Genomic DNA, 72,089 nt, shown 5'->3' with positions numbered 1-72,089 from the left:
CCTATACCTGCAGGGCCCTGTTCACCTTTTAAGCCTGGTAAACCAGGAGGACCCTAGAAAAGGTGCACGAGAAGTCAACTTACTGTACCATTCATTTCCCCAACTTTGAGTTCAAGTGTAATTTGTTGGGAATTGTTCATACGAACCACGGGGCCAGGTAAGCCGGTACCCGGCGGACCAAATAGACCTGGTAAACCAGGATAACCACGATGGCCCTGGTAAAAACAGTATTCATTGGTAAAGCACACAGTAACATCTGGAGGGTTAATTGAGCTTGACTTTTACACTCGAGTCGACAAGTGAAATTAACAAAGATTTTGCCGAGTACTATTTATATAATTATTTATCAAAATGTTAACAAACTAAAAACTAAATTATAACAGAAGTATTTTTTTTCCAAAATGGCAATGCTAACCTTTGGACCGGGCGGCCCGCGGTCTGTTTGCCCAGGAGGCCCAGGTGGACCAGCAGGACCTACGTCACCCTAAAATAAAGAAGATAATAAGGAATTCACATCAATGAAGCATTAGCCTGAGGCTACGAGCTCAATCCATGGTCTTGAAGGGCGGACCCAAACACAGCCGCCTGGATTTGTGCGTGGCTTCCTATTGCTTCACCAATCTATGTCCCCGCCTCCCCTCCCCTCCCCCCTCGGCCTGTGCACGGAGCACGCTGACGTCACCAAATTTAGAGCGACGCCCCTCTGCACTCTGATTGGTTAGGAGATAACAAGGTCCAAGACCATCGTTCGTGCATCGCTCCCCCAGGCTTTTTTTCTTTTGTAACAAAAAAAAAAGCCTGGGTTTCCGAGGCTAATGAAGCATTGCATCACACTCCCTCTGATAGTATTTCTGATTGTAGGCTAGTTGTGAGGACATCAACATTTTAGGACACCGATTTCGCACTGCAACGCGTTGTGAGCTTGTAGATCAGCTATTCTTCGGTTCATGAAACTGGCACGCAACTAAGTGTAAATCATGTTTAACTCTAGTTCCAACCCCTAAACCTAACCTCCAAATGCAGAGGTCGGCAGATCTACAAGCTCACAATGCGTCGCGATGCAACGCATTGTGAGCTTGTAGATCTGCTATTTTCAAATGGACGAAATGTATATAGGGCTGAAGTGGTTAATGTATGTTTTGTAATAATAATCAAAATCTACAAAGTAGTAACTACAAGTTTTCAAATAATTGTAGTGGAATAAAAGTACAATATTTGTCTCTTGAGATGTAGTGGAGTAGAAGTAAAAGTACTGAAAATTGGAAATACTCCAGTAAAGTAAAAAACACCTCAGAATTGTACTTTACACCTTTACTTTACACCACTGGACCTGTGCAGTGTTGCAATGCTGAATTGGAACGCGGTTGCACTGTATTTTAATGACGTGACGCGCACGTCGCTTAACACCTACTGTACACTACAGGTCACACAATGCACAATTGATATGCATCTAGGCTCATTCCTATGTTCATTCGCCTGGTGTGAGTCGGGAGCCTTTGTAAACTTTGTTGAGGTGTGAATTTAAAGTAGTTTTAAATCTATGCGTGTGCCTGCGCGTGCTCCTTGTCAAAATAGGTTCCTGCACGGCGTGCAAGGCCGTCCCATGAGAAATGCAACCCTGGACCTGTGTGAAGACAGACAGTGATAACTGATGGGTATTTGTTACCTTGGATCCAAGTATGGCTGGTCCACGCAGCCCGGGCCTGCCTATCAGGCCTGGTGTGCCATGCTCTCCCTGGAAGACAATAGTTAGCAAGAAACGTAACGTTTAAATCAGACATTTGTTTTATTCAAACCGAACATTTTATCAAAACCAACCATCTACCGCACAACCAAGGGGCAATAGGCTCTATGCATACAGCCTGTAGCAGCCATATTGGGAAGAAAGTGGGCCTCTTCCTTACTTCATTCATAGGTGTAACCAATGATACTAATGAAGGCTCTGTTCCATTCTGGTCAAAGAGAGTCAGGGTGCTGACATTGTGCAACACTCTCATGGGGGTTATGGGGGTCCTTGAAATGAAAAAGTTTGAGAACCACTGTGCTACACTAAATGGAACAGACTAGAGGCTTCATTAGTATCATTGGTAAGACCTGTGAAGGAAGTAAGGAAGAGGCCCAATTACTTTCCAATATGGCTGCTGTGCATATAGAGCCTATACCCCCTCTTGGCCGAGCGAGATATTAGTTCTCTGACCTTCAGGCAGGCTCTGCTACTCATGCACTGTACGTCTGTAGGTTCTGAATTCAGAACCTACAGAAGAGTTATACAGTAAAATCCAGATTTTTGGGTCTATTTGTAATGAACATCCTGGATTTTACAATATAGAGCTACCATTGTAAATATTGCAATTATTTGACTTGAATTGAACTAATGTGACATGCTGTACAGTAACATCTGTGCAATACTTTATTTACCGTATAATCAATGAACAGCAGTGGGTATACAGTATGAATTAAGAGAGCATGTGAACAAATAAGAGTATTACTATGACTCTTGTACATTTGACAATCACATCAAAGAAAAAATCATTAGTCTTTGGTCCCAATGCAGGTTTCTCAGCTGACCTTTGCTCCTGGGGGGCCGCTGATTCCGGGAGGTCCATGAGACCCACGCAAGCCTCTCTGACCCTGGTCGCCCTGGGATGGATTAGAGCACATCATTGTTCAATACTAGCATGTGATCTCCACAGGGATAGGAGTTCAACACATATACGATGGGCGTGAGTGTAAAACACACCTTCTCTCCTTGAGTGCCAATGCCAGGTGCTCCCTCAGGACCTCGTGAGCCAGGTAGGCCAATCTCACCCTGATGAAGAGAACCTTTCTGTCGTTAGCGTCTTTAACACTTTCCATGGATTCTGTTCACAACGATTCCAGCCGTAGCTTCAATTTTTAATCTACTCTAAGCGAATAGACTGTGAACTATCTAGTTGATACCATTTGGTAAGCTACACTATAAAATCCTTACGGGTTACAGAGCCGTAAGGATCTATTTGATCATTCCTAACTATCAATCATTTAGCTGGGACCCGTCAAGGACTGCTAGGGTGTCTGTCAAGTGGTTTAAATGATCAATAATTACAGTTCAATAACATGCTGTGCTGTATGATTCTGAAATGGGCATTCTGCATAATGTGTACTTTTACTTTTATATTTTGTTATAAGTACTGTATACTTTGACTTACGTAAGATTTTGAATACAGGCCTTCTACTGGTAACAAAGTATTTTTGTGTTGTGGTATTGCTGAAAAACATCAGAGTACTTCTTCCACCACTGACCTTCTGTCCCGGAGACCCCTCTTCTCCTGGAGAACCTGGCAGGCCATCCACACCAGCTGCCCCATCCTCACCCTGACACAGTGACATGTGTGTGTGCATTAAAGGAATATCATAGGAACATCCTATATCTCCATACCGTATAGAGAGCACAGTAATTGGATAATTATGTTAGCGGTCCTACTATACCTTTGGGCCGGGTTCACCGATGCCCCTCTCCCCCGGAGGACCTTGTTCTCCATGTAAACCTTGGTCTCCCTGGAAATAGAGACAACTTGATGATGTTGCACGCCACCAACATTATTTTGATGCCAACATGTTTGTACTTTTACTTTTGCATGTAACAAGAGTATTTTTATGTAGTGGTATTGCTACTTTTACTCAAGTAAACAAAATCGGAGGACCACCACTGCAGGTTTCTTAACTTACAGGGAGGCCAGGTTGTCCAATCCCTGGAGGTCCATGAGGACCATCACTGCCCTTTAACCCCTCGTCACCCTGTAGATAAAAAATGATTTAGTGAAGGGCAAACAAAACATGATATAATAGATATCAAAATATAATAAAATCATATATAAGTGTGAATTTAATTCTACAAATGTTACATTCGTACATTTGTAAATTAAACCAGGATCGTCATTTGGAGAGGGCAATTGCCACCCCCCAAAGTGTTCACATTTAACCTCTAATTCAGTTCTGTTATACATATTTCTCAACCTCTGAACGATTTTGCACATTAATTTGATTTTAGATCAGTGCTGACTGACTGCATCTCAATCCACGTTATAGACACGTGTCTGCAACCATTCATTCATTAACCACTTTAAACCAGGCATTACAGGCAAACACTTTTCCAAAAATGAAACTTTTTAATTTTAGCCAATCTACAAGCTCACAAATTGTTGTTAAGTGGTCACTTTTTTGCCAACCTCTATTTTTTTTTGCATTAAACTGACCTTCTCTCCCTGTAAGCCCACTCCTGGCGGGCCAGTTGGTCCTGGAGAACCTAGAGGTCCGATTTTACCCTGGAGGTAACATAAGAAAATCAATATTAAAGATGAATACTCATTAAAAAAAAAAACTGCCAGTAAGATATACAGTAGTTGACAAGAGAATTTACCTGTGGTCCTCTCAGGACGAGTCCAGTGTCACCTTTAAATCCAGGTGGGCCACGGTAGCCCTGGTCACCCTACCATCACAAACACACATGCAGATTACATATACTATATAGAGGCAAGAATCCCCTTCTACAAAGCTACTCTCTCGTTCATATTTCACACATAAGAGACCAAAGAGGTCTCTTATGGTCTGGATCATGCACACTACACTGTTGGCAGCTAAACATCTGTTAAGACTCTAACAGATGTTTAGCTGCCAACATTGTGGTCTGCATGAATTTTCCGGGATCTGCTTTTACAAATAAAAAGTATTGTGTAGATGTCTTTCCCATTGTCAACCTTGACCACAATTCCTGAACTGAAGTGCAATAAATCATAACAATAAATCATAATAATAAATCATAATAATAAATCATAGGATGTTACGGCATTTATGTTATGTTACTGTCTTCTTCTAGCAGCATGAATGGTTAACACTTGAGTGAGCAAGTAAAAATTGGGGGGTCCTTGAAATGAAAACTGTTTGAGAACCACGGATCTAGCTGAACAGCAGACCACTCTCAACTGCACAAACGCCAATACCCCAGGATCACTGGATATGTACTGTAATGTTATGTTAAGTTTCCGTTTCATTATATCATGTACGTAGCATTTGAGGGGACATACAGACATACACATACTATACAGTAAATACATACTGTACAAACAATAGCGGCCTTTAAAAGCATTAACACAGGAGTATTCCACTGTTGGCAGAGATCGTTTCTTTTGTTTTGGTTCTTTCACTCGTGACAGATGCATGGTTGGATGGTAATATCCAATTCAATGTAATAGACTGATACTGCAATACAAGTTTTGTCCAGTTAAGTAGGGGTTACCTTACACCATGTTATACAGTAACTATGTGATTCTGGGTGCACATGCAGCCTTCTAATAAACAATGATTCATTAGGCCTACTGATGCACTTCATCAGATTTCATCATCACAAAAAGGCTTTTTCTCTTTTTTGAAAAATATATTTTTATTTCAATATTATAAAATAAAATATTGTCCAAAACCGATATATTATTTTTACCGATATTACCGATATTGCATTTTTAAGGCCGATATTGCCTATACCGATATGATGACCGGTTAATCGCGAATCCCTAATGCATAATCATACCTTTGGTCCGGGGAACCCCTCGCCTTTGGGTCCTTTTACCCCTTGGAACCCTTGTGGCCCTCGAGGCCCCTGTGAGAGAAGATATTCAGTACTCTTACTTAATTTGTACAGTAAGTATTTTGATGCCAATATGTTTGTATTTTTGCTCAAGTAAAATGTGTAATGCAGGCATTTTACATGGCTGTAACAAGAGTATTTTTATATAGTGGTATTGCTACTTTTACTCAAGTAAACAAAATCGGAGTACATCACTGCAGGTTTCTTAACTTACAGGGAGGCCAGGTTGTCCAATCCCTGGAGGTCCATGAGGACCATCACTGCCCTTTAACCCCTCGTCACCCTGTAGATAAAAAGATGATTTAGTGAAGGGCAAACAAAACATAATATAATAGATATCAAAATATAACTAGAAGGTACTGTTCCTGAAGAAACAGTGTGGGATCGCTAAGAATGTTGATGGTGTTGAGTATTGATAGTGTTAGTAGAGTTAAAGGTTTGAAAGGTTTGAAAGGTTTGAAAGGTTCTAAAGGTTCTAAAGGTTTGAATGGTTTGAAAGGTTTGAAAGGTTCTAAAGGTTTGAAAGGTTCTAAAGGTTTGAAAGGTTCTAAAGGTTCTAAAGGTTCAAAAAGTTCTAAAGGTTTGAAAGGTTCTAAAGGTTCTAAAGGTATGAATGGTTTGAAAGGTTTGAAAGGTTCTAAAGGTTTGAAAGGTTCTAAAGGTTCTAAAGGTTTGAAAGGTTCAAAAGGTTTAAAAGTACAAATTATTTCAAAAATTCAAATGGTAGCCAATATGTCCTAAGTATGCTGAACGTTATAGAGTTGGAACGGAGTTTCTAGCTAAAAGTATGAATTTCTCCATTGAAATGAATGGGAGTTTTTTAGAAGTAAAAAGTGAAATATCTCTAAAAGTACAAATGATTTAAAAAATTCTAATGGTAGCCAATATGTCCTAAGTAGGCTGAACGTTGAAGAGTTGGAACAGAGTTTGTAGCTAAAAGTATGAAGGACTAGTTAGCCGTCAAAAAACGGTGGGAATATAGTATATAATAATAATAAATAGTGGCAATAACATTAGTGTGATCGCTTTAGCGATCCCACAATAAAATCCAGAGTGTGAATTTTACTACAAATGTTACATTCAGTTACAAATAGATAAATTAACATTGAGAAACTTTTTGTGAACCTGGTACAAAACTGTATTTCGCAAAATGGCGAACATTTACAACAACTGATAAAGAGAACTTACCTTTGATCCAGGTAGCCCATGTCCAATGTCACCTTTAAATCCACGTGGGCCTGGGTAGCCCCGTTCACCCTGCGATAACAAACATGCATACAGCACATTACATACAACATCACATCACTGCGTGCGTGCGAATAATGCTATCCTATATTCATATCGCCTTGTGGGTGCATGGGTGGATGTCACAAACGTAATTAAAATGCCCATATATGGAGACCTGGAAATCGAGATGTGAAGGCTACGCAGCGGCCTGAACATCCATTATATTAGATGTAACATGTAACATGTCCATATACGGAGTCCATTTACAAAATGCACCAACCTTCTCCCCCGGAAGGCCCTCTGGTCCGATGTCACCCTGCGGTCCTGGTGAACCCTGGGCAGGAAAAACACACAGCTGTTATGGGGTCTGTGGCTTAATACATATGAAGCTGGGGGTCCTACTGCTCTGCTATCCGTGGGGGTGGGCTTTACCACTGCGCCACCCGGACATCCCGAAAATGTACATTTGTATCTTGCTCCAATATTTAGTGTTACTAATTCAATCTGCCCACAGTAATAATAAATGTAAGGTTTTAACCGCTGCATCACTGACCTTCTGGCCTTTCATTCCGTTTGCGCCAACTGGACCCGGAGGACCCTGAATAGCATCACACAGGAAAGACAATAAATATCAAAACTTTTAAAACTATTAGGCAATAGATGTATATGAATGGTCTTTATATACCTTGTCTCCATGGATGCCTTGGATCCCACATTTACCCCGTTCACCCTGAAAGAGAAAATAGCATTAAAGCCAACTACATCCAACACTAATAACCACTTAAACCCCGGCATCCTTATTGTGGGGAATGCATTCTCCGAAAATAGGAGATTGACAAGCTCACAGCGCGTTGTCAGCTTGTCGAACGGCTATTTTCAGCGAAAGCTTTCCCCAAAATAACAGAAAACAGAAAATACACTAGTATAGAGCCCTGAGGGACTTCGGTCAACCATATAGGGTTCAAGTGGTTAAATACTGTCATTAAACTGAACCACATACTGTACCTGCTCTCCTTTGGAACCTGGTTTCCCCTGCAAGTGGATATAATCAGATTAGATTTTTAATGTGAATGAGCCATCAATACATTTATTTGTGTTGTGAAACATTGTTGTTCATGAATGGTAATATTTACCATAGCGCCATCTTGGCCAGAAGATCCTCTTGACCCTGGTTCTCCCTGTTACCAAAGGAATACATGCAGTAAAAAAAAATAGGTGTTCCGAGAGTGTAATTTGTAAATTACATTTGGTAAATTAACACTCTGCCATTTATCTGATTTATTTGATTTGTCCCTTTTTACTATCTGAGCGTTCTGTATTAACAGTGAAAGTAAAAGATGAGTGCAAAGACCATTTATTTGCTTGTGCTCTAGTTCTAGTTATTTTGTCTGCTCATTTATTTGTTTCATCCCTTCCAATTTCACTTGTTTATCCAGTTCTCTCTCCTGATTGGAGGAGATTGGTATCCCAACCTGAAAAAATATTTTCTGTTCACTACAGAGGTGGAGACACAGGGAGACCCCTGTTACTGAACAAACACTCTATAGCAATGATTACTTCTGTACTGTATGTGAATATAGAGCAATTTAACACTTTTTGACAAATACATGTCACCTTTAACCCTTAGCATCATTTTGTCCTTTTGTTTATCCGACTTTCAAGTTAAATTCAAATCTGTTATTTTCAGGTATTAATTATTGATTGGGATCAATCAGAATGTATCAAAAGTCAATGACCTTCAGGCCTTTCTCTCCAGCGGCTCCGTTATCTCCAGGGGGTCCTTTCTCCCCCTGTGGAATGAAACAAGAAGCGGGGTGAGATTTGAGTACAGACTGTGTACAGAATGTGCGCGCGTACTTCCATGCATACCTGTTTCTTTTTGTGTGTGTGTGTGTTTGTGTGTGCACACTGCACATGCATGCACGTGTGAAGAGACAGGTGAGCTTGACATGGGCTTATTCAGAGGGTCATGATGGCATGGGTAATTTCCATTGGTGGAAATTTGGGTATATTGTCATAACTTTTATCAACATGATGCGACACGTTTGTGTCCACCACCATTGAAACAAAGATACGTCCTTGCTGTAAGTACTGTACTTACCTTTGTTCCATTCTGTCCCGTCTCGCCTTTCTTACAGTCACATAAGGGTGCGGGCAGAACTATGGCAGGGCACTTCAAAAAGGAATGACACGTTATGTCAGTGTTGTGAAAGAATGCTAAACAGTAACTCATACATCTGCTGTTGGGTGCATGTAAGCCTGCAAGTATCGATCATTTCCTTAGCGATTATTCTATCGATGACATTTACGATTAATCGGATAATCAAAAAGCATGTTTTTATATCAACAAATTGATTACTTTGTCACTCAAGTGTCATACTAAAATAGTGAAAATAGATCGACAACTTCACATCGCCACACGTTGTGAGCTTGTAATAGGCATCGATTATTGGTTGATTATTTAATAAAATGATCAATTATTGATTATTTTGATAATCAATTACTTAGATTAACTCTTGCACCCGTATAGGTGCATATGCTCAACACTACACACATGGGCAATTAAGAAAATATACTACTTACCCCTTTATCAGCCAGTTCCTCCTGTATAAAGAAACAGATGAAAGTGATGAATAACAAACAGAAACTTGTTTGAAGATGGGGATGAGGTGTCAGGGAGAATTCAGAATCTCAAAATACACTGGTGTATGAAGTCATATTGTCAGGAAAGGGCCGTTATAGGGCCACTGGTTGAATGGAATCCCAGGGCATATGCAATCACAATGCATACAGTACATGTCAGCTACTTTAACATCTTCTGTTAAAAATGGGGAGAATTACTTTTCTAAGCCGAGAAAATAAAACAAAAACACAGAGCTCTGTCATCAATGTTCTTTCTTTCAATAATCTTTTCCCCAGCATTTCACCATCACTCTACCACATTGGTATGAATGGTTTGCCAAATCTGAATACTTTCTTGCAGCTTTTTTGTTCATTTGTTTTGTTGTTATTGCTGAAAAAGAAACGGTAGGCAACTTACAATTTGTTTGAGGACTTTCTTTACAATGTTCTCATCCTGCAAATTCAAATTACAGTTGAGGGTGTTAGGGTGGCTGGCAAGCTGACATGCAATGCTGTCCTCTCGTTTGATGCCCATGGTGATGAAGTTGATGTTGTGCTTTTCCTTGGCTTCGGCGACAGCTGAGCGGTATCTGTAGAGTTGTTGGCGGCCACCCTTGTCAGTAAGCAGCACGGCTACTTTGACGCTGCGAGTAATGGATTCATTCTGGTACATCTTGGTGATGTTGGTGATGGCATAGTTGATTTTGGTGCCTGAGCGTAGGTAGGTGAGTTTCTGGATGCGGTCCTTGAATTCCTGGGTGTCCCGCCACTCACTGAAGTGATGCTTTATTTCGACATGGCTGCTGTACTGCAGCAGAGCCAGCCTCCACTTCAGGAGGCGCCGACTCTGAAGCCTGAGCCTGGGGAGTTCGTCCACCACGTCCATAGCAAACGTCTTCTCCATTCCATGGTACTCCCGCCTAATACTCTCAGAGCTGTCCAACAGAAAGGAGAGCTCCAAGGGACACTCCACATCTAGGATTTCTGTGTGCACACATAGATCATGGTCAGTCACTCTCCATCTTTATTAATCAATGTTACTGATAAAGGCAATCTCATGCATATAGCTTCAAACAGATCACAGTTCAACAATGTTAGATAGATATACATAACTACAAGTCAACTTGTTTCATAGAGGTTAACATAGTTTACACCTTAATTGATAGAAGATACACATACACTTAGTGTGACACTAATACAGTACTGTATCACACAGCAAAATCCTCAGTGTTAATCGAACTGTGAAAGTGTTCAGGTCTATTTGGGTCCATTTTACACTCTCAGAGTTAGATTAACACCGAGGATTTTACTGTGCACACGCACATAACATTTTGGTGTGATATCTTCCTCGAAACATAATGAATGTTCAGCACCAGTAAAGACAATGTATCTGTTTATCAGGTGCAAGTTTGCCACAACTAGGAAAATAATGAATGTTATCAGTCATGGTATTATTTTCTTACCTTGTCCATTATGGTTAGTTGCAGATTGCTTGGCCAGACTGAGACTCTGAGCACTGACGCTGGTCAGGGCTGTGATGAGCAGCACCAGCTTCATTGTCCCACCTGTTGACAACAGTGGACGATAATACAACATTAATATTCAAAAGTGATACCATGAAATAAGAACTTCAAGTATAGGCTGGGACAATGTCGGGTCTCTGTAAAGTGTCTTGAGACAACTTGTTGAGATTTGGCACTTTAATACAATTTAATTGAATACTGTCTTTGATTAATACTTTATTAGTCAAAAGAAGTACAGTACAGTAAAGCATTTAGGCTATAAGGATAACACAAAAAAGTCCTGGGGACTTGTTTCCATTGTGGTCTTATACCGTTAGTTCCATTGAGCCAAGGTGGAACCCAATTGATTGGTTCATCATTCAAATAAACATGCTCTGAAAATGTACGCGGCCCATCCATCTGTTGAGTGGTCAGATGGGCGAACGCTTTTGAGATTTTCAAGTATGCCCTCCTTCAGAAAAGGTTGAGAACCACTGTTTTAGTTCATTAAAAGTTTCAATACCTCAATTTAAAAATACTCTGTTACAAGTAAATGCAAACTTTTACTTGAGTAAAAGTACAACCGTATTGGCATCAAAATGCACTTACGATACCAATATTCTCACTGAATAGTCTAAAATAGTGATTAATGTGTGTTTTGTAATAGTCAACAAAATCTATAAAAGTAACTGGTAACTATGAAGTATTCAAATAATTGTAATGGAGTAAAAAGCACAATATTTGCCTCTGAGATGTAGAGGAGTAGAAGTATAAGGTATCGAGAAATGGATGAATTTACAAGTAAAGTAAAAGTAACAAAAAATTATCAGCACAGTACTTGAGTAAATGTTCTTAGTTACTTTACACCACTGGTTCACAAGAAACACGGTAACACCAGGTTGTCTGTCTTCTTGATTGGTACAGATAGCAGTTTTAAAATATAAATAATTATATAGTGTTTGTGGTAACACTTTCAATGAAGCCCATCTCAATGCATTATAAACATACTTATAATGCATTATAATATAATATATATAGGCTATATAATATAACAGTGTATAATTATAGTTACAAGCAATAAATAATGATTTATAACTATACAGTACACAGGATAAATACTATCCATAGTTATAATCCTGGAAAAAAGAATCTATGAGTGACTAGCATTTATTAAGTATTATGATACTTGTCCTTATAAGTCATTATAAAATGCTTTATGGGTTATGACTATTTCTATAATGCATTATGAATAGAATTATAAAGTGTTATAAACAGATTGTAATGCATGATATAAGTATGCTTATAATGCATAATAGGGTATTATTAACAAAAACATTTTACCGTCTTTGGTTTTACATGCTATGTACTGTATTGTAGATTGACTATATTCTTAGTATAAGAGAAGCATAAGGCATTATCTCCAAATCCTTGTTGCAATGCTGCAAATTCTAATACTTCTAAAACAAAATGTTTGATTTTCAAATAACGTGGAAGAAATTACATAATTAAATGTTTAGTAAATGTCAGAAGAAAGTGTTGAACAATTAAATCTGTACTGCCCACAAATCTGTACTGCCCACAACAATCAGTTGAGCAGTTTGTTATACTAGAAGTACAGTGCACATCTAAGAGATTCCTCCACTCATGATGTCATCACTGCACAGTTCCTCTCTACAGTTACCTGTAGGGTCACCTTTTCAAAACTTCTAATTTTAAGCCATTTCCATATAATTGTATGAAAAAATAGAGCAGATATTATTGTTTAGCTTTTGGACTAGTATGTAAATATCAGAAGGTGTCTCTTATCTGTTGCCTTACCTTTCAACATCCTCTGTTGAGAGCAGATGAAAATGGGACAGCGGTCAACTCCAGTTAGCTGAGCAGCAGCAGCAGCAGTGGACTCAGCCCTCCTGTGGTGCAGAGACTGTGACCCCTGAGCCTCTCCCTCCTGATTTTATAAGATTAGATGTGTAAATCATGTGATTGTTAGGTCTTACGTGAGTGCATGAATGTCAAAGCAGGCCGTAGATTGACAGAGGATGAGCATTACACAAGAACAATCAATCAACCAACACATTTAGCAACACATGAGCAATGTATTAATAGGACAAGAGAATATTATACCAAAATAAAGAGATTGCATAAAACTAAAACCTTTTGAGAAAATAATTACCAAACATTTACAAAGAATGTATTGCAAATCATGACGAGAAGTAATTACATGGGGAAAGGAAAGATGCAAAAACAAAGAAAGCACGCACATATACTGTACTAAATTCAATGTTCTCATTTAAACCAGGGGTAGTCATTGTGCAAACATGATGACACAGATATGGGAGTGACAAAAAACGTCCTATATACCGTATCTGCTGGGTAAAATACAACAATGTGCAAACACAGCAGCAAGATTTGAGAGCTGTTGACAGGAGAAGGGTGACCAATGGAATACAACCATCTTAAGGACTACTAATCATGTGTATTTCTACACTGCAGCGAATTGATCTCGGACATAGAACTCGTTTACATATATGAACAGAGCAACTACCTTTTACATTTGAAAAACGGCTGGACTATTTGTGTATTATTTTACACCTTTGAAAAATTGCTGCTATTTGTCCCAAAAACGTTTTATACCAAATGATGCAAAATCCCGAAAAATTGCTGCTTTATATCTACCCTTGTATAATCTAACTGTGGTTCTGTAAACTACAGTTGCAAAGTGACACAGCTCTGTTTACACCTCACTTTATTTATTTTTAACTGTAAATATACTATACATTTCTTAGGTTTTCGCCCTGTTCGTCTGTGTGTCCGACCGTGTGTGCGTCCGTCAGTCTGTGAACAGATAATCTCCAACACTGCACAGTCCCGGGAGGCCAAGGAAGACCCTCTGCCCCACATTTTTCACATCGGCCTGTTCAAATCGGCCGGTCGGTCCAACGGTACCGAGAGTAGCTGCTCACAGACACACGAGGTCGGTCAGACAGACAGACACGGGCAAAAACAATCTCATGCCCTGTGCCTTGACATGTGTCACGACCTCTGATTTGTATTTTGTAACCCCAGTTGTTACAATGCCTAGTCATGAGCTGCTTGTTTGTTAAAAAAAACTATATGTAGGCTATCACTATCACAAATGTGAGGCAGATGTTGGAACTGGCCAAAAGGAATGCTATTGATCAAATAGAGTGGATGGAATGAGTCCACTCTGAGAAAAGTGATAAGTGAGGTTTTCCTCCTATAGATAGTAGGAATGCAGGTAGGGGCCTAATTGGGAAATTCTAACAGTTGCTTACTGTAACAGAACAATTGAAAACAAGTGATAAGTCATCAATATAACAACCATACCAAGAGATGCAATGATTCCATGGATTAACAGGGTTTAGTACAAACATCTCCCAATTTTACATATCATAGGTATTGAGTACAGCAAACCACTAAACAGAGGTGGAGACCGGATTGAAAAATTAAACGAGAAGGAAACCTTTGGATTCAGATGCATTCACAGCTCTGCTAAAAAGGGCCATGGCAGACACTAAAGAATGTTTAGAGATATCGCATTCACCCCCTTTAACCACTTGAACCCTAGAAACCCTAATCTGGGGGGAACATTGGCCAAAAATAGCAGATCAATTGCAGCTCAATAGCAGATCTGTGAGCTTTTTCTGAGGAAGAGATTTGTTCTAGAGTGGGCGGGGGGAGAGTATGTAGCCAACTCATGTCCAGTTTACCAAGTGTAGAGGGTTTAAGTGGTTATAATATACCAGACCACAGGTTGATAGTAATAAAGAGCAGAGATGTGCGTTTCCATTTAAAAAATAATATTAGTTACGGGGCCAGAGCTCAGCTCTGGACCTGTTTTAATATTGCCTGTATTCTGTTTCTGCCACTTTTCGCAGTTCTGGGTGAACCGTGCTGTCGCTTTTTACGAAACTCGGCCATATGGTAGATGGTCATGAAAAACTATCAAGAAATCTCACAATCTTTCGTCAAAAGGTGGCGCTATAGCACTCAATTGAAAATGCCAACTTTGAACAGGTACAACTCATGCCCTGTTTGACCTACAGCCATAAAACTTCAATACACACATGCGTCTACTCATGATGAACAACTTTAACCCTCTGACTTTTGACCTCTGACCTTTAGATCTCCCACCATTTTGAATTATATGAAAAGCAGCTAAAGTCTATCTCCTCCTGGGATTTTTGAGCAATCTGCACGAAACGTTTTACACATGAACTTTGGACCTATGCCGACAAACCTGTGCAAAAGATTTTCCATAAGTGAAAAAATGAAGCTTTAATGAGCCAATGAATATTGCAGTTTTATGACAATTATTCATCTGCCCCTGACACATACATGCAGACTCACATTTCTTTGAAACTTTGCGTTAATGTTGAGGGTCATTCCAAATATTACTGAAACCAATCTTACTCCAATTGGTCAAAGGGGGGCGCTATAGCGATTTTTTGAAAGTGCAAACTTTAAACAGGCAAAAGTCATGCCTCGTTTGGCCGACAGCCATTAAACCTGCTTACACATGTGCCTTGACTCATGAGGAACACATGTATCACGTTGACCAGTAAGCTCCGCCCTTAGATTGTCCGCAATTTTGAGCAGTTTGAAAAACACTTAAACCCAGGATTTTTCAGCTATTTGCGTGAAACTGTATCATCTGTGTGATCTCCTTTTTCACAGGTTCTTGTCTGTTGCTCCAATGGCTTCTCCCTTAAACGTGTGCCTCACGACCGCAAGGTTGCCGGTTCAAGCCTCACTTGATGCAGACTCATTTAAGTTGAATTGCAAAAAACATGACTGTATCAATGAATACATGTGCAAACGGTAAAGATAACATGAAATGCTTATTTGAGAATATGTTTTTTCAATGTATGATGTACTTCATTGTGAAAATAGCCGATCTACAATCTCACAACTTTTCAGATAGCAACGTTTTGTGAGCTTGTAGATCGGCTGCTTTCACTGGTTTCGGTTTCGAGGAGACATACAATTTCTCTATTGGTAAATGGTTTGTGAACGAGTGATCTTAGTGTTAGTGTTAGTGTGAATTCTTTTTTCACTGGTTCTTGTCTGTTGGTCCAATGGCGTCTCGCTTCAGCATCAGCCTCTGGATCCAAGGTTGCCAGTTCAAGCCTCAACTCTTGCTGGCTACTTCTCAATTGTATCACACAAAACATGACTGTATCAATTAATGCATGCGCAACTGTTAAAGGTAACATGAAATGCTTCTTGGAGAGAGCATTTTTTGCAATATATGACAAAATTGTGAAAATAGCCGATCTACAATCTCACAACTTTTCAGATAGCAACGTGTTTCTGAGCTTGTAGATCGGCTGCTGTGTTATCTCTTTTTTCACAGGTCTTGTCTGTTGGTCCAATGGCTTCTCCCTTAAGTGAGTGCCTCATGACTGCAAGGTTGCCAGTTCAAGCCTCACTTGATGCAGACTCATTTAAGTTGAATTGCAAAAAACATGAATGTATCAATGAATACATGTGCAAAGGGTAAAGATAACATGAAATGCTTATTTGAGAGGGTATGTTTTTGCAATGTATGACATACTTCATTCTGAAAATAGCCGATCTACAATCTCAAAACTTTTCAGATAGCAACGTGTTTCTGAGCTTGTAGATCGGCTGCTTTCACTGGTTCACTTTTATCTTCAACAGACAACCTCAGCCTGGACAAAGCTATAGCACTATAGGTAGTGTTGCAGCATGTCAATCCGAAGGTAAGGGAACATTAAGACGGAGCCTGCTGCCATGCTGGCAGCCTGGCCCCGTAAATATTGCTGCAAGCAGCCATAGAAACATAGAAGACTGAACTTGAGAGAAAGAAGACCATGCAATTAACAAATGAGCATTTTAAACCCTCTCTAACACTAACCTCAGTAAAACAACGCCTAAGCCTGCAGGGGTTGACACTAACGCCTGCCCGCCTGCCCGGGGCAGGTAAATCAAATGGTAGGGCAGGTGAAGTTTGCTATCTGGTTGCCTGACGGGCAGGTGCGGATTTTCAGTGGGGATGCAACTGTTTTTTGTTCGCTATAAAACACAACACGAGATATCCGTCTTTAGACGCTTGAGCATGGCCAGAGCGCTCCGTCTCCCCCTCTCCCTCTCTCCCCCACACACACACACACACTCAACCTGCGACGCGGCGAAAACAGCTAATCTACAAGCTCACATAATACTGAAGGCACGGGCACGCAACTAGTTATAAATCACCGGGTTGCAAAATCACGCTTGGAATCTAGTGTGAAGAGATACGTTTGTGAGAAAGTGCAGTTGATGACGAGCATGGCTGCTTGCATCCCACCCGGGATATAAAACAAAAACACCCGCTGACTTTTTTCACATGTGCTGCAGTTCCCTACTTGTCCCTAACCGACGTGTGAAAATACAAGAAGGAACTTGTAAAGCCTTCCTTATGTCAGTATCAGTTCAAAACAGCAGCATCAGCCCAGCATCAGCCCAGTACCCTGAACGGTCAAAGCTTAACACTTGTCAAGTCAGACGAACGTAAACCCTTGACTTCTGGTCGGTGGACTTCAAAATAAGAGCGCTTTCTGAAGTTATGGGAAAGTAAGTGTCTTCATGTCTGTGGAATGTAAAATAAGAGCACTGTTGGCCTATATTGTGCTGTTTTCACTGTTGCTACACTTAAAAATATAAAATAACAAGTGTTAAGGTAGGGTAAATGATTTTATTTTGTTAAAATAAGGGTTAAATAGCTTTATATTCTGATAGTACTCATTGCTACAGAGTGTTTGTTCAGTAACATGAGTCTCCATGTCTCTCCAGCTCTTTATTAAACAGAAAATGCCTTTTCAGGTCAGGATACCAATTTTATCGAATCAGGACAGAGAACTTAGACAGGATACAGATTAAACAAGTGAAATTGGAAGTGATGACACAAAGAAATGAGCATGTAATTTTGGAACTGGAACACTATAAAAAAATTAAGCTGATAAATGGGTACTCTCCTGATTGGCTGAAATGGTGTCACCTACCTGAAAATGTATTTTCTGTCTATCAAAGAGCTGGAGAGACAGAGAGACCCCTGTTACTGAACAAACACTCTATAGCAATGAGTACTATCAGAATATAGAGCTTTAATCCATAACAAAAACCTTTTTGTTTTTACCAAAAAATATCACTTACCCTTTAACCCATAGTCATATTCATAGCTATTTAGATATTTGGCATACATATTGAGGTATGACATTTTTTATCGTGCAGCCCCATAATTCGCTAGTAGAAAGTAAATAATAAGTGTTTAATTAAACGGTAATTACATTTAACCTATTATTTTATAAAGGACTATTTACTTTTCAGGCAAGAGGGCAAGACCTGTGGGCAAGTAGAAAATGACCTGTACTCAAGTGCCTCTGAGACCTTAGTGTCAACCCCTGCGCCTATCCTCAAGAAACACTATGTATAAACCTAAGAAAGCCAAATCATGATCACCTCAATACGTTGTCGGGGACAGGGATCTAACCAGCGACCTACGGACTCAGAGGCTGCCTCTCTTCTCATTGAGCTAGATATATGGCTGTTGACATCTATAATTATTTCCGTCCATTATGAACCAAGCCTAATTTTTTTTGTCTCCTCGGAACGAAAACTAGTGAAAGTATCCGATCTACAAGCTCACAAAGGGTTGCTATCTGAAAAGTTGTGTGATTGTAGATCGGCTATTTTCACAATGAAGTATGTCACACATTGTAAAAACATACTCTCAAATAAGCATTTCATGTTATCTTTAAAAATTGCACATGCATTATTTGATGCAGTCATGTTTTGTGCGATGCAATTAAAAAGTGGAATGACCCACCCACAGACAGACAGACAGACAGACAGACAGAGAGCAGACAGACAGACAAAAAAAGCAAAGTGCAATAATAGCACAATAACACATGGAAACGGAATAGATTGAAATTGAGACAAAGAGAGAGAGTCAAGGCACATGTGTAAGCAGGTTTAATGGCTGTCGGCCAAACGAGGTATGACTTTTGTTTGCATTTTCAAAAAAAATCTATAGCGCCAATTGGACCAATTGGAGTAAGATTGGTTTCAGTGATATTTGGAATGACCCTATCGAGGTTTTGTGGCTCTAGGTCAAAAAGGGCATGAGTTGTACCTGTTTAAAGTTTGCACTTTAAATTGAGTACTATAGCGCCACCTTTTGACGAAAGATTCTGAGATTAATTTCTTGATCATCTACCATATGGCCGAATTTCGTAAAAAGCGTATGCACGGTTAAGCCAGAATTGCCAAAAACGGCAGAAGAAGGAGAAGAAACAGAATAATGCCAATATCAAAACTGAGCCATGCTTGAAGCCTGGCCCCATAAATAGTGAATAATGCCAATAACAAAACGGAGCCTTGCTCTGCAGAGCCTGGCCCCATAATAAAGCAGGTGTGTGGATGGCACAGCGTGAGGACAGTGTAGTTGAGGACAAGAGGAGATCAGGTTTGACCAGATGTGTGTTTGTCACGGTAGCTTTAATAGCTGTGGTTTCCATTCATGTGAACAGGTATTCATGCGTGGGTGAGATGTAAGGTGTGCTACAAGGAACAATGGGAACAGATACTGAACCTGTCAGCGGTTTGATGCCAGGGCTCCTAACTGCAATCAGATTATTATTATTGTCTCCTCCAAGCCGAAGGCGTGACCGAGAGTATGTTTTGCACCGTGTGTGTGTGTGTGTGTGTGTGTGTGTGTGTGTGTGTGTGTGTGTGTGTGTGTGTGTGTGTGTGTGTGTGTGTGTGTGTGTGTGTGTGTGTGTGTGTCCTCACAAGAAATATGTTTGTTTTATGGTTAAGAAAGATTTTTAGAGACACGTTTACAATTATGAAAATATTCAGGTTAGGGTTAGACATTTAGAGGTTTGGTTTAGTGATTAGAGATAGAGTAATGGCTCATTTACACTTTATTGCAAGTCGGTGTTGTGCACCAAAAAATAGCTGACCTACAATCCCTTGTAGATCAGCTATTTTTAGGCTCTTGGCTTATATGACAAAAATGGAATAAAATAAAATAAATAAATGGATAATAATAAATAATAATAATGCAGGTGTGTGGATAATGATAAATAATAATAATAAAGCAGGTGTGTGGATAATATAAATCGTCATAGTAAAGCAGGTGTGTGGATAATAATAAATAATAATAATAAAGCAGGTGTGTGGATAATAATAAATAATAATAATAAAGCAGGTGTGTGGATAATAATACATAATAATAATAAAGCAGGTGTGTGGATAATAATAAAGAATAATAATAAAGCAGGTGTGTGGATATTAATAAATAATAATAATATAGCAGGTGTGTGGATAATAATAAATCATAATAAAGCAGGTTCGTGGATAATAATAAATAATAATAATAAATAATCATAATAAAGCAGGTGTGTGGGTAATAATAAATAATATTAATAAAGCAGGTGTGTGGATAATAATAAATCATAATAAAGCAGGTTTGTGGATAATAATACATAATAATAATAAATAATAATAATAATAAAGCAGGTGTGTGGATAATAATAAATCATAATAAAGCAGGTGTGTGGATAATAATAAATAATCATAATAAAGCAGGTGTGTGGATAATAATAAATCATAATAAAGCAGGTGTGTGGATGCCACATCGTGAGGACAGTGTTAGTTGAGGACAAGAGGAGATCAGGTTTGACCAGATGTGTGTTTGTCACGGTAGGTATTCTGTGTTGATGAGAGAGTCTTAAAGCATGCGTGGGTGAGATGTAAGGTGTGCTAAAAGGAACAATGGGAACAGATACTGAACCTGATAACACATTAATGAAGGTATGAGACCTTTTAAAGGAATGCAGTGTCAGTGGTTTGATGCCAGGGCTCCTAACTGCCATCAGATTATTATTATTGTCTCCTCCAAGCCGAAGGCGTGACCGAGACTATGTTTTGCTTCTTTTTTTTTTGGTGTGTGGATAATAATAAATAATAATAATAAAGCAGGTGTGTGGATAATAATAAATCCTCATATTAAAGCAGGTGTGTGGATAATAATAAATAATAATAATAAAGCAGGTGTGTGGATAATATAAATAATAATAAAGCAGGTGTATGGATAATAATAAATAATAATAATAAAGCAGGTGTGTGGATAATAATTAATAAATAATAATAAAGCAGGTGTGTGGATAATAATAAAGAATAATAATAAAGCAGGTGTGTGGATAATAATAAATAATAATAAAGCAGGTTTGTTGATTTAAAACCTTAAAGCATTTTAAACCCTCACTAACCCTAACCTCAGTAAAACTATGCCTTCCCCTAATCTCAAGAAACATTGTGCGTAAACCTAAGAATGCCAAATCATGATCACCCGACACATCGTCAGGGACAGGGATCGAACAAGTCACTTCCAGACCTTTCTTCTCATTGAGCTAGACATATGGTAGCCCTGGCAGTGTCTGTTGATATCTATATAAGTCTTTCCGTCCCTGATGAACCAAGCCTCTCCTCGGAACAGAAACTAGTGAAAGTAGTCGATCTACAAGCTCACAAAACATTGCTATCTGAAAAGTTGTGAGATTGTAGATCGGCTATTTTCACAATGAAGTATGTCATACATTGAAATAACACACTCTCAAATAAGCATTTCATGTTATCTTTATCAATTGCACATGTATTCATTGATACAGTCATGATGTTTGCAATGCTCTTTAAAAGAAGTTTGCATGAAGTGAGGCTTGAACCGGCAACCTTGCGGTTTTGAAACAAATGCTGTAGAGAGCCATTGGCCCAACAGACCAGAACCAGTGAAAAAGGAGCTCACAGAGTTGATACAGTTTCAGGCGAATTGCACACATATCCTGGGTTTAAGTGTTTTTCAAACTGCTCAAAATTGCGGTCAATCTAAGGGCGGAGCTTACTGGTCAAAATGATAGATGTGTTCCTCATGAGTCAAGGCACAAGTGTAAGCAAGTTTCACGACTTTGGGCAAAGGCGAAGCAAGACTTTTGCTTGTTTAAAGTTAGCATTTTTTAAAAATTGCTATATCGCCCCCCTTTGACCAATTGGAGTAAGATTGGTTTGGCTTCATTTTTTCACTTCAAAAATCCGCCGCTAACGTTTTGTCGGCATAGGTCCAAAGTTCATGTGTAAAAAGTTTCGTGCAGATTACTAAAAAAATCCAGGAGGAGATAGTATTTAACTGTTTTTCATATGATTCAAAATGGTGGGAGATCTAAAGGTCACAGGTCAAAAGTCCATCAAAGTTGTTCCTCATGAGTAGACGCATGTGTGTATCAAAGTTTTATGGCTGTAGGTCAAACAGGGCATGAGTTTTACCTGTTCAAAGTTGGCACTTTCAATTGAGTGCTTCAGCGCCACCCTTTGACGCATGACTGTGAGATTAATTTCTTGACAGTTTTTCATGACAAACTACCATATGGCCGAGTTTCGTAAAAAGCGACAGCACGGTTAAGCCAGAACTAAGATTAGCCTTGGAGGGAGAGGGAGCGAAAAACAATTATCAATATAGCTGCAAGCAGCGATAATACGGGGCCAGTGAATGGAGAGAGAGAGAGAGAGAGAGAGAGAGAGAGAGAGAGAGAGAGAGAGAGAGAGAGAGAGAGAGAGAGAGAGAGAGAGAGAGAGAGAGAGAGACGGATTAGATTGAAGAGAGAGAGAGAGACGGAATAGATTGAAGAGAGAGAGAGAGACGGAATAGATTGAGAGAGAGAGAGAGAGAGAGAGAGAGAGAGAGAGAGAGAGAGAGAGAGAGAGAGAGAGAGAGAGAGAAACGGAATAGATTGAAGAGAAAGAGAGAGAGAGAGAAACGGAATAGATTGAAGAGAAAGAGAGAGAGAGAGAAACGGAATAGATTGAAGAGAAAGAGAGAGAGAGAGAGAGAGAGAGAGAGAGAGAGAGAGAAACGGAATAGATTGAAGAGAAAGAGAGAAAGAGAGAAACGGAATAGATTGAAGAGAAAGAGAGAGAGAGAGAGAGAAACGGAATAGATTGAAGAGAAAGAGAGAGAGAGACATGGAAACGGAATAGATTGAAGAAAGAGAGAGAGAGCGAGAGAGAGACATGGAAACGGAATAGATTGAAGAGAGAGAGAGAGAGAGAGAGAGAGAGAGAGAGAGAGAGAGAGAGAGAATCAGAATCAGAATCAGAATCAGTTTTATTGTCACATCACAGGTTTACAAGGTAAAAAAGTGGGTGAAATTCTTTTTTGTACATCGTTCCCATCGCAACGTTAGTTTCCATAGAAAGAAGAGGGGGGGGGGAGAAGAAGAGGGTGGGGGGCAGGTGGGAAGGAGATCAAAAACAAGAGAGCAACAGAAGGCCAGACAAGTTATCTACATATTTACAAATTACCTGAGATAATAAATAAAACTAAAAAAAACTAAACTAAGGTGCCTGAGCATAGCAGCAATGTATTGTACTGTGCATGTTATACTTATACTGTGCATGATAGACAAAGGACGTTAAGGTGCTTAAGGAGCACAATAAAAAGACCCAAAAAAAGTCAGTGCGTTATACAAGGGATTAAGGTGCAAAAGGTCAGTGCGTGTCCACCTAGAGTGGACTGACCCTAGTATAATCCGCATGTAGCTCCATGAGGGAGTGCAACAAAAAGTCATTTGTACCTGGTGTAGTCCACAGGTGTGTCCGAGGGGGGGGGCTAAAGTCCAAGTCATTGTCCCTGGTATAATCCACAGGTGTGTTCAGGAAGAGCCAGAAAAGTCTGCGCCGCCTGCTGTCAGGCTGCTGAACTCATCCAGGCTTATGCCCCATTCAGCATTCTGACAGCGGCTGGATTGAAACTACACCAAAATCTGGTGGTGGAACTCTTGATACTGCGGTAGAGCCCCTTGCCCGGTCGCGGTCGTTGTAGGGGGTTGAACAGTCTATGACTTGGGTGGTGCTTGTCCTTGATGATGCGCTTGGCTTTGACCACGCACCGCTTTTTGTACAGTTCCTGGAGCGCTGGGAGCTCGATTCCCATTATCCGCTCTGCCGATCGCACTACTCGTTGTAGGCTGACCTTTTCTCGGGCAGTGCAGTTCCCGTACCAGGCCGTGACACAGCCTGTTAGGATGCCTTCGACAGAACTGTTGTAGTACAGCCTGAGGATGCGACGTCCTACTCCGAGCTTCTTCAGGCGGCGGAGCCAGTACAGTCGCTGCTGAGCCTTTTTCCTCACGTGTGTGGAGTGCGTCTCCCATTTGAGGTCCTCCTCGATGTGTACTCCGAGGAACTTGAACTCGCTGACCCTTTCCACTGCAGCACCGTCGATGAGGATGGGCGCATGGTCTCTCCGCGGCCTCCTGAAGTCCACGATCAGTTCTTTGGTCTTGTCGACGTTAAGAGAGAGGTTGTTCTCACGGCACCAGTGTGCCAGTGATTTGATCTCCTCTCTGTAGTCAGACTCGTCGTTGTTGACGATTCGGCCTATCACTGTCGTGTCGTCCGCGTACTTTATGATGGTGTTGGAGACATGTGTGGCTATGCAGTCATACGTGTACAGGGAGTAGAGGAGAGGGCTCAGCACGCATCCCTGGGGTGCTCCGGTGTTGAGGGTCAGGGGGTCGGATGTGATGCTGCCCATTCTCACCACCTGATGTCGGTTGGACAAGAAGTCCTGTATCCAGTCGCACATGCTTGGGTGTAGCCCTAGGTGTCTGAGCTTTTTGTCAAGTATTGCTGGGACAATGGTGTTGAATGCTGAGCTGTAGTCCACGAACAGCATACGTACATATTTGTCCTTCAGCAGCTTGTTGTCCATGTGCGAGAGGACGGTGTGGAGAGCCATGGCAATAGCGTCGTCGGTGGATCTGTTTTTGCGGTATGCATACTGCCACGGATCCAGCGAGGCAGGTAGCGTGGAGCTGATGTATTCCCTCACCAGTTTCTCGAAACACTTGCTGACGATCGGGGTGAGAGCAACAGGTCTCCAGTCGTTCAGGCATGTCACTTTGGCCTTTTTGGGAATGGGCACAATGGTTGACATTTTGAACCCTGCAGGGACCACAGCCAGGGAGAGGGAGAGGTTAAAGATGTCAGCGAAGACACCCGCCAGCTGGTCTGCACATGTCTTAAGGACCCGGCCTGGAATCCCATCAGGTCCGGCTGCCTTGTGGATGTTGACCCGTGTGAAGGCTGTACGCACTTCTCTCTCCGAGATGGTTAGAGGAGGGTTCTCCTCTGCTGGTGCTGCTGATGGCCCCGCTTGGCTGCCGCGGTTGGAGCTGATCTCAAACCGGCCGTAGAAAGTGTTCAGTTCGTTGGGGAGGGAGGCAGGCGGGTTCACCTCGCTTCTGGTTCTTGTTTTGCAGTCTGTCAAGGTGTGTACTGCCTGCCATGTGCTCCTGATGTCGCCACTGCTGAGTTTGTCTTGCATCTTTTTTGTGTAGGCCTTTTTCGCCTTCCTGATGGCGCTGTTTAGGGCCGCGCGCGTCGTGTTGCGCGTTTCCACGTCGCCAGATTTGAAACCAGCGTCCCGTTCATGCAGATGTGCACGTACTCCGCTGTCCATCCATGGTTTCTGATTGGGATAGATCCGAACTGTCTTTTTTGGGACTATGTCATCTATGCACTTGCTGATAAAGCCAGTGACTGAGTCTGAGAGTTCGTTGATGTTATTCCCAGCGGCGTTCTTAAACATCCCCCAGTCAGTCTGGTAGAAGCAGGATTGTAGCATAGCGTCTGTGTCCTCAGACCAGATTCGGATTTCCTTCTCAACGACCGGCTCCCTTTTTAGCCTCTGTTTGTAGGCAGGTAGCAGCTGGATGGCGTCGTGGTCAGAGCTTCCTAGCGGTGGGCGGCGGAGAGCTTTGTATCCATCCTTGAAGGGCGTGTAGCAGTGGTCAAGAATATTGTCACCACGGGTACTGCAGGCGACATGCTGGTGGAATTTGGGAAAGACCTTTTTTAAGTCTGTCCGGTTGAAGTCGCCTAGGCAGATGACTGCGCAGTCCGGGTGGCGATTTTCTTGTGCACTGATCGCCTGGTGTAATTCCCTCATAGCTGTGTCCTTATTAGCTCCAGGATGAATGTAAACAACGGCTACAATCACGATGCTGAAGTCGCGTGGTAGGTAGAAAGGACGGCAGGCTATGATTAAAAGTTCAAGGTCTGGTGAGCAGTGACTGTCTAGGATTTTAACATCTTTGCACCAGTTGTTGTTGATCAAGGCACAAACTCCCCCCCCACGTTGCTTACCGCTCAGTACAGGGTCTCTGTCTTTCCTATACGCGGTGAAGCCAGGAGGAGTGATAGAAGAATCAGATGCTAACTCCGTTAGCCACGTCTCTGTTAGCACAACAACACAGGTCCTCCTCGTCTCTGCGTTGTATTTAACGCGCGCCAGTAAGTCGTCCATAGTGGTCACTGTTCTTGATTCACACAGAGATCTAACGTTCGCTAGCAGGATTGAAGGCAGTGCAGGTTTATATCCACGTTTTGTTGTTCTTACGAGAAGACCCGCTCTAGTGCCTCGCCGCCACGGTCTTTTTCGACGGGGGTATGTTGTTGATCCGGCCGGAACAAAGGGTACCCCACCCCCCCCCCCAGCCGAGCGGGAGGTTTTCGGCAAAAAAGTCCGGAATTCTGTGTGTAATCGCTGTGCTGATGTCCATAAGTGCTTGTCTGTCATAACTCCTTAGACACGCGACGATGAATGAGAGAGAGAGAGAGAGACATGGAAACGGAATAGATTGAAGAGAGAGAGAGAGACATGGAAACGGAATAGATTGAAGAGAGAGAGAGACATGGAAACGGAATAGATTGAAGAGAGAGAGGGAGAGAGCGAGAGAGACATGGAAACGGAATAGATTGAAGAGAGAGAGAGAGACTTGGAAACATAATAGATTGAAGAGAGATGGAAGCAGAATGGATTGAATGGACATCTCTACCTATTGCCATTAACAGGAATCGAACCCTCAACCTTTGGATTGACAGGCTGCAACACTACCTATAGTGCTATAGCTTTGTACAGGCTGAGGTTGTCTGTTGAAGATAAAAGTGAACCAGTGAAAGCAGCCGATCTACAAGCTCAGAAACACGTTGCTATCTGAAAAGTTTTGAGATTGTAGATCGGCTATTTTCAGAATGAAGTAGGTCGTACATTGAAAAAACATACTCTCAAATAAGCATTTCATATTATCTTTAACAATTGCACATGTATTAATTGACACATTCATGTTGTGTGAAATGCAACTTAAATGAAGTCTGCATCAAGTGAGGCTTGAACTGGCAATCTTGAGGTTGTGAGGCATTTATTTAAGCGGGAAGCCATTGGACCAACAGACAAAACCTGTGAAGACAGAGATCACACAGATGATACAGTTTCACGCAAATAGCAGAAAAATCCTGGGTTTAAGTGTTTTTCAAACTGCTCAAAATTGCGGACAATCTAAGGGCGGAGCTTACTGGTCAACGTGATAGATGTGTTCCTCATGAGTCAAGGCACATGTGTAAGAAGGTTTAATGGCTGTCGGCCAAACGAGGCATGACTTTTGTCTGTTTAAAGTTTGCATTTTCAAAAAATCGCTATAGCGCCCCCCTTTGACCAATTGGAGTAAGATTGGTTTCAGTGATATTTGGAATGACCCTCAACATTACCGCAAAGTTTCAAAGAAATGTGAGTCTGCATGTAATGTGACTTGGCCGTGAATGGTATTATTTTGCCAAACGATAGCCAATCTACAAGCTCACAATGCAATACATTCCAATACGTGAATTTGTAGATATGCTATTTTTTGGCTAATGTTCCCCCCTAATGTCACCATCCAAATTGTGCCTTATGATAGCAAGATTTTTCTTCATTTTTTTTACATTTTAAAATTACACATTTTACACCTGTCCACCCTGAACAATGTCTTCTCGTTTTACCATCAATATTTGTTTTTCCTTTTTTCATATCAGTTTTGCATTTTAGTGTTCTCATTCTCTTAATGTTTGTATTAAATAAAGTGTATCTTTGACCTCAAACCCTCTCTTTGATTGTGTCTATATTGTAGATTTAAAGGGATACTTCACTTTCGGGCCGGGGACACATTTAAAAAAAATATTAAAAATAAATGAAAAAAGTTATGGAAAATTCATGGCCCCCTCACGCATTAGTAGGACACTCTAATGTGTGAGGGGGCCATGAATTTTCCATAACTTTTTTCATTTATTTTTAATATTTTTTTTAAATGTGTCCCCGGCCCTAAAGTGAAGTATCCCTTTAAGCTCCACTTACACCACTGTCACACCAAATGCAATATAAATCACCAGAAAGAGAGAGAGAGAAAGAGAAAACAATAGAGAGTGAATTGTAGCAACTATAAAGAGAATGGAAACATTTCTTCAATCATGTTTTTCTAATCCACACAACACAATGCCTGAGTAGGCATTGAGATTTCTATTCCACATTACCCAGGACTTGAACTGGGTCATGAACTTGTTGAGCTACTTACTGTACCAAGTGAAAAGCAACATGTGGTTTCACATTGTCTGAATTAAATATTAGATTGTAGTGTTCTAATTGACTAAAGTACTACCTTTTATCAACATGGATGCAATGCAACCAGTTGATTTCACATGAAAATATTTTTGTATTTCATCTAGACGACACAAATGAATTATAGTATTATAATTAGACTTATACCATAAAATTAACAAATGAGCATTTTAAACCCTCACTAACACTAACCTCAGTAAAACAACGCCTAAGTCTATCCTTAAGAAACACTATGTGAAAGCCAAATCATGATCACCTCAATACATTGTCGGGGACAGGGATCGAACTAGTGACCTACGGACTCACAGGATGCCTCTCTTCTCATTGAGCTAGATATATGGCCTCCCTGACAGTATCTGTTGACATCTATAATTATTTCCGTCCATTATGAACCAAGCCTCTGTGTCCCGAACTACTCTAGATCACTGGTTCACAAACCATTTAGCAATAAATATTTTTTTTGTCTCCTTAGAACGAAGTAGTGAAAGTAGCCGATCTACAAGATGTTGTTTGATTGTAGATCGGCTATTTTCACAATGAAGTATGTCACACATTGTAAAAACATACTCTCAAATAAGCATTTCATGTTATCTTAAAAAATTGCACATGCATTATTTGATGCAGTCATGTTTTGTGCGATTGCAATTGTAGTTGTCTGTTGAAGATCATAAACTTTTGCCTTCTGTCATGAACCAAGCCCCTGTTTCACTAACACTAAGATCACTCGTTCACAAACCATTTACCAATAGAGAAATTGTATGTCTCCTCGAAACCGAAACCAGTGAAAGCAGCCGATCTACAAGCTCACAAAACGTTGCTATCTGAAAAGTTGTGAGATTGTAGATCGGCTATTTTCACAATGAAGTTTGTCATACATTGTAAAAACATACTCTCTCCAAGAAGCATTTCATGTTACCTTTAACAGTTGCACATGCATTAATTGATACAGTCATGTTTTGTGCGATACAATTGAAAAGTATCCAGCAAGAGGTGATGCTCGAAACGGCGACCCTGCGATCCAGAGGCTGATGCCGAAGCGAGACGCCATTGGACCAACAGACCAGAACCAGTGAAAAAATAATTCACACTAACACTAACACTTTCACACTAACACTAACACTAAGATCACTCGTTCACAAACCATTTACCAATAGAGAAATTGTATGTCTCCTCAAAACCAAAACCAGTAAAGCAGCCGATCTACAAGCTCACAAAACGTTGCTATCTGAAAAGTTGTGATATTGTAGATCGGCTATTTTCACAATGAAGTACGTCATACATTGAAAAAACATACTCTCAAATAAGCATTTCATGTTATCTTTACCGTTTACACATGTATTCATTGATACAGTCATGTTTTTTGCAATTCAACTTAAATGAGTCTGCATCAAGCGAGGCTTGAACCGGCAACCTTGCGGTCATGAGGCACTTGCTTAAGGGAGAAGCCTTTGGACCAACAGACAAGACCTGTGAAAAAAGAGATCAAACAGATGATACAGTTTCACGCAAATAGCTGAAAAATCCTGGGTTTAAGTGTTTTTCAAACTGCTCAAAATTGCGGACAATCTAAGGGCGGAGCTTACTGGTCAACGTGATAGATGTGTTCCTCATGAGTCAAGGCACATGTGTAAGCAGGTTTAATGGCTGTCGGCCAAACAAGACATGACTTTTGCCTGTTTAAAGTTTGCATTTTCAAAAAATTGCTATAGCGCCCCCCTTTGACCAATTGGAGTAAGATTGGTTTCAGTGATATTTGGAATGACCCTCAACATTACCGCAAAGTTTCAAAGAAATGTGAGTCTGCATGTATGTGTTAGGGGCAGATGAATAATTGTCATAAAACTGCAATATTCATTGGCTCATTAAAGCTTCATTTTTTCACTTATGGAAAATCTTTTTTTCCTTGTTTGTCGGCATAGGTCCAAAGTTCATGTGTAAAACGTTTCGTGCAGATTACTCAAAAATCCCAGGAGGAGATAGGTTTTAACTGTTTTTCATATAATTCAAAATGTTGGGAGATCTAAAGGTCAGAGGTCAAAAGTCAGAGGGTGAAAGTTGTTCAGCATGAAGAGACGCATATGTGTATCCAAGTTTCATGGCTGTAGGTCAAACAGGGCATGAGTTGTACCTGTTCAAAGTTGGCATTTTGCTATAGCGCCACCTTTTGACGAAAGATTGTGAGAATTATTTCTTGATAGTTTTTCATGACCATCTACCATATGGCCAAGTTTCGTAAAAAGCGTATGCACGGTTCAGCCAGAACTGCGAAAAGTGGCAGAAGAAAAAAGAGGGCAACATTAAAACAGGTCCAGAGCTGAGCTCTGGCCCCGTAATGACTGTATCAATGAATACATGTGCAAACGGTAAAGATAACATGAAATGCTTATTTGAGAGTATGTTTTTTCAATGTATGACGTACTTCATTGTGAAAATAGCCGATCTACAATCTCACAACTTTTCAGATAGCAACGTGTTTCTGAGCTTGTAGATCAGCTACTTTCACCAGTTTCAGCCAGGGGCTTGGTTCATGACAGAAGGCAAAAATGTATGATCTTCAACAGACAACTTCAGCCTGGACGAAGCTGTAGCACTACAGGTCGTGTCTCAGTCCGAAGGTCGAGCGTTCGATTCCTGTCAATAGCAATAGGTTGAGGTGTCCATGTGTGAGGTTCTTAACCTGGGATTGCCCCCCTGCGTCCTATGTATGTCCACCTCAGCTGGGTCGAGCTTAAAATATATATATATATTTTTTTAAAGACTTTATTCTTAATTTTTTTAACTTTGTCATGTGGACAGCAAACGACAGTGCTGTCCTCAATCTACAACCCCACCTACGCCCCGCCCACCCCCACCAAGGCACAGTACAGGAGCTTGGCACATCCACCTACACTTAACAAAACAAAACAAAAATAAAGCGAGACAAAAACAAAGGGAGGGGAGGGAAAATAAAATAAAATAATAATAATAATAATAATAATGAAATAAAAACACACACGAGAGGCACAACACCGACCGTGCTACACATACAGTAGAGCCAATATCAGTCTCCGTAATAACGGTCACACTCACATACATTTATATATATACATATATATAAGTAGAAATAATTAGGTAGTAAACCCAACCTCCTGGCACTGCCGCTGGCCCAAGATCCCACCATAGGCCACCTAGACCTGTTTATGTCAAGTGAACGTCAAGTTTGTGACATAATTTATAAATGGAGACCAAATGAGATTAAATTTAGTTAATGACCCATATGTAGTGTATCTAATCTTCTCCAATGGTAATAATTTCATCATCTCCTCAATCCAAACAAGGAAGGAAGGTGACATTGTAGATTTCCAATTCAGAAGAATGAGACGTCGCATGACTAGTGAGGCAAAGGCAATAACATTTGATTCATGCTTTGAGGACTTATGTTCGATGGGGAGTACTCCAAAGATGGCAATATATGGATTAGGGTTAATAGTTTTCTTGAAAATATGTGAAAATGTTTTAAAGAAATTATTCCAGATGTCTGTCAACGATTGACAGGACCAGAACATATGTCCTACGGTTGCGGGGCTGTGGCTACATCTTGGGCACTTAGAATCTATGTTTGGATACATTTTAGCCAGTTTCTCCTTTGAGTAATGTAATCGGTGAAAGACCTTGAACTGGATGAGACCATGTCTTATACAAAACGATGAGGAGTGAATACGTTCAATACTATGGTTCCATACAGCATCTGGGATCTCTATGCCTATGTCCTGCTCCCATGCCAACTTTACACCCACCCAGGATAGGGGGTTCAGGTTTTGAATCGCATTATATAGCCTTGAGATGGTGCCTTTCTGTGAAGGATTCCGAATTAAACATTCATCAAACTTTGACTTGGCCGTAAGGTGTGGAAATGAGGAGAGGTGTTGTATCGCAAAGCTACGAATCTGAAGATATCTGAAAAAATGAGTATTAGGAATATTATAATTTTCTGTAAGTGTAGAGAAGGCAACAAAAGTATTATCCACAAAAAGGTCACATAAAAAGTTCAAACCGTTTCTCCTCCAGAGCTGGAATGCAAAGTCGGACTGTGATGCAGGAAAAAGATGGTTGGAAACCAATGGGAAGAGATAGCTTATCTGAGTGAGATTAAAATGTTTCCTAAATTGGAACCAAATTTTTATGGACTGTTTAACAATGGTATTGGGGATTTGGGTGCCAGGGCCAGAGGGAGAACATAATAGGGACACCGGGGAAGTTGTTCTGTCTAATTGGAGTTCCATACGAGCCCACGTTGGAGCATTTCTATTATTTTTAAAAGTGGAAATCCAATATATGCATTTATGTATGTTTGCTGACCAATAATAGAAAAGAAAATTAGGGAGGCCCAGTCCACCGTCGTTTTTGCGTCTTTCTAAAAATGACTTTCTAATTCTTGGATGGGTATTATTCCAGATGAAAGAGGAGATATAAGAATCTAATTGTTTGAACCATGATTTTGGTATAAAGACCGGAATCATCTGAAATAGATAGAGAAATCTTGGCAACACTGACATCTTAATAGAGTTTATACGGCCGGCTAGTGAGATGGGAAGGGATGACCATCTTGTTAGATCTAGCTTTGTACGATCTAATAGTACCTTAAAATTTGCTTGGAACAGATCCTTGAAAGAACGAGTAATTTTAATACCTAGGTACGTGAAAGCCGTTTTTTCTATTTTAAAAGATGATTGCTCAAACTGAGCATCATCTAAAAACTGGGTGATAGGGAAAAGCACACTTTTCTTCAAGTTAAGCTTATAGCCGGAGATTTTACTGAAAGACTGTAATATCTCTAAGAGGGGGGGTATAGATTGCAATGGCTCAGCTAAATAGAGTAGGAGGTCATCAGCATATAAGGAGACCTTATGGATGATTTCCCCCCTAATTACGCCCCTAATTCTCTCCTCAGCCCGTAAGGCAATAGCGAGGGGTTCTATGGCTAAGTTGAATAGGAGAGGTGAAAGGCTGCAGCCTTGTCTAACCCCCCTATGCAGACGGAAGTAGTCTGAAGTGTTGCTATTGGTGCGTACCGCAGCCATTGGGGTAGAGTATAAAGTCTTAATCCATGAAAGAAAGTTTGGACCAAATCCAAAACGTTCTAGCACCGCAAATAGGTAGCTCCACTCAATCCGGTCGAAGGCCTTCTCCGCATCAAGCGAGATAATGACCTCCGGAACCGGGATTGAGTGTGCAGAATAAAGAATATTAAACAGTCTGCACATATTATAGAAAGACTGTCTATTGGGAATGAAACCAGTCTGATCGGGATTTACTATGCCAGAGATCACCGACTCTAATCTGCGTGACAACATTTTTGTGAGAATTTTATAGTCGCACCCTAACAGGCTTATGGGGCGATATGATCCACAGTCTAATGGGTTTTTCTCTTTCTTTAATAAGACTGAAATAGTTGCCTGAGTGAATGTCTGGGGTAATTTCTGGTTTAACAGAGTTTCGCCAAATACTGAGTAAAGACATGGGGCTAGTTTAGAGGAAAAAGTTTTATAAAAATCAATGGGGAAACCATCAGGTCCTGGAGCTTTACCGCTCTGCATTGATTGTATGGCCTGAGTTATTTCCGCTAGGCTAATTGGGGCATCAATGGAAACCTGAAGTTCCGGTGTCAAGCTAGGGATGACTAGCCCCTCCAAAAAGCCCTGGATCCTAGATAGATCAGGAGATAACTCAGTTGAGTATAAAGAAGAGTAAAATAATTTAAACTGATTATTAATGTCTATTGGGTTAGTAGTAATGGACCCAGATAAAGTACCAATTTTTTGTATTGTACTATCGGCGGAGGATTGGCGCAGTTGATGTGATAGCAGTGTGCTAGCTTTCTCCCCATGTTCATAATGCGTTTGTCTTGACTTAAATATAAGTTGTTCTGCCCTTTTGGTTGAGAGCGTGTTAAATTCTGATTGTAGTAGAAGTCTCTCTTTATAAAGAACGGGAGATGGGTTAGCCGCATGTCTGCCATCTATCTCTAGAATAAGCTGAGCCAATTATTTTAACCGTTTATTGCGAACTTTATTTTCATGTCCGACAAATGAAATAATTTGGCCTCTTAAATATGCCTTCAGTGATTCCCAGACTGTAGTGTGGGATACTTCAGGTGTCTGGTTAATCTCTAGGAACATGTCAATTTGGGTTGATATATACTATTTAAATATATTGCAAGACAGTAGCAATGGATCAAAACGCCATGTGCGTTGGGCGGTAGTACTTTCCGGAAAGCATTTATCCAGTTGGACCGGGCTGTGATCTGAAATTACTATACTATGGTACTGGGTATTATGTCTGAAAGGGAGCATTCTATTATTCAGTAAAAAATAATCTATACGACTATATGATTGATGGACTGGGGGAAAAAAAGAATACTGTTTAGCAGTGGGATTATTCGTTCTCCAAGGATCTGATAGCTTGTATAATTCTGTGAATGAATTTATTACTACCGCAGATTTTAAGATTGGTCTGTTAGGCTTAAAATGTGATCTGTCCAGCGGATGTAGAGCACAATTAAAGTCACCAGAAAGTAAAAGAAGGTGGGAGTCTAAGTCTGGGAATTTGGAAAAAAAGTTTGAGAAAAATTGGGGGTCGTCACAGTTGGGTCCATATACATTTGCTAGCACAATATTTATATTATATAGTTTTCCTGCTACTATAACATATCTGCCATTGGAATCCGAAATTATTTTAGAGGGGATAAAAGGTATGCCTTTTCTGATCAGTATAGCAGTCCCTCTGGCCCTGGCCCCGAATTTAGAATGGAAAATTTGGTCGACCCACCTTACTTTAAGCTTAGACTGGTCGCTAGGTTTTAGATGGGTCTCCTGGAGAAAAACAATATAAGAGTTCAGTGCTTTCAGATGTGCATATACTTTGCTGCGTTTAACAGGGTGATTTAGCCCCTTTACATTCCAGGTAATGAAAGTTGTGGAACCAGGCAGGCGTGTATCTATGCTAGGCATTATAATAGGAAATCATAGTATTTAAATAAGTGGCCGTGGAGATGCTGTGCCAGGAGGTTGGGATACAAAAACAAAATAAAAGAGACAAAAAACTACCACAGAAAATACTGAACACAAAACTAAAATGACTACACAACCAAAGACGTGGACATACGGGCCCCAGTACCGGTCTTGGACCCTTAAGCTGGCCAACCCATATATGGGAAGCTGCTTCTAAACAGGAGTACCCTATCAACATGCTAGACTAAACCTAAATGTGTCCCCATCAAAGGAGACCTAATTAAATGCACATGGGGCAGGCTGTAAGGGGAGCAATTACTTCCCTTACAGCCCACCCCATGTCAAACCATGTCAAACCCATCAAGAGCAAAAAAAAATAAAAAAAAATAAAATAAAATAAAATAAAATAAAATAAAATAAAATAAAATAAAATAAAATAAAATAAAATAAAATAAAATAAAATAAAATAAAATAAAATAAAATAAAATAAAATAAAATAAAATAAATAAATAATAAAAAAAATAATAATAATAAGGGTAATAATAATAATAATAATAATAGAAAGACGTGAAAAACAAGCCCAAAGTCGCTTATAATAAGCAGACATGGCAACATAGACAGAGCGCTGGCTGTAGACAGAGCGCTGGCTGCGCGGTCTGCGGGGGGTCTCGAGGTGTCTCGAGGTGTCAACTGCTCTTCCCTGGGGGAGAGAGGGTGAGTGCGGTCAAATTAGCCAAAATATAACGACTGGGATGGTATATATGGGGCTAATTTCATATTTATAATACGTTTCAGAAAAGAAAAAAAAACGGAGATGATTTGAATCAAATAGTTAGGAAAAGTCATGAAAGGGGAACTTCCTCGGAGCTTCATGAGAGAAGATAATCCACTTTAAATTCTCAAAATCGTCTAGATTGACCGGCTAGTCACGCGAGTGTTAATGGTTCCACTTTGATGTTGTTGTAACAGTCCCTGCACGGCCCATCTTTGTCCCGATGATGGTGGCAGAGTGACCTGATGATGTAGATGCTGGAGTGCCTCTGGTGTTAATGAATGGACATACAGTACAGTAAGCAGGGATGGATGTTTATAACGGTTCAGTCTGCTGTGAAGAACTCTGAATGATCTACCAGAAGGTCAGAGCTGGAACTCTGGATGGAGAATGTGAGTTGGGTCAGACACATGTTGTGTGTGTGTCTGGTAATAGACTGTTCATAGAGTTACAGACTGCTATGATCAAACAGTGATTTCAACTGTACAGACATGTTACGATATAGACTCTTATCCCATATAATACTCTCTGAATAAAACACATGCACAGTTGAGCAGAGAGTTTCGACATGGATCCTCCAGTTGAAAATACAACGGCATTTCTCCATGCAACACTCATCAATGCTGTGCCTGTCAATTTGAAGCAATGCAAAACACACACTATACCAGCAGTAGGGGAAAACCGGGACGAACGACGCGGAGGGACGGTTGCAAGTCGGACCTTTTTTCATGCTACACTTAAGATGGATGTAAATGATTTCAAGGTCAAAGTCGATGACACAATTATCGCTAGCAAAGAAGAGATTACCTATTTGGGTTGTGTTCTTGACAAATACCTGACAGGTGAAAGCATGGCTACAAAGGTGGTCAAAAGAGTAAACCAGAGAACCAAATTTATGGGCAGAGTTTCCTCTTTTGTCAACCCTCAGGCCCTCAGGACCCTCTCTGGGGCCCTGATTCAACCACTTTTTGACTATGCTTACACCTCCTGGTACTCCAACACCTCAGTGTCACTGAAGACTAAGCTTCAAACCTCCCAAAACAAACTGATTCGGCTACTCCTCGGATTGGGGCCCATGACCCACCTTTCTCCCACCCATTTTGCCAGCCTAGGCTGGCAAAATGGGTGGAAGACAGGGTTAAACAACTAAAAATGGGACTGGCCTTCAAAATTGTAAATGCAAATTTGCCCGATATGCCCCCTATTCCCGCATATCTGAGTAAATACCTCCAAAAGGTTAGCGACACCCACAGTCACAATACCAGAGGGAGCGTTAACAACAATTTGGTACCACCCACCCATAAAACAAACATGGGCAAATTCTCCTTCTACAGCACTGCCACCCAGGATTGGAATAGTCTAACTCCATCCCTCAAAAAATGCAGTTCGCTGGGCTCATTTAAAAGAGCCTTAAAAAAATCACCTTTCAGGAGGCCAAAGGAGGAGGTAGTACCATTTTCCCGTTAGACAGCAGACCCTCCCCCCCCTGTTCTTGTACATTTTTTTTCCCCCCCTCTTTTTTTATTTTTTGGTTGTACATAGTGTTATTTTTTTGCTGTTTATTTTGTAATGATATTTGAACTGTGGTGCCACTATATATGCCTATGAATTAAATACCAAGGCCCTCATTGGAAACAAGTCCGCAAGGACTTTTATGAACGGACCTGTTAGACAAAGTATTTTAAATGTAACTGTGCTGTTTTACATTTCTTTGCCTAATAAAATATTCAATCAATCAATCAATACAAAAAATTAGTCACATTTTTTCCCAGTTCTGATCAAAATTGGCAGAGTTGAAGCCACTTTTGTGTATTTCCACACTGTAGTAAAAAATACCTTAATAGAAAAGGGTGCGCCGTTTGTCCCCGCTCTCCCCTAAGGCTCGCATTCGAATACTTGCGTGTTGTAGAAAACAAAAAAGATATTATCTTCAATATCTAAAACAATACAAATAGGTTTGATTATCAAAACCTATTGCATAAGCTTTAAGGCGTCATCTTTTTTAAATGAAACTTGTTTTGTTTTTTTAATTCCTTTTTTTTGTCAGTTCATTGTGTATTCTTTAGCAGGCCCACTGGGCTGAGAGTTTATTAATTTTTCTAAAATGTTAGAGCTTGGCTATTCTCAAGCCAAAAAAATGCAAACCCCCATGTACCCCCAATCTTGTCAGCTGATTGCACTTTTTTATTTTATCTATTTTCTTTTTATTCATGATAACCTCTTCCATCCACAATGGTTTGCCAACTGGGCCGGCATGGCTGTTCGTCACGGGAACTCACGGCTTGCTTGGGCGCCTCAGGGCCTCGCTGTCGGCCTGCCTATACCTTGTTTTCAAGTCTCAAGAGATTTAAAAAGTCATGCATTTGTTGTAAAACCTTGCACACACACACAAGGACATTAAGGGCCCTATTCAGCGGTCGCCCCTAAACCCTAAACCCTACCCTAAACCTGTTAAATATGGATAAGGGAGCTGCGCTGTCCCAAAACGTTATTCTGCACCTGCTATACCCGTCACCCATTATGCCGACACCGTTATTTGCACGTGGAGGCGTGCCCGTGGGCGTGTTGTTGCTATATCCCCAACATTGCTATTCTGCACACACACATGGGTGCGGCTTTGGGAGGGGGCACAGCGGATTCTAAAACCACCCGCAAAGGGCACACATGACACTGCAATGGCTTTGTGGAGACAGGACGCAAAGCGCGCACCTCTCTCTACTAGGCTATTATTGTCAACAAATCTCTGTGATTCTAATTTTACTATAATCAGCAGAAGGGAGGGTGTCAATTCCTTGTGTCAATTATATACGATGAATATATGATGATAGTCTATTTAAAGAAGACAATTTGTGCATCTGCAATGCAATGCTCCACTTTACACCTTTCTCTCTAATCAGTAATATGTAGGTGAAATTTATGTCTATCAAATGTGGTTTTACTGAAAGGCAAGCTTAGACTTAGAAATGAAACATCGGCCCCATGTTAAATCGCCTCAGAGCGCATGTTGGAACATGAGCTGTGTTGCCAGCCTTGGCGAGAAATAAGCAACCAGGTCTATGAAAACAAAAAGAAGCGACTATAAGGCCACATGAGCACTTCAAACTAGAGGTTTCATATCCCCTAAATATTTGAGCCTGGCTCGACACATAATTGACAAATTGGGCCCAGCCCAGCCCGTCAGTCATTTTTCTAAACAATTTCCATATTGCTGTCATGTTTAGTTTAGTTTAGTTTAGTTTAGTTTAGTTTAGTTTAGTTTAGTTTAGTTTAGTTTAGTTTAGTTTAGTTTAGTTTATTAGCACATTGTTATAACAAATATAGAAACAATACACGTTTACTGCATTAAAGCAGGGGTTCTCAATTTTTCAGGCCATCAACCCCCTAAAATAACCATATTTGAACTGGGGACCCCCCCCATTTTGTTTGACTCGGTTTCACAGATAAATATTGTGAAAATAGCAGAACTACAAGCTCGCGAGGCGTTGGGAGTTCCGTTGTGGTCCCGACCCACAGGTTGAGAACCACTGACAAGTGACAAGCAAGTTAAATGTCTATGTTGTTGACCACGTAATGTAATGTTACAGACCTTACATTTGGTTTCCAAAATGCTTAGTGTTGTATACTCCATCGCGTCTCATTGTTTATGTGCCCAAAATAACAGATCTCTAAGCTGTCGACACGCCATGACGCATCGCGTCTGTTATTTTGGGTAGGTATAGGCGACGCACATTACGCGTTGCAGCAATGTATCTGGGTTTGAGAAACTATGATTGATGTAAACAGTAGCCTATCTAGATTATAGCTGGCAGTTGTCACAATATTGTAGCTCTGTTCGGGATTATTGAACAAAGGTGGATGATGAAAGAGAACGGGGACAATACTTGGACATAACTGCGTCACTTCAGAGGAAACTAAATGGAGCTACTATCCATTAGAATGGTGGAAATGGAACAATATATAGCCTGCGTTGCCAGGTCTGCCTTTTGTATAAGCGATTTTGGGCGTATTTGGGCGCGCTTTTGGGGCTCGTTTGCATAGACCACGGCAGCACTTGTTTCTCGCCCGTTTCACGGATGAAGGTGCTCAGTTCACCAACAATCTGACATTAAGCTGCTTGACACAACACACATCAGTACCACGCTGCTGTTTGTCCCAAACACACAATATCTCCTCTCCCACCGACGTCATGTGTTCATTTATCGACAGCCGTACAGACTCCATTTGACACATTTTACCTCGTTTATCCAGCTCTCACTGACTCTCCCCTAATATGACCGAAAGTATCTGAAAACCTAATGCAGCCTAACCGTGCGTCGCATGGGGCGGAGCTGCCATTACGTTAGTTACTGGAGTTACTGTGGAGCTACATAGTTCTCCACAAGCCACACAAGCCCACTAAATACAGCATGTACAATGTACTAACTGAGCAGCAATATTAACATTCACCACACTAACTTTCATTGTTGACAAAGTGATTTCACAGCTGCCTCAGCCACGACAACCACGTTAGCGTTAGCTACATGCTACTGTGAAAGAGCGTTAGCGTTAGCCGCATGCTAACGGCTCATGTTAAGCATCCCTGGGCACTAATCATTAAAATACAACGAACGCTATCACAGTAGTGGACATAAACATTCATTACATTAGTAATGAGGGTGATTGTGCTGCCCAGCTCAGCTCGCCCAACTATCACAGAGCCCTTCCGTTACTGCGTCTGACTGTGTGTGATGTCGGCAGCGAGCTGTGCCTGATGCTGCTGTCTGGAAACTGCCCTCAGCATGACACGACCAATGAGAGTTAGCGCTGTCGTTGTTGCTAAGATACGGTGTGTGGCACATAGCGTCTCTGCCCCATTTGTATAAGCGATTTTGGGCTTATTTGGGCGCGCTTTTGAGGCTCGTTTGCATAGACCACGGCAGCGCTTGTTTCTTGCCCGTTTCACGGATGTGGCAACGAAGGTGCTCAGTTTTTGTCGCAGATGATGATGATTGGCTGTTAAAAGAACCATCCGGAAGTAAATTGCGAGCTGGCGAAGTGATTTGCATAAGTATTCGGGCATAATGCGTTTCATATTAATTGTAAATCCTGCAAGTACAGTAACGGTATGGGAAGCAGGTATGCTGGGAGGCAGAATATTGAGGAATTTTTGTGAAAGGTTTGGCGTTAGTTGGGCCATGTGTCTGCTTGGAGACCCTCCACATGCAATCATGTGGACTCCATGAGTGGTGCTTGTCAATTATTGTGGCAGGATCAGACCAGGCAACAGTGCAGACAGGGAGATAGGAGAGCATATATTGGATTGGGGATGACGGCTAGCGCAGTCTTCTCTTAAAGGCAATGGCTTCTGGCATGGTAATTGGTTTTTATCATTGTAACGCCCAAACCACATGCACCTATGCATAATGTAAGGGGTAGCGCAGGTGTTTAGCGGGTAAAGGAGCTGCCCCAGAATACCAACTTTTGCGGGGGAACGCTTCTTGCCTAGTCCTAAATCAGATATTAGTGTGTTTAGCAACTTTGTGCCTGAATTGGGCCATAAGTGAACCAAAACACGCCTTAAAAAATGGGTCTGACCCATTGTTTTGGAAACAGTGGTCTACTCACCTTGCCAGGAAGTGTGGAGAAACACCCTACTGCTCAACCAGGACCACTTGCTGGTACAGTCACAAAAATGTCCCCGTCTGTCCGGCTTCCCTCCAGCAAACACTGCTGAATGTGTTTGTATGGATGCTTGACCAAGCCGGAGACACAATAGAGGATTCAAACTCCTAGGGCCCTGCTATTTACGCAATTTGTGGTGCAAGGAGTGGAAGGCAAGGTGTTAACTGCACTGGGGTTGCGTCCACGTCAATTTAGCTAGTTAGACGATGCATTATCTGGGCACAAACCCCGGTGCACAGCGCAAAGGGGTTAAGCCTCTTTGCCGTTTTTTCGGCGTTACATTAATTAAACCATTCAGACGGTTCCCATTATCTTTAAGAATAAGATTACGCCTGCTCCATGCTCATTGCTATTTAGATGACAGATTGAATGAGACGCAAACAATTTTGTGCTGAGGAAAAGTTAAAGTGTGGGACCATCTAGCAGTAAACACATCCGTGATGTCTTGACATATCACATTAATAATAAACAGAATTTACCTGTCAAATTATACTCATTTTGGCTGCAAACAGTGAAGTGTCCAAGTGGGGTTTTGTGCCAGGTTAAGAAGGAGTTCATACTAGAGTCAACATTTTTAAATGTACTGTATCTATTTGAGACCATATTCTAGTTTAGTAGCTTTGAATCAGAAAGCAATTAACACTAAAGAGACAAAACAAAGATAGGCCTACTACATGCACATTATCTAAATTGTCATTACATGTCTAATTTTCCCAAAGAGCACCTCCATCTCACATCAAATAATATTCCAAAATTATTAACTGAAATAATTTTATTAAAGAGGACAACTTGGAAGTAATCAGAATCCAAAACAAAATTCTTTCTCTTGAACATCAACTCCATAAAAAAAAACACACACACACAATTTAAGTGTTCAAATGATGCATATGTATGGAAGAATCGGGTTATTTCACCCTGTAGGTAAGTTGACCAACCCCCTGTATATAGAAAACTACATAATTATGTGTTGTCATGTGAATTTAGTAAGCACGCATCATTTCTAGCTGGCTGTGAAATTGGGAAACTATTCATATATTATTATGGATTTTTATCTTTCTGTGTTGCTACTCAAGCTATGCTTATTGACCTTTACATTGGATGAATACTCTCAGGTTTTCAATATTGTTTTACCACAGGCTCTGAATATCAACAGCATCATTGCCACATTCTCTTGTGCTAAATCAACATGCATAATTCAGATCACCGAGAAGAAATTTTTCATTTTCCTCAAGACCTTCAAAGAAAAGGTGTTTTGCTGCGTCCCCCTTGCTATTCAGGATGACAAAGAGTTTCCTCATCTTCTCCTGAGTGGTACGCTCAGACGTCAGATCACTGTAGGCTTCAGGTGTGAGGACTTCCTTATTGTAGAGAAGATCCAGGATGGGTGCGACCGTGGTCACTCTCTGAATCAGGGCAATCTGGTGTTGTTTGAGAAAGGCAATCTCTGTGGGCGAAACATATTTAAACATTCTATGAATAGTCTATATATTTCAAATGGAGTTCCCTCATTTACTGAAATATTGCCTATCGCATGTTACGGAATTGATGTCAAGTATTGGAATATTTCACATCTATCTATCTATCTATCTATCTATCTATCTATCTATCTATCTATCTATCTATCTATCTATCTATCTATCTATCTATCTATCTATCTATCTATCTATCTATCTATCTATCTATCTATCTATATTTTGTTGCTGTTTTGTTTTGCAGGATTATTTTTATTACAGCATTACTATCATTATTTCAGTTAATTCAAGTTCTTGTTAATGCTTTTATTTTGAAGGTACTCGGCCAATGGGGAGCACAGGTGAATCTACTTATAGTAGGGCCCGGTCACATATCTGCTGCATAGACATAAACTGTTAGACGCCTTATTGGCAAGTCAACACAACCCCATATCAAGCAGGACAGTTTGCCATAACTCCACTGCAAGAAATATGACTGAGTTGTTTATACGTGAGTATCTGAGACTAGAGTTATGATTATTTTAATAGTGGAGAAACCTCTTGCTTCAGTAGACATACATGGGACAAACATGCAGGAGGTACGGCTTCAGACACATCCATTTCCATATTGTCTTGCAGGTTGTGGGCATTGCCGACAAGAGTGCTGGTTTCCGGTGTGTCTTCGTTTGACTTACGTTGGAGTGTTGGCTCGCTGAAAGCCTACAAATGAAATGGCTGCCAATTACGGCACTTCTGTGCAATTGGTTGGTACCTGGTCAAGGTTCACCAATGTTGAACCTGATGCTTCAAATGTGTTTGACTTCACATGATTCAGCGCCATCAACGCGCCCACAACGGAGCGCTCCGCCTGTTTTCTCCCATATGGCAGTGAAAGGGGACACTTCAGACGATGTGTAATCTCTCAAAACAGATTCTGCTGTTAGCAGCTCCACTGCCTAAACATGTAATGTTGTTGTTATAGGAATAAACAGAGAAGCACTAAGAAAGGGGAGGAGCCAAACTGAGTTTGACAAAAAAGGAGGTGGTGCCCCAGAGGCAAAAACAAAGGGGACAAAACAATCAAGTCAACCAATAGGGAAGAAGCGCTTTCGTTGACCCTAGCTTGGCAGCCATTTCACTTGTAGTTTTCTTTAAGAGAGCCAACACTCCTGTGTAAGTCAGACAAACTACCCACCAGAAAACCTGCACTCATGCTGGCACTGCCCACAACCTGCAAGACATTATGGGACATTGACACAGCTGAAGTCTCAGCTTGCATTGGCAACAACGCGTAGGCTATGAAGCTTTGTTAAAAATGGTAATACAGAACACGAAACATTAACACATTTTCTCTGCGTTTCCTAGGTGCCTCAGTGGCCATTTGATCATTTTCTCCGCAAAATTAGAACACTGGTATGTCTTTAGTCATCAAACTCTTTCAGATTTTTCATATTCCATCCCGATTGACTAAGATTGGCCTCCAAAGTGCTCCATTTTGAACAAAATTCTGCACATCATGAACGCAGTGTCCGATTGTGGTGAAACTTTGCACGCACATGAGGAACAAATGCCACTCTTTTAACATTTCCCTATTATAGAGCAACCAGGAGGCCTATTTTTGCAAAACATTTCTTTTTATACTCCTAAAAATGTTGTCCAAACATCACGCAAATCGGTACACATTATCTCTATAATCAAGTGATCAAGACTGATCCATCTGATTTTTGATATTCCATCCTTATTGCCGAATTCCCAACATTGCTGGGCCACAATAACCAACCTGACCTGGCGGATACTGAAGCACTTTTCTAGTTGATTGATGTTTTATTTTTTTAATTGCCACTAAAACTATGATGGAGAATGGAATGAAAACGTTAAATGGCATTTGACAGTAAGTAACGCTATAGTAAGTCTTCTATGGGCATTAATTTAAGCCCAATAGTCTCAACTGAAATTAATTGGCTCTACTGTTTAGTCATCTTACTCACTTGGATCAGATGCAGCCTCTCCTTTGGGTGGAGCTGCAAGAAATAAATCAATGTTCAAATGAATTTAACATGAAAACATGTGAGTTAATATGGACTATTAAAGGTGGAAACAATCTATCAACCTTACTTAGCACTCACCTGGGACAGATGCAGCTGCTCCTTTTGATCGTACTGCAAGAAATAAAACTGTGTTCAAATGAATTTAACATGCAAACATGTGAGCTAATATGGACTATTAAAGGTGGAAATGATCTGTTAAGTTGAGCAACAACACAATGACAGATACAGTCACAGTCATACAGCTAAAAGCATCAATAAAGGACATTTATTGCCAAAAGTGAAAGTATAATGTATGTATGATGAAAGTTCTAGTCATCCACTTTTCTAAAACATAGGTGCCCGGTAGGGCATTAACAGAATAATCGAATATTCGAATATTCGACTATCAAAACCACTATTCGACCACTATTTTATTTTCTTTTTTCTTTTTCAGTGGCTTTTCTACAGCAGACACGCAGCTGTGAGCTCTGGTGTGACATCAACTCGCATTCCTTGAGTCGAGTCATCAATGCCAAAAAATAATCAAATCGATTAATCGAATATTCGAATACTTATAGGTCGAATAATTCGAATGCTAAAAATCACTATTCGTGAATGCCCTAGTGCCCGGTCTTTAGATCCAAAACTTTAAAGGACATTATGCCTCTTTCATTTAATTATGCATCTTTAATTTAATGAATGTAATACATATTACAAGAGTTCAAGTAGTCTGAACAGACAGTCATACCAGACATACACACATGTTGCCTCCATCTAATTCATTCATATGATATTTTTGTCTACATTGTGTCAGTGTTACAGTTAACTATTCTTAATAGAAAGTCAACAGGTTTCAATAATTAAAATAAAATAGGCTTATCACAGATCTGTTTGAATCACTGACTGTCATAGAAGAATATATCGATTTTAGGATCCCATTGTCTCCATATTCATTGGTGTTCACACCATTGACTGTAAACGTTCATAAATGTGTATTTAATACACAACACATGCACACCACCCCCCCATTCCCTCAATGTAGCCATCAAGTGAAGTATCGTCAGATTTCAGGGGAGGAAATAACCTTTGTTATTGTCAACAAAAAAAGAGTTACAAAAATAAATCATATATATATCCCCTCAAATCTCTTAGTTACAGCAAGATTGTTCATGTGAAGTAGTTTGTTTATGCTTATTTATTGAAATGATAAAAATCGCTATGGTCATCTTGCGCACTTGGGCCCTCATTTATCAACGGAGCGTATAAACCGGCGTATATTTTTCCATATATTCGGCCGAACGCCAACGTCGAAGTCACATTTATCAACGAATCCTACACAGCCGATCCTAGTGTACATTTGGTCCCAGCCTTGATAAATGTCACGGCTGAAACCGAGCGTCATTTAAATAACACGCCCTTAAATATTCTGGAAACACCCCGATTTTACGACATGAAGAACCGAAAAGAAAGAGTTTCGCCGGCTCGCCTCGCCTCGCCTCGCCTCGCCTCGCCTCGCCTCGATGCCTGTCAAGTCACACACACGCACACGCCTCTCTCTCTCTCTCTCTCTCTCTCTCACACACACACACACAAACGCCCAACTGTGTTTTTCATGTAATCCGTACCGTAGCGGTACAATCTTTGTCACGTAGGCTTGTAGCCTACATCAATGACATATTATGATACCAATCACATCGCCATGAATGGAATACGTTTGCATATTAATTTATTTACCCCATACCGAGCAGTGCGCGTTCAAGTTACACTAAAATAAAGCAGTCAGACTCAGGCAGGCTGCAGTTATTCCGTGCCGCCACCTTGATAAGAGATTGGAGCGTCAGGTTTATATCCTTAACCCAGCCAGGTTGTAGTCTTCATAACTCTCTATGACATAACTCCATACCATAGGACAAGCTACTGTACGTTTGTAGACCTCACTGTCCATGAAAAGATGTTCGGGAGTCCCGAAAATGCGCTCGCAGAAGCGCTCGTATATTTTGAAAATAGCAGATCTACAAGCTCACAACGCGTCGCGATGCGATGCGACCCGTTGTGAGCTTGTAGATCTGCTATTTTAAAATAGCCAATGCAGCCAGATCTGCAAGCTTAACCGAATGACTGTTAAAGCAGTTTGTTTAAATTACTTTATAAAATGTTATATTTTCACAGGGATTATTTATTAGTGTAGATATACATTTAGGAGTGGATTATGTGTCCAGATGCCTGTCAGACAGTCAGACAATGCTGCTCCACAGGTCTACAATGGAATAAACAGGCGCAGCCAAAGTCAACAACTGCTCTCTACCAGACGTGAGATTTCAGCGTACGGTAGGATGAAGCCAACGTCAGGATTGATAAATGCCGAAAGTTGCGGTGATCTCGCCGTACGCCCATTATTTGGTCTGCACCACGTTGATAAATGAGGGCCAGTGGTCTCCGACCGTTCCTGTCCGAGGATGTCATGAACTTATGACCGGGTTCAGAACATCTCAAAGCGGGGACACAGGGGCTCTTGCTGGAATTGGACATATACATGCATCGCAGGATTGCCACAACGTGTTTCTAAACAAACGATTCATTATTTTATATTTATTTATCCTAATATCAAACAGAGTGAGATCTGGTTCCATTGAGGTTCGAGGGTCGGCTCGAACATGTATGGTTGTACACCAAAAGCTTCATATTGGTCGTCGTCTTCAGCACTTTCAGTGAGTTCTGTCGGCGTAGGCGAAGGTGGAGGAGAAAGGTCCTCAACAGAAGACATGCAAATCCTCCATCCTCCACTGTGGTTCAGCTGGGGGGAGGGACGTAGCCAACTGGCGCTGGCTGGAGATACAATGAGTGTATTTCTCCACACCCAGTGGTGACACAGAGTGGCTCTGGAGAGCTCTCAGAGCCCGCTCGGAGAGACGGAGCATTCAAACATAGCGATTTTTATAATTTCAATAAATAAGCATAAATTATCTACTTCACATGAACGATGTTTGTGTAACTAAGAGATTTGAAGGGGAATATATTTTTATATACACAGATTTACAAATCAAAGTTGAAGTTGGATGACTGACTGGGGGGCGGGCACATAACGTTTCTATAATAATCAATGTTGAACAACTACGTGATCTATTTATTGGCTGAAATGAATAGTTTGTTTAGAAACAGTCCCACAGTGTGTGTATTATAATCTCCATGACCATTTTCTCCCCGGTCAGCAAGAGCCTCTGTGTCCCCGGCCACTCTCAGATGCCCTGAACCCGGCCAGAATGGATTGCTCAAGTGGAGCGCAACACCTACCATCAGCTTCCATTACTTAGCGCACGTCTAAGCTGTGCTTTTCTTATGCTGAGTTGGCGGTGCGAACGTGATATCGAATTGTGGTCCAAAGGGGAGTGCATGCTCTACCGACTGAGGTCCGTTATTTAAAATAATGGACAAAGCAATCAGGTATATTCTGTCAAAGGAGTTGTGAACGCATCACATGATCACAAAGGCTGCACTAGTCTTACGTTCTCAAAGGCACACTACAAACACAGTACACCACACTGAGAATTGGCAGAGAAGCGCAATGTGCCAGGTGTCTAGATGTAAAGGGAACTAAACTTATGACATATGTTATGTTGCAAGCCATTTATCAGTGGAAAATGCAAAACCACTGTGTTGAATATATATATATATATATATATATATATATATATATATATATATATATATATATATATATATATATATATATACACACTTTTCACTTACTGTTGTCTAGAAACTTCTCTTGTAGATCTTCGATGTCAATCCGCTTCAGGATATTCACCATGATCTGATCTACATTATTGGGGTATTTCTGCAGAATCAGATCCATGGTGTCATTCCTGTCTTTGTTCAGATTGTTTTTTGCAACCGCCTGTTGTCCTTCAAGGTTTGCAGGTATCAGCAGTTCTCTCTTGAAGTTCTTGAACTGTTCGTCAGTCAGCTCCTTAAGAGTGTCTATGATCAAAACCTCACTCATGGTTGATATCTGGAACAAACAGAGGATGTTCACGTCTCAACTTCATTCTCCTAATGTTTTGGGTGTGAAGAGACTAACACAAGCTCTACTTGAAAATACATTAATGTGCATGTCTAAGTATGTTCTATTTATTATAATCTTTTCAACAATTTGGATAAATCCAACATATAGTCTTATAATTCACATGACACATAGGTCAGTGAAAACAAATTATAGATTAAACACTGTCACCGTATGGGTGTAGAATGTTACATTAGATGGGACTTACACACTATAACAGAAGATGGTCTATACAATCATTTAAGACAACATCCAAATGTAGCATCAGAATGAATAACAACAAGCAGTATCAGAACAACTGACCTCTTTGATTTTACACAATAATAACTAACTGCCTAAAGTTGTTCTACATACAGTACTTTGAATACACATTGGCCCTCATTTATCAACGGAGCGTATAAACCGGCGTATTTTTCCATATATTCGGCCGTACACCAACGTCGAAGTCACATTTATCAACGAATCCTACACAGCCGATCTGAGCGTCATTTAAATAACACGCCCTTAAATATTCTGGAAACACCCCGATTTTACGACATGAAGAACCGAAAAGAAAGAGTTTCGCCGGCTCGCCTCGCCTCGCTGCCTGTCAAGCCACACACACACGCACACGCACACGCCTCTCTCTCTCTCTCTCTCTCTCTCTCTCTTCTCTCTCTCTCTCTCTCTCTCTCTCTCTCTCTCTCTCTCTCTCTCTCTCTCTCTCTCTCACACACACACACACGCCCAACTGTGTCTTTTATGTAAACCGTAGCGGTACAATCTTTGTCACGTAGGCTTGTAGCCTACACGAATGACATATTATGATACCAATCACATCGCCATGAATGGAATACGTTTGTATATTAATTTATTTACCCCATACCGAGCAGTGCGCGTTCGAGTTACACTAAAATAAAGCAGTCAGACTCGGACAGGCTGCAGTCAGGGGCGGACTTACCGTTGGGCTAGGGTGGGCTGCAGCCCACGGGCCTCCAACTGGGGGGGCCTCCAATTTTTTTGGTAAATATTAATATTTCTTTTTTTTTATGCCAAAAACCAAAAACTGGAAAAAAAACGAACCCAATCCGCCCAGAACCGCGAAAAAAACGCACCCAATCCGCCCAGAACCGCAAAAAAAAAACGCGCGCGCGAAGGGGCAAGCATCGCGCGCGTGCATGCGCGCCAGGGGGGCCTCGAAAATTACTCTAGCCCACGGGCCTCAACTCCTATAAATCCGGCACTGGCTGCAGCGATTCCGTGCCGCCACGTTAATAAGAGATTGGAGCGTCGGGTTTATATCCTTAACCCAGCCAGGTTGTAGTCTTCATAACTCTCTATGACATAACTCCATACCATAGGACAAGCTACTGTAAGTTTGTACACCTCTCTGTCCATGAAAAGATGTTCGGGAGTCATGCGCTCGCAGAAGCGCTCGTATATTTTGAAAATAGCAGATCTACAAGCTCACAACGCGTCGCGATGCGACCCGTTGTGAGCTTGCAGATCTGCTATTTGAAAATAGCCAATGCAGCCAGATCTGCAAGCTTAACCAACCATGACTGTTAAAGCAGTTTGTTTAAATTACTTTATAAAATGTTATATTTTCACAGGGATTATTTATTAGTGTAGATATACATTTAGGAGTGGATTATGTGTCCAGATGCCTGTCAGACAGTCAGACAATGCTGCTCCGCAGGTCTACAATGGAATAAACGGGCGCAGCCAAAGTCAACAACTGCTCTCTACCAGACGTGAGATTTCAGCGTACGGTAGGATCTCGCCGTACGCCCATTATTTGGGCTGCACCGCGTTGATAAATGAGGGCCACTGAACTCTGGCCTTCAGTTAGTTTGGTTTGAGAGATTCAACCTAGTGTCCACTAGATGGAAGCAAACATTAACAACCAGAGAGAAAGATAATGACAGAGAAACATTAGAAATCTGTACACAATATGCTGAGAGGGAGACAGTGTAGGAGACACAGACATGGCTGCAAAATGTCCCAGAGATACAGTCTAAATAGACAGCTCAGGATTACATGGATATAAATGGGATTCAACACACACACAGACACACGCACACGCACACGCACACGCACACGCACACGCACACGCACACGCACACTCTCACTCTCACTCGCACTCGCACACGCACACGCACACACACACACACACACACACACACACACACACACACATGCACAGGGGCATCAGCGGCTTGAGCGGCAAACTAAGCACTAGCCCTCTGCTGCAGTGAGTGAGATTCCAGCGTTGGTTGCGCAGCCGTTTCAGACTGAAACTTCAAAATAAAATGACCGAAAAGGCCATTTCAACATGACAACCCAGGTGGAATGAATATAAATCCTGTCCTGTTTTTATTCCATGTTCTCAATTCAAACTGCATCAAGTCTTACCTGTGTTTTTGTGGGTGCTGTCTAGAAGTGTGTTGTGGCTCTGGGCAGGTACAGTAGAGTGCACAAGATGGAATTCGTCACAGGACTCGATACAGTACCTGTCCATACAAGACACTACAGTTAAATATGGTAGGTACATTAAGGTATTCATGATGACTCAACCCAAATAGCGTAGCAGTGGTATTTCTTGGTGGAGGTTAGGAAATCGACTCAAAAAAAGATTTTGCATTCCACCTGGAGATGAGTAGCAACCCTCAGTTATTAATACAAGTTATTGGTACAATAAATTGTACTTAAGAGTAGTTTTAATGTAACTATTATTTTTGAAGGAGAAAAGAAAGTTCCTTCACTCCTTTACATTTGGACCAAATGCAGGGCCGTGCTTAGGGATCAGGAGGCCCTAGACAAACCCCAGTATGAGGCCCCTGGCCCATATGTGGGTAACGGACCAATTTTTAACACATTGAGTGTACGTATATCTACGCGAACCTATTTAAAGCCGCCACGTGCCAGGGGATGGGATCGTTTCCGATCCCATCCACTTCCATTCTAAAGATGACACCAATCCGGCATTTTCTCGTTGTAGTTTTTCTCGTCGCTGATCGCTGTTTAACATAAACCGTTGTAACTACAAGATGGCGGATCAGATTTTCATGCGGTCTTTGGTGGTCGACTCACAAGGATCGGCTGTGTGTTTACAAAGAGTTGAATGCGCGGATTTAACGGATTTAACTTTGTCTGTGGCGACGTGAATAAAACAAAAAAAAAACAATAAAACGCTGGCACTGGTGAGTACATTATGAGATTAAACTCTGGCGTGGAATGTGTTAAGGGTCACGAGTAATTACCCCTTTATTTTTTGTTCCCTACATTTAGTTTTTAATTATTGCAAAAAATGAAAAAATGTTTTACAAAAATTTAGAGTTTAAAACTAACTCAACGTTTTAAAAATAATTTTATAAAACCCCCAAAAAAGGAATGAAAATAGCAGATCGAGCAATAAAGTTATTTTCCCAAATATTTTTGAGAAATTGGGGATTTTAAACATTGTGCAGTGCACAGGGAGCAATTAAGGGGTTAGGAGTCTTGCTCAGGAACACACTGCTGGCCTGGCCTGGAATCGTACCTGGGACAACCAGGGCCACTGGTTCCTCAGGCGAGCTCACTAACCACTCAGCTATGGCCACCTCAGAATTGAATTGAGAGGGAGACCACTTAATTATATTTAGAAATATAAAGAGAAAGAGAGTTTGAAACTTTCAAAAGTTTATACCAAGCTAACTTATAATAATAATATTGAATTGCATTTTGATGGCGCTTTTCTAAGTACTCAAACATACTATACAAACTTAAGGTAACCTCTCCTCTCACACACTAAATACATGTGTGTATGTGTGTGTGTGTGTGTGTGTGTGTGTGTGTGTGTGTGTGTGTGTGTGTGTGTGTGTGTGTGTGTGTGTGTGTGTGTGTGTGTGTGTGTGTCCACAGACAGACTGTCTGTTTGTCTGTCTGTCTGATTATTCTATTCCAATCTAATCTCACTACTTCATTAGAAGTTAAATTCATAGTGAATTGTTGTTAAATTAAATAATATCACATAGTATTGCTATCTCACTCTCTTTCTCTCCAATGGAGGAATGGTGGCATTCAATTTGAAGTGAAACACACATTACCATGTCAAAGCCAACATGTGTGGCTGTCTGAAGTTTCTGTTGGCTAATGTGTGGCTATTGTTCTCAGGTTTCAGCTACAGATCACCTGAGAGCCCAAACATTTTCACATTGTAATTAGCTACATGCTAAAAGCAGAAGTTTATTTGTAAATTCATTGTTTTGTTTCACTTTGGCAATGTAAACATATGTTTTCTCATGCCAATAAAGATCCTTTGAATTTAATTGGAGAGAGAGAGATAGGGGGAAGAGTCTTAACTTAACTTTCTGCAATGTAGATTGTGGTGATATGCATTCAAATGTAAATGTGGCACTCTAGCATGGTGTGACGAATGGTGCTTCTTTGTGCCGGTGGCCTATGGAAGAAGTCTACTCTGGACTGAGGGGGGCCTAGTGAAAAGGTCTTAGTGGCATTTTTAAAATTTGAGGAGCTCTCATGAGGCCCCGTGACTGTTTGGGGCCCCATGTTGGATTTTTTAAGGGCCTCGAATAGAATGGAAAGCTGTTTATTTATATAGTTTTTTAAATAATAATTTGAGGAGATCTCATGGGGCCCCCTGATTGTTTGGGGCCCCATGATGTATTTTTTAAAGGGCCTCGAATGGAATGGAAAGCTGTTTATTTATATAGTTTTTCAAATAATAATTTGAGGAGATATCATGGGGCCCCCTGACTGTTTGGGGCCCATGTTGGATTTTTTAAAGGGCCTCAGATGGAATGGAAAGCTGTTTATTTATATATATTTTTAAATAATAATTTGAGGAGATCTCATGGGGCCCCCTGATTGTTTGGGGCCCCATGTTGGATTTGTTTAGGGGCCTCCAATGCATTGGAAAGCTGTTTATTTCTATTTATATATATATATAAAAATAAAAAAATCTCATGGTGCCCCCTGCCTGTGTGGGGCCCCAGGCGGCCGCCGAACCTTGCCTACAGCAAAGCACGGCCCTGACCAAATGTAAAGGAGTAAAAGTAAAATATTTCAAAGGATTTGGCAACATTCCGTTACATCGTACACTGCCAGATTTGTATTTTTTTCCTCTATTGCCACAATATGTTATTTTGTAAATATTTAATTCATTTTGTATTGTTTTATTTAAAGTGATTTGTTTTTTAAGTCATATTTGAAGTTGCACATGGCTATTTCAGTGTATCTCTATTGGACAATCATTTATACTTTCAATTGCATTCTGATTATTTAAACACATGAAACCCTAGTACTGGGGGGGGGGGGGGGAATGTCTCTGCTACTCATCGACTGGAGAGTCAGCCTCTATATATGATTCTATGGTTTTTAGCTGTTTAATTTATTTTATGTATGTAATATTTGTATGTACTCTATGACCCCCTGAGTGTCTGGAATAAAGATTGAATGGAATGGAATGGAATGGAATGGAATAGAATAGAATAGAATAGAATAGAATAGAATAGAATAGAATAGAATAGAATAGAGTTGAGTTGAGTTGAGTTGAGTTGAGTTGAGTTGAGTTGAGTTGAGTTGAAATCAATGAATCAATCAATGAATCAATCAATCAATCAATCAATCAATCAATCAATCAATCGATCAATCGATTGATCGATCGATCGATCGATCGATCGATCGATCAATCAATCAATCAATCAATCAATCAATCAATCAATCAACCATTCAATCAATCAATCAATCAATCAATCAATCAATCAATCAATCAATCAATCAATCAATCAATCAATCAATCAATCAATCAATCAATCAATCAATCAATCAATCAATCACTGTCTGTCTGTCTGTCTCCCTCTCTCCCTCTCTCTCTCTCTCTCTCTCTCTCTCTCTCTCTCTCTTTGCAAAACTTGTCCGAACATTACTGTTGTGGCCTACTTCTAGTCAACTAGCTTGCAAAGCTATATTGTAAAAGTAATATTTTATTTCCATATTCACATGTGTCAAAGATATTTTATCAAGTAAACATTTAAAATGAACTAATGTAATATTGAATTTTTTTTCTGCTTCCCCGGTCTTAATTTGTGCTGTGGGACCCCATCCTGCTATACACACCTCTTGAAACATTTGCATACTTTTGTCATCATGCTAAGGTGATAAGCAAATTAGCTTGTCTGTTTGGGTGGGACAGGAATAGTTGACAGATAGGTGTTATTGCCCTGTGTGAAACAAAAGGATTTATTATGAAGGTCAGTCTTTCATGTGTTTATCTATGTTTATCAATCGGTTGGAAGTTAGAGTTGGGATTACAATATATTGAAACCATTGTGCCTCTGATGCTGAGAAGCCATCACAATATAATCACTCATTCTTCTAAACTATGACCTGTTGTCTTTGCCTTATTATGTCTATCTTATTTGAGTCCCCATTCAGATTTCCAGCACACATGTTAAAAAGGAATTTAAGCTCTACTAACCTCAGTCTATAACACTGTTTTAAGCTGTAGACAAATCTCCTCCAGCATTGACTGTTGTGTGCGGGAGCGTACTCAAGTTCCCTCAGCCCTATGTTCCCTCAGCCTTATGTTCCCTCAGCCCTATATTCCCTCAGCTCTATGTTCCCTCAGCCCTATGTCCCCCCCATCCCAAATTAGACCCTATGTTCCCTCAGCTCTATGTTCCCTCAGCTCTATGTTCCCTCAGCCCTATGTTCCCACTTCCCAAATTAGACCCTATGTTCCCTCAGCCCTATGTTCCCACTTCCCAAATTAGACCCTATATTCCCTCAGCCCTATGTTCCCTCGGAAGAGTACAAATGAGCTGATGTTTTTGCTCCTGTTTGTTTGTTCATTAACCTGTCTGTCTGTCTGTGTGTCTGTCTGTCTGTCTGTCTGTCTGTCTGTCTGTCTGTCTGTATCAGATATCTTTTAGCAAGATATCTCAAAAAGTTATAGACAGTCACGATGTGAGCAGACAAACTATATGCAGACTTTTGTGTTATGCGCTTGGTACGTATAGTTATGTTTTGGACACTGATTTAATCCTGTTGAAGTGTAGTGTGTGTGTGTGACAACCCGATCATTTACGACCCGATGTGGAATTGTTGCCACCCACAACCATGAGAAGTTTACGCTGTTTACGCCGTTATTCCGACATGCTAATAACGCAACCTGGATTCGAACATGGCACGTGTCAGTTTGCGTGCTAGTGCTATGGAGATGATATCTAAAGCGCCGTCCTAAAACAGTCCTTTATAAGTTTGCAGGCAGCGTCTGTCTGTCCTGGCATTTTCTGGCGTCATGGGTGTAAAAGCATGTAACCATGACAACAGATCCTATAGCCCAAACTCTGAATCTCCGGTGTTTACACAAAAATGTTAATAAACAGCTTAAATTTGGGGAAAGTGAAAAACGGGCCACGTCACTGTCTGCATATGCTAATGGTCAATGCCTGTGTGCAAGTTCAGGTCAATTGCTCAACCCACTGAGGAAAAACATGCAGAACAGACAGACTGACTGATTGACTGACCGACCGAGGTTTCCTTAATATATAATAGGATAGGATTAGGATTAGGATTAAAAGAGGGTGTGGCAATGTCATGTCACAAAAAGTACAACATTTTGAAAACAGAGAAGTTAAACAATATAGGCCCAGTCCAGTTTATATAGAAGTTAGAAAAATGAATGATAATGATTTATTGATAAGCCCTAAGCATTTTTACAGTTTAACCCATTAAAAAGCCTGTCAGCAGAACGTACTGTACCAAGTCCACACTTTTGAGTGTGACTCGAATGATGTCCTATATATTGTAAACCACAGTTCACACCCACATGTATGATACATTGTGTCCATTTCCTTCTGCTGCTGTGTGTTATTAAAAGTGTTAGCATAGTGCCATGTCATTATTCAGACAGCCCATTATTCTGACGTCCCGTCACACACACACACACACACACACACACACACACACACACACACACACACACACACACACACACACACACACACACACACACACACACACACACACACACACACACACACACACACACACACACATTTTTGGGGCTGGCCACCATGGCAGGATTATATTTTACCGGCCAAAGAATACATTTATCGGCCATATATTATAATTAACGTCACATGCGTGTTTGCACTGCATACATGCACCCAACTGATCATTACACCGTGTTACGTTAGAGCTGCGCTTCTTTCCACTTTATCACAGATGCAATCTGTCCCTGTTTTTATAGATAACTAAATTATATGATCTACTATATCATGCAGAGATGTCGCTTGCCAAAAATGAAATGTATAAAGAGGGCATGCCATGAGTGAACTGCTGCACGACGAATACCAAAACGCCCGCTCGCCCCAAAACAATGTCGCCCCAGGGAGGTATTTGGTATATACCGGAGGTATTTGCCTGGTATTCCTAAACATATCAGTAAACTATGCCTAAACCTAACCTTATTCCTAATCTTAACCTCAGTAAAACTATGCCTAATCCTAAACCTATTTCTACCCTTATCCTCAGTAAAACAAATACAAGAATACAAGAACCGCTGGTCCGCCTGAAAAATGGGGGCGAGTCCTCCGATTACTGCGCCAGAGCCTTTACCTGCACGACACCGTCACACAGTATAAACAAATGAATATATATTTTGGGCTTTACATCGATTCTCATTCATCCTTGATATGCAAAAGTAGGTTTTGTTTTGTTTTGTTAACGTTAATCCCGGTTCTGTTTATCAACACCCGAGCGAACCAGCCTACTCATCGTGATTAGGAGGAGACACAGCTGTGTCTCTCAGTTGTGTGTTATAAATTCCCTTCTCTTTTGTCTTGAGTTTCATGTTACGTTTGTTTTGTTCAGGCACCTTTTTGGGCAGCTAAGTTTTCCACTTCAGTCAGGCTTTTAGGTAGCCCTGCGAGTGTTGGGGTCCTCAGTGTTTACATTGAACTCACGTTGAGACGGTCCGCAGCGTCTCACGTCCCTTGTATTTTATGAGTGCGTTCATGAAGAGTAAGTTACTACTGTATTGCACAACTTGTATTAATGTTTAATGCTATGTGCAGAGAATGTTGTGTAGGGTACATGACGTTTTTAAGGCCATATGTGTGTGCATTTCTGTGCTGTTGGGTTGGTTAGCTCACATGCTAATTTAAGCTAGCCTGGCCAGCTAGTTGTGGCCATTATATTAATTGTAAAGGAATTTCATTACCCTGTTAATTGTACATCATAACTACATGTTAATTCACATACATGCTGTACATTATTAGTGATGTAGCTAATTCATGTATTGTGGTAATTAATTCCAGTTGAAATTATTGTACATTTGTTATTTTATTCTGTTTACAGAACTACCACTCAAATACAGTCCTTTGCTAACATTCATATCATCACCCATGATCCAATCTGCCATTCCCATGTACTTCTGCAAATCTTTATATAAAGACAAACAAAGTAATTCTGGAGTACACGTCTGCTCTTTTACCGGAGTAACTGTCCTGGGTGAAGAGGTCCCAGCAGAAATATTTACAACACAGAGTAATCTTCAATACCGGTTCTGTTTATCAACACCCGAGCGAACCAGCCTACTCAGCGCTGAGTAGGAGGAGACACAGCTGTGTCTCTCAGTTGTGTTGTGTTGTGGCGTATCAAAAATAGCAGACATACAAGCTCACAACGCGGCGCGTGCTGTGAGCTTGTAGCTCTGATATTTTCAACGCCCGACACCATCGTACAACGAATAGGCTAATCTATAACAGGCTGTCGGAATTAAACCACACAGTCAGATCATGATAAAAAACTTTAAATGATTATGATATTAATGGTTGTAGACAACTATTTTTTCCAAATAATAATATTAATAATAGGCTTAAATGATAAAATAGCCTAAAAACAGCATTTTCCCAACCGGCCACGGTGGCCGGTGGTGTTTATAATTACCGGCCAATTAAACATGTCCGGTATTTACCGGTCAATGGCCGGTAAATACCGGCTAACGGAATCCCTGACACACACACACACACACACACACACACACACACACACACACACACACACACACACACACACACACACACACACACACACACACACACACACACACACACAGAAACACACACACACACACACACACACACACATACATACATACATACATACATACATACATACATACATACATACATACGTACATACATACACATACACATACACATACACATACACATACACACACACAGAACCACTTTTACTGCTATTTAGTACCATTTACTTTTATTAGTGTGAAATATGATCTACTGGTCCACAAATTTCAACATAAAGTTGATGATGAAATTGACCACTTCTGTAACTGCTCACTTCTATATTAGTAACTGCTCACTTCTGTAATCAGTTTCCTCCCACAACGTAAAAGGCAAGTAGTGTCAAAATGTGATATAGTTTCATAAGCCATGTGCAGTACAATACTGGTTTGTAAAAAACACTGTAATAATAATAATAAACTGTATTTGTATAGCACCTTTCATGACATGAAATGCAGCTCAAAGTGCTTTACAGAGCAAGAATACAATTACAGTTAGAACCAATTTAACAATAAAGCAAACAAAAATAAAATAAAATAAAATAAAAGCAAAGGCATAAAACAACATTAAAATAGGCAATACAGTGAGGAATTAAAAATCAACCAAAGAATCAGCTAAAAGCAAGAGTGAAGAAATAGGTCTTGAGCTGTGCTTTAAAGCTATCGACAGAGGCTGCCTGTCTTAAGTGTAATGGGAGTTTATTCCACACTGTCGGTCCGTAAAAGCAGAATGCTGCTTCACCGTATTTTTTATGTCATTGTAGGCACCTCGAGCAGGTCAGCACTTGAAGACCTGAGGGCCCGGTTTGGAACATATCTCTCTAGGCAGTCAGAGAGGTAGGAAGGTGCCAGACCATTTAGAGCTTTATAAACTATTAAAATAATTTTAAAATCAATCCTAAAAACAACCGGGAGCCAGTGTAGTGAAGCTAGAACTGGAGTGATATGTTCTCTCATCCTAGTTTTAGTTAAAATTCTGGCTGCCGCATTTTGAACAAGTTGTAATCTGTCAGTTGTTTTCTTTGGCAGGCCAGAGTAGAGTGCGTTGCAGTAATCAAGCCGAGAGAAAACAAAAGCGTGGATCAACGTTTTTGCATCGTCTAACGACAGATAGTCTCTAATTCGCGCAATATTTCTAAGATGAAAGAAAGCAATCTTGGTGACATGATTAGTACCATGTAGGGGTCTTGCCCTCTAGATTATCATGTTGGGGCCCTTTAATTTGTATTTATTTTATTGTATTTATTTGATTGACAGATGAGCTTTCACTACTTATCATTATTATTGTCTCCGCCAGGCCGAAAGGCATGGCGAGAGAGTATGCTTTACCCCCTGTCCGTCCGTGTGTGTGTCCGTCTGTGTGTCTGTCCGTCCGTGTGTCTGTCTGTGAACAGCTAATCTCCGGCACCGTTAGCCCGGCCGCTGCGAAACTGTGCACACACACTCCCTGGATGCCAAAGCCGAAGCTCTGCCCCGAACTTTTCAGATTGGTCTGTTATAGCGCCACCAGGAGGCCGATTTGTGCAAAACACATTTTTGGATATCACTCCTACAGATTTTGTCCAAACCTCACGCAAATCGGTACACAGTATCTATATAGTCATGTGATCAACACGGATCTGTCCGATTGTCTATATTCTATCCTGATTGGCTAAGATTCGCTTCCAAAGTTTGCAGGATTGGTTCGTTTTGAACAAAATGCCTCAAATCATCAACGCAGCGTGCAATTGCCGTGAAATTTTGCGCACACCTTCCCACTAGGCCGAGGAAAAAATGCCACCTTTTTCACATTGGCCTGTTATAGCGCCACCAGCAGGTATAATTTAGCAAAACACATTTTTGGAACAAAATGCCTCAAATCATGAATGCAGTGTCCGCTTTCACATTAGCCTATTATAGCGCCACCAGGAGGCCACGATAACCTATCTGACTTGTTCTATACTCTCTTTCTTGCCATTAAGGCTAAGGTTTTTTTTTCCCCTCATACATTCAGTTTAAAATACCCAACAACAGGTTTGATAAGGACAGAGGAGGAGAGACGTGTTTCCAGTACAAAAATATGATTATTTTATTTAGGCTCAAGTGTGGTATGCTATGTCCAAAAAACACCTCCCGTAGGATTTTTGTCCAAACTATCAGAAATTGATGGGGTTCAAGTTGATTTATTACACTTTTGAAGCAGCCAGAAGAATATTTTTCTGACTTTCGGTTGGGGTCTTCCCTCAGCTGGGAAACACCAGACTGACCCCAGACTGACCCCTCATTGTTAGTATAGGAAATAAAACGTTGTGTGGAGACCATGTAAGTCCACTTGTCTCTGCGCCATCTTGTTTTCACAGGATGAAGTGAAGTTGGCCGCTGTGCATGTCGCACCACCATCTTGTTTTGACAAGGTGAAGTTAACGGTTGTGTGTGTTGGTACATATGAAACTGCAGCTAACAGCTCTGTCTGCTGTGGTGTAGAGAACATCACGAGAGGAGAGGAAGTGGGCACAAAGAAGGCTGTAGATCATATTTAATACTGAGAAATGACAGATGTGAAACCTTCAACCTAACCACATCCCTATGCCTTGCAAACAACACCATGCCTCTCTGCAACCACCATCGAATCGAAAACATATTCAGTTCTGTCTGATGTAGAGCAAAGCTCGAGAGGACACTTGTCATGTAATTATTGGCAGAAATGTTCATTAATTGGAAAAATCCTTAAAACGAACACAACACATCACAATGCTGACTTGTGAGCTTGTAGATAGTTATTTTTGTGTGACATAATCGTATATGACTGAAGTATAAAATAGGGCTTAAGTGGTTAATATAAGCATCTAATCAATCTATTAGGATAGTATAGGATTATTATTGTTTGCCATACTTAGATCCAAAACTAAAATAGAATCAACACCGACACCGAGAATTCACGGTCAAAAAGCTCGTACTGTGGGAACCAACACACGGGCATCGATCAAGAGGACGTCCCACACCTACCTACGTGGATGTAGCTACTAAGAAAAGATGCTGGTGCAGAAAGCACAAAGGAGCTGGCCAGATGTATGAAGAACCGAGATGACTGGGGACGCCGATGGAGGGCTCGTCTGAAGACGACGTAGAGAGATGTTTCAATATAAATAAGCTTTGTAAGTTTGTAAATTGAAATGGTACATCATTTTTTGCCTTTTATGGTTGATTATTCATTTATTTTTGTCACATGTATACTTGCTGACCACTCCTTTGGGCCCTTCTTATCTTAAAGTCAGGCCAGTCCTTACTGCCTCAAACCTAGAAAAGGTCATCCATGCTTTAATCTCCTTTCTGCACTTTATTCGGGTATCAGAAAGCTAAATATTGCAATTGATACAAAACACTGCTCCTAGGCTTTTGACACACATACTATTTGACACACAAGAGAAGTGAGCACATTACACAAGTCCTTGCTGCCCTTCATTGATTATATGTGAGTTTTAGTATTCATTTAATGTGTTTACTGCTTGTTTTTTAAAGCCGTGACTTATATGTGTGATCTTTTAGCTCCCTATGAGCCTGGGCATTGCCTTAGATCATCCAGCAGTGATACAGGGCTTTAGCAATGCTGCTGTTGAACTCCCGGCCTGGGGATCTCAGGAAAACTCAGTATCCTCTTTTAAATGTCTTCTTAAAAGCTTTTTCTTAATTAATTAATTGTTGTCATTTATTTAGTCTTGATCTAGGATTCACTTTTTAACCATTTAACAAGAAGCTTTATGTTTTTCCACTCCAGCAATAACAGCTACAGCATGAGGAGGGCTGTGCATGTTGGTGAAACAGAAACTAACAGCTCTGTCTGCGGGTTGCATGAGGACAACACGAGAGGAGAAGACGTGGGCAGAGAATGTCATGTCTCACATGCACAGATAAATGGAAGATGTGCCAGTTTTGACCTAACCACAAACCTATGCCGTGCAAAGAACCCCTGCCTCTTTGCATCCACCATCTCTGCATATCCTGCCCGTGTACATATGCTGATGTTCTCTTTTTTTGGCTCTTTTTTGCATTCTCTCTCTTTCTTTTTTTTGGGCGGTGAAACCGCCCCTATAAGTGAGATTTGGAAAAATGTACAAATATCTTAGGCAGTGAAACCGGCCCTAAAAGTGAGGTTTGGAAATTTGTACAATTATCCTGCGCTGTGATTGGCCAATCACAATCTATTCAGGACTGTGATTGGCCAGTGTCACATGACACATGTGCATAGCCCTATATAAGCAACCATAACTTTACAAAAACCATAAATTGGTTTTTGTAAAGTTATGGTTTCGTCCATCATAAAGAGTGTTTCAATAAATGTATTTATCTTTTGTACATGATTGGATGACTCCATTCAGTATTGTGATTAGCTAGCAAGACACCGCCCACTTCTTCCCTGGTTTTTATTGTTGTGGGATCGCTTTAGCGATCACACTAATGTTATCTTCACTATTTATTATTATCATTATTATTTCCCCCCCCCCCCCCCGTTTTTTGGGTCATTTCAATGGAGAAATGCCATTCAGTGACGTCATAATACGTAATGCCATTCTAGTGAATGGTAATGCCATTCTAGTTATTATTATTCCCCCCGTTTTTTGGGTCATTTCAATGGAGAAGTGCCATTTAGTGACGTCATAATGCATAATGCCATTCTAGTGAATGGTAATGCCATTCTAGTGACGTCATAATACTGATGTCATTGTATTATGACCCTACTATAACACTACTACTCAATACCAGCTCAACATTCTTAGAGATCCCACACTGTTTCTTCAGGAACAATAACTTTCTAGTTATTGTCTCCGCCGGAGGTGGAGAGTATGTTTTCGTTCTGTCCCGCTGTGTGTCCCCCCCCCCCTAGCCAAGCTAACATTGGTCAAACTTCACGTGACACGTGACAATATGTTGTCACCAATGCTTTTGATTGGCTAGCGAGACGCATGACGAAATAAAATCCTATAAATAGGTGTGTCACTTCAAAAAGCCATTTATGTTTTTTGAAAGCAATAATTTTTTCGCAAACTGAAGAAGCAGCAAATCATCGTCTGAAACCTGATGAAGAAGCAAAGGCGCAGAAGGCCAAAGCTAAGAAAGCATACTCATCTACAACAGTAACACAGAAGAGGACTATAGAGTTGAATTGATCCCACAACAAGGCCGAAGTCTTAATACTGTAACAATTGGCCACCTTGATCAAATACATTATGTAGCACTAGAGAAAACTGACATAGATCAAACACACCAATCAACTGCTGAAACTGTTCAAGACAATGAAGATGAAGAAGACAGACAAGCATTTAAACAAACCAGTCAATTACGAGGACTCCCATATGACACATTGCTTCAAGAAGAACATTTTTTAGATGCAGACACTACATATTCAGTCGCCACTGCAGAACACCAAAAACCACGCGCATTCTACCAAGACGACAAGTTTGAAGAGATGGCAAACCCACCAAAGTACCCTTATGGCCGCGGTGGTTTAAAAACAGAAAGAGCAAAAAACATCACACACAGAAAATATTTTAACCAACGCCTTTTGCATTGTGATGGCCGTTTCGCTAAAGACATAGACTATCTCCTGGCAGCTCAGTACATGGTGGAAGCACAACAAGTCAAAGATCAAATTCAGATATCCCTACGGCAAAGCCGTTTGATTAAAATAGCACGGGTCTGCTGGCGGAGACTTGTGCTCCGAGGAGCACATTTTCTAGTTATTATTGTCTCCGCCAGGCCGAAAGGCATGACGAGAGAGTATGTTTTGCACCCTGTCCGTCCGTCCGTCCGTGTGTCCTGTCTGTCCTGTCTGTCCGTGTGCGAGCAGCTAATCTCCCGCACCGTTGGCCCGGTTGCTGCGAAACTGTGCACACACACTCACTGATGCCAAATCAGAACCTCTGCCCCACATTTTTCACATGGGCCTGTTATAGCGCCACCAGGAGGCAGATTTGTGCAAAACCCATTTTTGGTTATTACTCCCACAGCTTTTATCCAAACGTCATGCAAATCGGTACACAGTATCTCTACAGTCATGTGATCAACACGGTCTGTAACTTAGTCATACTTCTCTTTTTTTTTATCTTTTGTCTTCAGTTTTCTCCCATAAAGTGAAAAAAAAGCTGTTTCATAAGCCTGTGCAGTACCATACTGGTTTGCAATTGCAAAACAGACCTACAATTTACAATTTAGGCATTTAGCAGATGCTCTTAATCCAGAGCGTACAATAAGTGTAGTGCCTCAGTAATAGGATTATAGGTCAACCAAGAACCTCATCAGTCTACACAGTGCAATATAAAAATAAATAATGATATGTACATTGAAACTATACAAACTACAGGAAATTACATTTTAACCTTTGCATAAGACTGCATGGTCGTCAAGGCTAGTACTACAGGCTAAAGTGGAGTCTGAGGTGATGTCTTCAGAAAATTGGGAGTGAGTCTACAGTTCTAACTGCAAAGGGGAGTTTGTTCCACATTTTGGAATACTGGGACTTATGGACCGTTGTCCCGGATGTTTTAGGGAAGGTTCTGACAGTTTCCCTGTGTCCCCCACACCCAGACATGCACACACATTTGCACCAAATGATGTTGCTATGTTTACAGTTTATAGATTAGACGCCTGTAGTTGCTGGAAGTACTGTATATCAAATTGTCCTTTGGGGCGGGCGTAGCTTAGTGGGTAGAGAGGCATTCTAGTTAGAGCATCAAATGGCACACATGAGTCAATACTAAACAGTAATGATCAAGAAGATGAGTGTAAAATAAATAAAATAATATGCAGAGAGTAAAATAAATAAGAATATGCAGAAAGTAAGATAAATAAGCACACACACACACACACACACACACACACACACACACACACACACACACACACACACACACACACACACACACTGTGTGTTCCACAGTTTGGAAGTCTGGGACGTATGGAGCGTTGTCCTGGATGTTTTAGGGAAGGTTCTGACAGTTTCCCTGTGTCCCTTACATACACAGACATGCACACACATGATGTTGAGTTTACATGTTTACAGTTTACATGTGTGCCAAATGTCATGCCTGTATCCACCTCGTAATGATTTTTCACATAATTCCCCCTACTATCAGTTATCTTTATGCATTTGGAATCACACGCCGGTTTTAGTTTTAGTTGACAAAAATGTTGAAACTTTGTATTTATTCTACACATTTTAGGCTATCCCTTGTCATAAGGCCAAGGGATAGCCAACGAAATTAAATAAAATCGGACGTGGCCTATCCTACATTAAAATTGCCTAATGCGTACGGTGAATGGTGGGTCGACGTTACAAACGTAATATCCGGACTGGCGAGACACATCATTGCACCCCCTTTCAGAGGACCCCAACAGGTGACCTCACCAACACATTATGGAAGGGACCGCAATGGAAACAAACTGTAAGCTTTTTTGTGTCATCCTTTTGATTATGGTGGCTCAGATGTATGTGTTACATGTGACATATGTTTTATTTCATGATCAATAAAGATATCAATCAATCAATCAATCAATCAATCAAAGGGCTATGTGTGATCCTGAAGGAACATAGGGCTGAGGGAACATAGGGTCTAATTTGGGATTGGGGAACCTAGGGCTGAGGGAACATAGGGTCTAATTTGGGATTGGGGAACCTAGGGCTGAGGGAACATAGGGTCTAACCCTTTCACGCATAACGGTCACTACAGTTATTAAAATGTCATTTTCTATTATAAGAATAGGTTTTGATGTCAGAGTTGCATACTAGCCTATACAGGGGACGCTAGAGCATCACCTCAATACTGCCATCCAGTGGCCAGGTGTTGTAACTGCAACATAATTTTTTCAACATCCAAGATGGCTGACAGAAATGTAAACAAGCCCAACAGCTCAGGAATATCTATCCATTCCTTCTAAAGTAGGAGACCCCTGCAGGTAAAAAAAATATTATTACATCAAGTAACATCTAATAAGCACTATAGTTGTGAAAAATTCCAAGTATTGATTTTATATTGGGAGGAAATTATGATTGATCATCTGTCCACTAAATTGGACTGCATGCATCAACTGGCTCTATTTCAACTACAATTCATACTTTTGCTGCCACAGTTTGCTCTTGAAAATGCTTCATCTGCAGTTACCTTTCTGGATATAAATCAATGTATTCATGTTATTAGAAAGTAACCTGCATTGTTTGTATCAAACATAATATTTTATGCATATTTTTTTTACATTATGGGAGTACATTTGTGTCTATTTATATTTTGTAGAGGTCATGTGCAGCTCATTATAGACCTAGGCCTACAGGATAGTGGAGTAACTATTATATGACTAAAGTGAGGATGATGATGGCCAGTGGTGATCAATGGCTGCCAGAAAAAGAAGGATAAGCTAATATGATTAGCAGTGACAGTGAAGCTGTATGATGATGATGATAATAATAATAATAATAATAATAATACGGGTAATAAAAATTATAATAATAATAACCTATTTGAACCTACAAGGGAAATTCAGTTTTGACCCAAGTGGTCAGACTTCAGCAAAAACCTAACTGTGTGATGGGTGATGGTTGATTGAAGTACTCTCACCTGGCCTGAGTCAAACTAATTGGACTCACAATGCCCAACTCTGAGTCCAATTAGTCCAATTAGTTTGACTCAGGCCAGGTCAGCCATCTCCCATCCCACACAAACAAAAACAATCCCCATGGAGCTATTTTAATTGATTACAGTTGTAATAAAAACTGTTGCAGTAGGTTATCAGCAGTCATTACTGTTGGAACACATAACATTTGCCTATCCAATCATTTTGGCATATAATCCTTTTTGCTAAAATGCACAGAGAAAAAAATAGTAGTGTGTGTGTGTGTGTGTGTGTGTGTGTGTGTGTGTGTGTGTGTGTGTGTGTGTGTGTGTGTGTGTGTGTGTGTGTGTGTGTGTGTGTGTGTGTGTGTGTGTGTGTATGTTTATTTTTTGCATCATCAGGCTATTATTGTGGGTAGCCTACTTGTGTTGTTGTGGAGTGGAGCTCTTGCTATAACAAAGTATAGGCATATAGTAGTGTCATTACTGTAACCTGGTATCTGGAATGTGATGCTGTTGCTGCAGGGTGAACTATATAGGTAGCTTATAGTATAATAGATTTCTTAGCCCCCCACCCAAAATCACCACCAACCGCCACCATTATTTTGATGAACATTTTCTACAAAAATAACAGAGGACATTGTGAGTAACTCTCCCAACACTCTCTTTCAGATGTATTTCAGTAATACAGTCTCTTCAGTTTTACTGACCTATATCCTGTACTATATCGCTTCACCAAGTCCATCTTGTATGAACATTGTGAAACACATTGCAGTGTCCAAGGCACCCCTGAGACCAGGTTTGCCCCTGGAAACCACTGGCCCCAGCATACAGACACAAAACAATGCAAACAGATGCCATGATGTTGCATGCACAGGAACATCCAAGTACATCTGCATAAAATGCTTGCAGGCTTTGTGCCCTAGGTGCTTAGTCAATTTAGTTTGACTCAGGCCAGGTGCGACTACTTCAATCTAGCCTGCACTAGTCTGGCCATGCCAGGATAACTTCAATCAGCCATCACCCATCACACAGTTTGGTTTTCACTAGACAGTAAGCACTCATGTTGGTGTTCAATTTAGAGTTATTTTGGTTTTCACTTGACAGTAGAAACACTATTATTTATGTGTTTTGTGTTTGTTGAGCCGAGGAGTCAAGAGAAAGTTAATAAATAGTATTAGAATATGTTAGAAATGTGAAAAATTTAGTTTTACAGCATTACAAATATATTTGATTTGATATTATTATATCTTTATAATTTTATTCATTGGTTGTATTTGATCCTTATTCTTTTCAGTTAAAAACACAAATGCATGCTGTCCTCCTGAGTGGACAGGTCAATAACTCCTTAAAAAATTGTTGTTTTAAAAAAAATTAAGTGCAGTTGTTATATTTATGTCTAAAGACACATAAAAACAATTTTTTCTCAGGTTATCATAATTCATGCGTGAAAGGGCTAATTTGAGATGGGGGAACATCGGGCTGAGGGAACATAGGACCTAATTTGGATGAAAAAGTTTTAGGTAGGCTATTGAGGGAACATAGGGCTGAGGGAACATAAGGCTGAGGGAACATAGGCATGACCCCTTGTGGGGATGCATACTTTTGAAAGAAACCACAGGGAAGGGTGTGTATGTGAATTCTTGGGGAGTGATCTATATAATTAGAACAATATGTGACTGATGCTGAATAGAGCTGAGTTGTCTAGCATGTATTTCCTTTTTGTCCTTTTTTCATTTCATATGAAGCAGGGGGAGGTATCAGAGGTCACATGAGGGAATTAATCTGTAGAGAGTTAACTCAAGAGTATAAAATTCGCCGATGAGATGTAACCTCAAAATTGTACTTAAGTACTCTACTACTTGAGTAAAGTGCAGTGTGCAAATTTGCACACTAATTGGTCTAACTGGAGTACATGTACATGTATTTACTTGCCATATTATGTTGCTATTCTTTTGTGTCGCGACAGGCTGTCCCGTAAGACCCCCTCAACTATATAGCTACACCAGGATATAGCTACACCAGTGTGTGTTCGGGGGCCACGTTCGGGCCTGCAGGCATAGCGGCCTGAAAATCTAGTTATTTGAATCAGGGCTTAAGTGGTTAATTCATAATGTACTTTTCCCCTTCCTTTAAATGTAGTGGAGTCAAAAGTACAATATTTGTCTTTTAAATCCTAAAATCGATTTAAGCTCTGACATTTAAGTGAAATGTAGCCTGGTATTACTAGATTGCTACTGTGGCTTTAACACATTTTAGACCAATAGAAAATTCAACTGAGTTTTTTCTCTTCTGCTGAAGAAGGAGATTCTCCGAGAAAACTCAACCTGGAGTACGGCTAGTCACATATGTTTGACCCATAATATAAAATGCTCATAGTTACACAATAATAATAATAATAATAATAATAATAATAATAATAACAATAATAATAAGGGTAATAATAATAATGAGGGTAATAATAATAATAATAAGGGTAATAATAATAATAATAATAATAATAATAATATTTTACCTCCATCCAAAGGAGACCCTAAGTTCTCTCATGGACTTTTTCTCCAACCCCAAATTACTCCATCATTTTAAAGTACACATACAGTATGTTCTTTGGTGACTTATCAGTTTTCAGTTTCCAGAGTTTCTAATTTTGAATTCCAGAATAGTTATGAATGGATATTGGCAGGGTTAAGAAGTAGGCCTATAATTATAATGCATTTGTTATAAGACAGGTATGTGACAGCCAGTCAGAGTGAACTGGAGATGAAATCACCTCAAAATGTGCTGACATGAACTGTTGCTTGTTAGGCGTAACAAAACTAGCCTGAACCAATCACATGGCTACATGTAAAAAAAAAACTACATGAGAAAACGTTATACTGCCGTTCAGCATTAAGTGAAAATCAACATAAAAATATGAATTATCATACAAATGCAGATAAGTAATATGGCTCTCATTTTGAGTACTGAGAGAGAGAGAGAGAGAGAGAGAGAGAGAGAGAGAGAGAGAGAGAGAGAGAGAGAAAGAGAGAGAGAGAGAGAGAGAGATGGGTACCTTCCTCACGAACAAACAATGCACCATGTTCAACTACCATTACAGATTTATGTGCATTAAGTAGTTTAACACAGGATTTACAGTAAGTGTTTTATAATCGAAGTTAATGCACAAAATTACAAAATAATGTGCATTAATCAAAACCAAAAGTCATTTCACTAATTGTTTTCTGGATTTAGTCAAACTAATATAGGAACCAAAAGCAACAAGTTCTCTTTGTGATGATCATAAACAGATAATAGTACTGCTTAACTCCCACCCCAACGCAATCACACACCACACACGCACGCACGCACGCACGCACGCACGCACGCACGCACACACACACACACACACACACACACACACACACACACACACACACACACACACACACACACACACACACACACACACACACACACACACAAGGAATTAAGTCTTACCAATGAGTTCAGATTGATGTGTAGAAAAAGGTGTGAAAAAAAGATTATTTCCAAAGGATATATTGTAAACTCTTCAGTGTATCACGTCTGGTACCAGGGAGTGATTCTATCCGGAACTGCAAACTGCTTTTATACTACTATGTAGCTGAAACTCCACCCATAGAGGATGGGACTATTGAGTTCCAAACGGTATTAAAAATGTAAATGACAATGGTTGTCCTTTTTGATAAATGTATTGCATCATTATTATTGTCTCCGCCAGGCCGAAAGGCATGGCGAGAGAGTATGTTTTGCCCCCTGTCCATCCGTCCGTCCGTCCGTCCGTCCGTCCTTCTGTCTGTGACCAGCTAATCTCCGCCACCGTTGGCCTGGTAGCTGTGAAACTGCGCACACACACTCCCTGGATGCCACAGCAGAACCTCTGTCCCACATTTTTCAGATCAGCCTGTCATAGCGCCACCATGAGGCTGACCTTTGCAAAACAATTTTTTGATATTACTCGTACAGATTTT

The 72,089-nt window shown here is 40.6% G+C and overlaps 1 protein-coding gene across 2 annotated transcripts; it reads right to left on the bottom strand.

Moving 5' to 3' along the window:
- Positions 1–42,662: 42,662 nt before the first annotated feature.
- On the bottom strand, positions 42,663–71,673 carry LOC308073726 (apoptosis-associated speck-like protein containing a CARD). Of its 2 annotated transcripts, none has more exons than XM_080412813.1 (6): positions 71,578–71,673; positions 51,841–51,938; positions 49,134–49,395; positions 45,486–45,533; positions 45,348–45,380; positions 42,663–43,352 (listed from the first exon to the last, which is right to left on the bottom strand). In XM_080412813.1, the coding sequence occupies exons 3-6, from the start codon at positions 49,384–49,386 to the stop codon at positions 43,090–43,092; spliced, it is 597 nt and encodes a 198-aa protein (XP_080268939.1). In that variant the 5' UTR covers positions 49,387–49,395; positions 51,841–51,938; positions 71,578–71,673; the 3' UTR covers positions 42,663–43,089. The 2 variants fall into 2 exon arrangements, with proteins under 2 accessions (XP_080268939.1, XP_080268940.1); XM_080412814.1 differs by having other exon boundaries at positions 45,486–45,518.
- Positions 71,674–72,089: the final 416 nt, after the last annotated feature.

This window comes from Gymnoscopelus braueri (genome assembly GCF_963280865.1).
Source record: "Gymnoscopelus braueri genome assembly, chromosome: 18".
Taxonomy (NCBI): Eukaryota; Metazoa; Chordata; class Actinopteri; order Myctophiformes; family Myctophidae; genus Gymnoscopelus; species Gymnoscopelus braueri.
Note: the sequence above shows the minus strand (reverse complement) of the source record. Positions and strands in the feature narration are given on the sequence as shown.

Coding starts and splice junctions, on each gene's coding strand:
- LOC308073726 (XM_080412813.1), bottom strand. CDS start 49,386: ATGAGTGAGGTTTTGATCATAGACACTCTTAAGGAGCTGACTGACGAA. Junction 45,381..45,485: donor AGCAGCTGCATCTGTCCCAG/GTGAGTGCTAAG, acceptor TATTTCTTGCAG/CTCCACCCAAAGGAGAGGCT. Junction 43,353..45,347: donor AGAGGCTGCATCTGATCCAA/GTGAGTAAGATG, acceptor TTTCGCCCACAG/AGATTGCCTTTCTCAAACAA.